The sequence below is a fragment of the Bufo bufo genome, chromosome 9 (assembly GCF_905171765.1).
Source record: "Bufo bufo chromosome 9, aBufBuf1.1, whole genome shotgun sequence".
NCBI lineage: Eukaryota > Metazoa > Chordata > Amphibia > Anura > Bufonidae > Bufo > Bufo bufo.
In genome coordinates, this window is record NC_053397.1 from 16,547,760 (window position 1) to 16,619,848 (window position 72,089).

The following is a 72,089-nucleotide window of genomic DNA, read 5'->3' on the forward strand; positions in this document are numbered from 1 at the left end:
AAGGAGAGGGCAGAATCCGAGGTCACTCCAAGGCAGCGGACTTGGTTGACCAGGGAGAGTGTGCAGCCATTGATCGCGATAGATAGGTCTGTTGGGGGGGGTGAGCAAGATGGGGGAAAGAGGATGAGTTCTGTTTTATCCATGTTAAGTTTTAGAAAGTGAGAGGAGAAGAAGGAGGATATGGAAGATAGACATTGTGGGATTCTGGATAGTAAGGTGGTGATGTCTGGACCAGAGAGGTAGATTTGTGTGTCATCAGCATAAGGCCTCATGCACACGACCGTTGTGTGCATCCGTGTCCGTTGTTCCGTTTTCCGTGATTTTCTGCGGACCGATTGACTTTCAATGGGTCCGTTGAAAACTCGGAAAATGCACCGTTGTTCATCCGTGTCCGTGATCCCTGCCCGTCAAAAAAATAAGACCTGCCCTATTTTTTTGACGGACAACGGTTCACGGACCCATTCAAGTCAATGGGTCCGTGAAAAAACACGGATGCACACAAGATTGTCATCCGCGTCCGTGATCCGTAGGCTACCTTCACACAGACGGATCCGCAGATCTGTCTGCATAAAAGCTTTTTCAGATCTGAGTTTTCACTTCGTGAAAACTCAGATCCGACAGTATATTCTAACACAGAGGCGTTCCCATAGTGATGGGGACGCTTCAAGTTAGAATATACTAACAACTGTGTACATGACTGCCCCCTGGCAGCACCCGATCTCTTACAGGGGGCTGTGATCCACACAATTAACCCCTCAGGTGCCGCACCTGAAGGGGTTAATTTTGCGTTTCATAGCCCCCTGTAAGAGATCAGGTGCTGCCAGGCAGGAGGGGGCAGACCCCCCTCCCTCCCCAGTTTTAAATTCATTGGTGGTCAGTGCGGCCCCCCTCCTTCCCTCCCCTGTATTACATTCATTGGTGGCCAGTGCGGCCTCCCCCCCCTAATTAAAATCACCCCCCCATCATTGGTGGCAGCGGAGAGTTCCGATCGGAGTCCCAGTTTAATCGCTGGGACTCCGATCGGTAACCATGGCAAGATCGAGTCTCTAAATGGGCAAGTTGCAACACTGAGAGGCATTGATAATTTGCAAAAGAGTTTGCTTCTCACCGAGCAAGCACTCTTTGGGGTAGATGAGGGGGAGGGTGACAGAGAGGAGGCTGAGGAAAGTGAGGTAGCTAGCTGGGTAAAAGTTAGAAAGCGGGGTAGAGGGAAGAGTGCCAGGGAGGCTAGCCCTGATCTGACACACCCCAACAAGTTTGCACGTTTGGCAGATGAGGGGGATGTCAGTCCGGGGACGGCACTGCTGCAGCCAGACACTTCCTCTGCCAGTCAGGGGAATGTCAGCTCCAGTAAGCAGGGAACCAGGAGAGCAGGGCAGGCCAGACAGGTGCTGGTACTGGGAGACTCCATTATTAGGGGAACAGATAGGGAAATCTGTCACAAAGACCGTGATCGCCGAACAGTGTGCTGTCTTCCTGGCGCTAGAGTTCGACACATCGCGGATCGGGTTGACAGATTACTGGGAGGGGCTGGAGACGATCCAGCGGTCATGGTCCATATCGGAACCAATGACAAAGTTAGAGGTAGGTGGAGAGTCCTTAAAAATGATTTCAGGGATTTAGGTCAAAAGCTGAGGGCAAGGACCTCTAAGGTAGTATTTTCCGAAATACTGCCTGTACCACGAGCCACACAAGAAAGGCAATGGGAGATTAGGGAGATTAACAAGTGGCTCCAGAACTGGTGTAGGAAGGAGGGGTTTGGGCTCCTGGAGAACTGGGCCGATTTTTCTATCGGCAACAGGCTCTATCGTAGGGACGGGCTGCACCTCAATGGGGAAGGGGCAGCTGTGCTGGGGAGAAGATGTCTAGAAGGTTGGAGGAGTGTTTAAACTAGGGACTGGGGGGGAGGGTAATTACGTTATAGGAGGGGAAGATAGTGCAGATAGAGACCGGGGACGAGGTAATGGGACTGGGGGAGGAATGGAAGGAGGGACTAGAACAGTTCAGAAGGAAAGGTGTAGGGTAAAAAATATACATAAACCTCTCAAATGTATGTATACTAATGCCAGAAGCCTGACTAATAAAACTGGTGAACTGGAATTAGTGATGTGTGAGGAGGACTATGACATAGTGGGAATAACTGAGACATGGCTGGATGATAGCTATGACAGTGGGAATAACTGAGACATGGCTGGATGATGGCTATGACTGGGCGGTTAATGTACAAGGTTACAGTCTGTTTAGAAAGGATCGTCAAAACCGGAGAGGGGGAGGGGTCTGCCTTTATATAAAGTCCTGTCTAAAGCCCACAGTCCGAGAAGATATAAGTGAGGGACATGAACATGTGGAGTCACTATGGGTAGAAATACATGGAGGCAAAAACAATAATAAATTACTAATAGGAGTTTACTATAAACCACCTAATATACCGGAGTCCACAGAAAATCTACTACTAAACGAGATAGACAAGGCGGCAAATCATAATGAGGAGGTTATTATGGGGGACTTCAACTACCCAGATATAGACTGGGAAACTGAAAGCTGTACATCTCATAAGGGAAACAGGTTCTTGGCAATAACCAAAGACAATTACCTCTCCCAACTGGTTCAGGACCCGACTAGAGGGACGGCCATACTGGACTTAGTGTTAACCAATAGACCTGACAGAACAACAGACGTGCAGGTCGGGGGACACCTGGGAAATAGTGACCATAAAGTAATAACCTTCCAATTATCATTCAAAAGAGCGTTTCTACAGGGAGGAACAAAAATACCAAACTTCAAAAAAGCTAAATTTAGCCAACTAAGAGAGGCCATAGGCCAAACTAACTGGGACAAAGTCCTCACAAATACAGACACAAAATGGGATATCTTTAAAAACATCCTAAAAACTCATTGTCAGAGGTACATACCGTATGGTAATAAAAGGTTAAGGAACAAAAAGAAACCAATGTGGATAAATAGAACTGTAAAGAAAGCAATAAATGACAAAAAGAAAGCATATAAAACACTAAAACAGGAGGGTTGCACGGAAGCACTGAAAAACTATAAGGAAAAAAATAGAACATGTAAAAAACAAATAAAAGCGGCCAAACTAGAGACCGAGAGATTAATTGCCAAAGAGAGTAAAACCAACCCTAAAATGTTCTTCAATTATATAAATGTTAAAAAGTATAAAGCTGAAGGTGTTGGCCCTTTAAAGAGTAATGAGGGGGGAGTCGCAGAGAGCGACGAGGAGAAAGCAAAGCTGTTAAATATTTTTTTCTCCAATGTATTCACTGAGGAAAATAAATTGTCAGATGACATGCAGAATGCAAAAATAAATTCCCCATTAAAAGTGTCCTGTCTGACCCAGGAAGAAGTACATCAGCGGCTTAAAAAGATTAAAATAGACAAATCGCCAGGACCGGATGGCATACACCCCCGTATCCTAAAGGAATTAAGTAACGTCATAGCCAGACCCTTATTTCTGATATTTGCAGACTCTATACTGACAGGGAATGTCCCATAGGATTGGCGCATGGCAAATGTGGTGCCAATATTCAAAAAGGGGCCAAAAACAGAGCCTGGAAACTATAGGCCGGTAAGTTTAACATCTGTTGTGGGTAAACTGTTTGAAGGTTTTCTGAGAGATGCTATATTAGAGCATCTCAACGGAAATAAGCAAATAACGCCATATCAGCATGGCTTCGTGAGGGATCGGTCATGTCAAACTAATTTAATCAGTTTCTATGAGGAGGTAAGTTCTAGACTTGACAGCGGCGAATCAATGGATGTCGTATATCTGGACTTCTCCAAAGCATTTGACACTGTACCGCATAAAAGGTTAGTATATAAAATGAGAATGCTCGGACTGGGAGAAAACATCTGTATGTGGGTAAGAAACTGGCTGAGTGATAGAAAACAGAGGGTGGTTATTAACGGTACACACTCAGATTGGGTCACTGTCACTAGTGGGGTACCTCAGGGGTCAGGATTGGAGGGGTCACTGTCACTAGTGGGGTACCTCAGGGGTCAGTATTGGAGGGGTCACTGTCACTAGTGGGGTACCTCAGGGGTCAGTATTGGAGGGGTCACCGTCACTAGTGGGGTACCTCAGGGGTCAGTATTGGGCCCTATTCTCTTCAATATATTTATTAATGATCTTGTAGAAGGCTTGCATAGTAAAGTATCAATTTTCGCAGATGACACTAAACTGTGTAAAGTAATTTACACTGAAGAGGACAGTATACTACTACAGAGGGATCTGGATAGATTGGAGGCTTGGGCAGATAAGTGGCAGATGAGGTTTAACACTGATAAATGTAAGGTTATGCACATGGGAAGGAAAAATGCAAGTCACCCGTACATACTAAATGGTAAAACACTCGGTAACACTGACATGGAAAAGGATCTAGGAATTTTAATAAACAGCAAACTAAACAGCAAAAACCAGTGTCAGGCAGCTGCTGCCAAGGCCAACAAGATAATGGGTTGCATCAAAAGGGGCATAGATTCCCGTGATATGAACATAGTCCTACCACTTTACAAATCGCTAGTCAGACCACACATGGAGGACTGTGTACAGTTCTGGGCTCCTGTAAACAAGGCAGACATAGCAGAGCTAGAGAGGGTTCAGAGGAGGGCAACTAAAGTAATAACTGGAATGGGGCAACTACAGTACCCTGAAAGATTATCAAAATTAGGGTTATTCACTTTAGAAAAAAGACGACTGAGGGGAGATCTAATTAATATGTATAAATATATCAGGGGTCAGTACAGAGATCTATCCCATCAGCTATTTATCCCCAGGACTGTGACTGTGACGAGGGGACATCCTCTGCGTCTGGAGGAAAGAAGGTTTGTACACAAACATAGAAGAGGATTCTTTACGGTAAGAGCAGTGAGACTATGGAGCTCTCTGCCTGAGGAGGTGGTGATGGTGAGTACAATAAAGGAATTCAAGAGGGGCCTGGATGTGTTTCTAGAGCGTAATAATATTACAGGCTATAGCTACTAGAGAGGGGTCATTGATCCAGGGAGTTATTCTGATTGGAGTCGGGAAGAAATTTTTTATTCCCCTAAAGTGGAGAAAATTGGCTTCTACCTCACAGGGTTTTTTGCCTTCCTCTGGATCAACTTGCAGGATAACAGGCCGAACTGGATGGACAAATGTCTTTTTTCGGCCTTATGTACTATGTTACTATGTTACTATGTTACTAACCAGGACGCTACTGCAGTAAGTGACAGGTCTGTGCTATAAGCAATGCGCCGCACAGACCTTTCACTTACCAGTAGGAGGAGCGCCCGGCCGGTCACAGACATCGCAGGTAAGTATAATGCTTCTAAAATTGCTAAGTAACCATGGCAGCCAGAACTGCAGTAGCGTCCTGGTTGCCATGGTTACCGATAGGAGCCCCAGCGATTAAACTGGGACTCCGATCGGAACTCTCCGCTGCCACCAATGATGGGGGGGTGAATTTTAATTAGGAGGGGGGGGGGAGAGGGGAGGCCGCACTGGCCACCAATGAATGTAATACAGGGGAGGGAGGGAGGGGGAGCCGCACTGGCCACCAATGAATGTAATACAGGGGAGGGAGGGGGTCCGCACTGGCCACCAATGAATGTAATACAGGGGAGAGAGGGGGGGCCAAACTGGCCACCAATGAATGTAATACAGGGGAGGGAGGGAGGGGGGGCCGCACTGGCCACCAATGAATGTAATACAGGGGAGGGAGGGGGGCCGCACTGGCCACCAATGAATGTAATACAGGGGAGGGAGGGAGGGAGGGGGGGGCCGCACTGGCCACCAATGAATGTAATACAGGGGAGGGAGGGAGGGGGCCACACTGGCCACCAATGAATTTAAAACTGGGGAGGGAGGGGGGTCTGAGGGGTTAATTGTGCGGATCACAGCCCCCTGTAAGAGATCGGGTGCTGCCAGGCAGCAGGGGGCAGTCATGTACACAGTTCTTAGTATATTCTAACTTGAAGCGTCCCCATCACCATGGGAACGCCTCTGTGTTAGAATATACTGTCGGATCTGAGTTTTCACGATATAACTCAAATCCGATGGTATATTCTAACATAGAGGCGTTCCCATGGTGATGGGGACACTTCAAGTTAAAATATACCATCGGATTGGAGAAAACTCCGATCCGATGGTATAATTGGGACTCCTGACTTTACATTGAAAGTCAATGGGGGACGGATCCGTTTGCAATTGCACCATATTGTGTCAACGTCAAACGGATCCGTTCCCATTGACTTGCATTGTAAGTCAGGACGGATCCGTTTGGCTCCGCACGGCCAGGCGGACACCAAAACGACTTTTTTTTTACTTTCCTTAATGTCCATGGATCCTCCAAAAATCAAGGAAGACCCACGGAAGAAAAAACGGACACGGATCACGGAACTACGGAACCCGATTTTGCTGACCGCAAAAAAAAAACGGTCGTGTGCATGAGGCCTCAGAGTGATACTGAAAGCCATGGGACTCTATGAGCTGTCCCAGGCCGAGGGTGTAAATAGAGAAGAGCGGGGGTCCTAGGACAGAGCCATGCGGGACATCAACAGAGAGGGGATGAGACGAGGAGGTGGTGCGGGAGTGGGAGACGCTAAACGTCCGGTCTGTGAGGTATGATGTGATCCAGGAGAGGGCCAGGTCAGTGATGCCAAGAGACTGTATCTGCACAAAAATGGTGCACTAAGATTATTAAATAAAAGCCAATCGGGGTCATTTACTAAACACTGGCGTTTTACACGTCTCTTATTAAATATGTTGCATTCTCTGCATGAGAAACTGGAATCTGGAGAAGATTTCTGGTGAAAGTTGCGCCAGTTTTGGTGAGTTTTTAGAAAAGTGGCAAGAGCGTCGGAAAAAAAGATAAAAAGTCACAAAATCTGTTGCAACAAAATTTGTGCTTTTTCTACACCAGAATTAAAGCTATCGTAAATAACCCCCATAGCTTGTTTTCTATAACATTTTTGACTATTTTTGTGTTTGTTTTATTTTTATTTTTTTACGTTTTTTTTTTTTTTTTAAATGACAACATTACAGGCATTTATTTTTCCAGATGCTCCTCTATACGGGGGAAAAACACCTAAAAAACACAACTCACATCTGTGAAGGAAGAAATGACACTTAAAAAAAAACTATTAAAAAATGCATGTGATATAAAAAAATAGCGTGTTTTCTGGCTTTTTTAGCGACATTTTTGAGTGCAGGAGCCCTTACAATGGTCAGAGCTCCGTCTTCAAATAGACATGTGATCTGTGCCAGTTTTATGGAGTAAAAAAAGTTTCAATTTTTAATGGGGGTCAGCTGTTATGAGACTACAACTTCCAGTTTGCACACTTGCTTGCTTGTTCCTTGATTTTCCATAGCAATGGATGGAGCATGCTGGGAGTTGTAGTTTTACAGTATCTGCAGTTCCGGAGGTTTTACACAAAAATTGCAATGCAATGCAAAAAAATGCAATTTTTTTCCCCATCTTTATATCACTCTTGCCACTTGGGTGGGGCTTAGATCTACTGTAAATTAAGCCCCCAAAAATTGACTTGTCACTTCCTTGGATGGGAGGAGTTGAGTTGGGGGGGGGGGGGGGTTGCTGTGGACTGGGCCATAAGGATTCTCCTCTCCAGCGCATGCGCAGTTCAGATAGTTTGCGCATGAAACAGGGAGAGGAATAGTTCTGGCCCCGTCCACAGACCGAGCTGGAAACCTGGTAAAGGATGGGGAAGCGTGATTTTCAAAAGAGGAGCATGTGAATAGGTTCCCAAGAGGCAGATCCAAGAACAACTTCCAAACGGTAGGTATATTAAAACTTTCTTCTATGAGTAATTAAGATTGGGTTGCGGGGACCTGCTGGGTCCTGGAAAGCCCGTTTAAAATACAACAGCCACCACTAGGGGGAGCTCAGGAGCTGACTGCATACTGGGCTCTTATTGAATTCAATGTGTATACTGTACACGGTAAGCTCCTGATGAAGACATGAACCAGGAGTTAAGGGGGGCCTCTTGAACGTCCCCTCTGATGTGAGTGATGGCAATCTCTGTACAGCGCTGTGGAATAGGTTGGCGGTATATGAAAGAATCACACACTCGAATCAAAGAGTCGGTAGGAAAATACCTCCGAGCTTTGTCACTTTGTCCCCGGCTGAACTCCAAGAACGAACAGCATCTTCTCTGGACGGGACTCCTGTGCATCTATGGTTTGCGGCTGTTAACCCCGTAGTGGCATGACTTTTTCATGTTTTTTTAAGACGCTGTCACCAAAGGATTTGATTTTTCCATAACCGTCTGGATGAGAGAGGGGGGGGGAGTGACCACCGCGCTAATTACTCTGGACGGCGCAGCGCTTGGTAAGCCTCCTCAAACAACTGATCAAAGACGGACCCCCGCCGATCAGATATTGATGACCTATCCCGAGGATAGGCCATCAATATAGAAGACTCGGAGAACCCCTTTAATGCCCTGCAACAAGAGCTCTGTCCGCCATAGACATAACGTATTCCGCGCTCAATCTTCTCTATTATTCCTCTTTAATGGCTCAGTCGGTGTAAATGCTGTGCCAGATGCTCTCTCGTTAATGTGGCTCTTACACAAGTACTTATCTGCTCGGGACAGGAGGCCTCCGTGGTTTGTGGTTGCAACGTCTCGCCAGTAAACATTACTTGGCGCTGATAATTCGAGTTCCGTTGCAAATGCAAAGGGAACAGACAGCAAAGATCCATACGACCGCGCAATTTTTTCCCCATCACGCCCAAGGCTAGCCTCACAGCAGGTCCATGTATGTTGTCGTCTTTTTACTGCAGATTTTGCATTTTGCAACGCAGTGGGTGCAGTTCACGACAAACCTGAAGCATTTATGCCATGAATGCCGCAACAAAAAGACCTTTCATTCGGCGCGGATTTCCTTGCAGATTTTTCGCTGCAGAAAATTCACAGCGTATGCATCCAGCCTGGACACCGGAGCTGGTGTAGATTTCGGGTGTAGTTCACACCTGGCGTAAATAATGGTAAATCTGTCGGGTTGTGTAGAAGTCTGGCGAGTCCGGCATAAACAAGCAAAATATTGCAATTTTTTAAAATCAAAATTTGCACAATCAATTGTAACTTTTCTACGGCGTAAATAAATCTCGCCACTTTGTGTTTTTTTTCTTCCCCATTTGTCTAACGCTCTGCTTGCTGTCAGTGAATAGAAATGTTCTTCTATACATCTACATACTGAGGCCGAGCGCTGTCATCCACTGTAGGGGTGCATTCACAAGTGGGCTTTTTTTTTTTTTTTTTAACGTGATTCTCCGAAATGCAGGGGTAAAAATGTGGCTAAACTACAATGTGGTTGAGAGGTGTGCATCCTTGTCAGCAGGACCTGACCGGTTTTCAGCCTATGCTTATAGATAAGAATGTTTCCATTCATTGACAGCAAGGGGATATCTTGAAAATGAGGCAGAACTGAAACATGGAGGGAACTGGAGACCTGCCATTGAGCAGCGATTAAAGGGGCGGTCGCAGCATTGGCAAAGGTGGCATATTGCTAGGATATGACGCCGGTAGGCGGAGGTCTGATCCATGAGACCCCTGACAATCCTTAGAATGAAGTGGCAGCGGTGGTAAGAAAATGGCAACATAACACAAAAATTGTAATTGTTAATGGCCGACCATGTGATTGCCCCCTGTAAGGGAAATTAAGTATTGGTGACCATCCGCATCAGATCGTGGGGTCTGACACCCGGCACCCCTGCCGATCAGCGCTGCAGTCTCTCACAGCGCCGTACATCGTGTAGTGGCTGCGCTTGGTATTGCAGCTCAATCCCCCTTCAGATCGGTAGGAGTGCTAGGAGCCGGACCCCCATCAATCTTATATTCATCGCATATCCCGAGGATAGGTCATGGATATTTAAGACCCCTTTAAGAGAACGTGCTGTTGTAGCGGCAGTGCTGAGCGCTGGTCAGGAATCGGCGCGGGCGCGGTGAGGTCATGATGATGGGAAGGAAGCGTCTTTTCGCACTTCATTTACTGTCTACAAGTCTGTGCCTCTTCCTATATAACATTGTTTTTCTGGATGCACGGCTCACGCGCTGCCTCTTCCCCAGAACCTCTCAGGGTCCCAGTTATCGAATGGCCATAAAAAAGTACTCCACCACAAATGACTCATTATCACGTGCGGCTATTAGCACCAGTCTGGTCTCCCACAAGGCACTGCACTCTGGTAATGGGAACTTGGCAGAATTCTAATGCTGCTTTGGGTGTGACTAGAGCAGAAAGCATCATGACCTAAAATCTAAAGCATTTGCTATGACTCCGCATTTCATGCAGATGTAGGTTTTTTAAAAGAGATCTTTTACTTAAAGGGGTTCTCCCACTAAAAAAATATTCTGCCGTTTTTCGAAGCTTCACCTGGATCTGAATATTTTTTGTAATTGCATATAATAAAAAATCTACCTCACTAAGGTGGACGCACATGCTCACTTCCGTCCATCAACTGCCTCCTCAGCTGTGATAGGGGGAGAGCTGCACTAGAAAGGACAGGCCCCTGAGCTGCACCAGAAAGGACACACCCGCTGAGCTGCACCAGAAAGGACACACTCACTGAGCTGCACCAGAAAAAACACACCCGCTGAGCTGCACCGGAAAGGACAGGCCCCTGAGCTGCACCAGAAAGGACACACTCGCTAAGCTGCACCAGAAAGGACAGGCCCCTGAGCTGCACCAGAAAGGACACACTCGCTAAGCTGCACCAGAAAGGACAGGCCACTGAGCTGCACCAGAAAGGACACACCCGCCGAGCTGCACCAGAAAGGACAGGCCGAGCTGCACCAGAAAGGTCACACCCGCTGAGCTGCACCAGAAAGGACACACCCGCTGAGGTGCCAGCCTGAGATAAATCTAGCAGAACAATTGGAGCAATGAATGGGGAGATCTCTGGATCCATGTGAGGTGCAGGGCTGGTTCTAGCTTTGTTAGAAAGAGATTGTCATGTGCTATATGATGTCTGATTTTCATTAAATTTTTTACATTAACGATCAAATGTATGGGGACCTCCCGAATCTCCCTAGAAATGGAGGGGTGATAAGGATTGGGCTGTTGGATTTCAACATGCCCGATCCTTTTGTCCTAGGTCTGATGAGCTCCCGGCAGGGGAGTCTGCCTTCTCAGTTCTGGCCGCTGCGGGTATTTGACTGTTTGCTGGGGGGTCCTGGGAAGCGGATTGCTGCAGCAACTCCAGTCAGAATGGGGGGGGGGGGGAGAAACTCCTTTAAGGCCTCTTGCACAGGACCGTATGTATTTTGCGATCACAAAACACGGATCCGCAAAAAATACGGATGACATCCTTGTGCATTCTGTATTTTGCAGAAAGGAACAGCCGGCCCCTAATAGAACAAGACTATCCTTGTCCGTAATGCGGACAATAATAGAACATGTTCTATTTTTTTGCGGAAGGGAAATACGGAAACGGAAGGCACACGGAGTATCTTCCGGGTTTATTTTTGTGGACCCATTGAAATGAATGGTTTGATATACTGTCCGCAAAAAAACCCGGAACGGAAACGGAATGAAAATACGTTAGTGTGCAGGAGGCCTAAGGTTGAGTCTTTCCACCTTGCGCAGAGAATAGTCCAGCGATGGCCGCCTCCAGGGACTGCGGACCAAGCGCACAGATTTATTTCATTCTGTAAACTGTCTGCTTCTAAAAATACATCCGGACGATGTCCAAAAGGTGAGACTTACTGGAAGTGTGCAAGAGGCGGGAAAAGGAGAGGAGGCAAGAGAAAGAGTTCCACCGGGCCGAGAAAAGCTGGAAGAAATGGTCTGCAGCCCGCAGACCTCCAGCTGGTACTGAGAGGTGATGGTCTGCAGCCCGCGACTGTCCATCTAATACTGAAAGGTGATGGGCTGCAGACAGCGGCCCTCCATCTGATGCTAAGAAGTGATGGTCTGCAGCCTGTGACCTGCCATCTGATACTGAGAGGCGATGGTCTGCAGCCTGGGACCCTCTATCTGATACTGAGAGGAGATGGTCTGCAGCTCTCAACTGTCTATCTGATACTGAAAGGTGATGGTCTGCAGCCTGCGGCCCTCCATCTGATGCTAAGAAGTGATGGTCTGCAGCCTGTGACCCTCCATCTGATGCTAACAAGTGATGGTCTGCAGCCTGTGACCCTCCATCTGATGCTAACAAGTGATGGTCTGCAGCCTGTGACCCTCCATCTGATGCTAACAAGTGATGGTCTGCAGCCTGTGACCCTCCATCTGATGCTAACAAGTGATGCTCTTCAGCCTGTGACCCTTTTGTTGGCTTTCTCTTTTAAGCTATACTGTATAGAAAATAAGAAACTTGTAACTAACTGGAAATTGCCAACATGTTGCTGTTGACGGATCCGGTCATTATTTGCTCTATTCAGGGGCTTAACTATTTGGGGTGCAGAGGGTTATTCTCATCTGTCTAATAGATAGAGGTGCCACTTCTGGGACTTGTGTCTGTCTTGAGAATGGAGGTCCCCCGCCCCAGTCCAGTCGGTGTATGTGGCTGATAATCCTTGTATATGAATGATTCCAGCCGCCTGCTGACTGTGCGGGGATAGAAAAGGAGCCGCATCACTGGCCTTCAATCTGGGGGGTCCCAGCTGTGCCCCTGACGGATGAAGCAGCGATGGCCTGTCCTACAGATAAACATATATTCAGTCGAGTCCCATTATTATGACCACTTACTACTTTTGGCATTGGCAGCGTGTAGCTCATGAAGGGTCAGCCGGCTCGGTGGGTATATAAGGTGTGGTGAGCTGGCTCGGTGGGTATATAAGGTGTGGTGAGCTGGCTCGGTGGGTATATAAGGTGTGGTGAGCTGGCTTGGTGGGTATATAAGGTGTGGTGAGCTGGCTTGGTGGGTATATAAGGTGTGGTGAGCTGGCTTGGTGGGTATATAAGGTGTGGTGAGCTGGCTTGGTGGGTATATAAGGTGTGGTGAGCTGGCTTGGTGGGTATATAAGGTGTTGTGAGCTGGCTCAGTGGGTATATATGGTGTAATGAAGTGGCTTGGTGGGTATATAAGGTGGTGAGCTGGCTTGGTGGGTATATAAGGTGTGATGAGCTGGCTCGGTGGGTATATAAGGTGTGGTGACCTGGTTCGGTGGGTATATAAGGTGTGGTGACCTGGTTTGGTGGGTATATAAGGTGTGGTGACCTGGTTTGGTGGGTATATAAGGTGTGGTGACCTGGTTTGGTGGGTATATAAGGTGTGGTGACCTGGTTTGGTGGGTATATAAGGTGTGGTGAGCTGGCTCGGTGGGTATATAAGGTGTGGTGAGCTGGCTCGGTGGGTATATAAGGTGTGGTGAGCTGGCTTGGTGGGTATATAAGGTGTGGTGAGCTGGCTTGGTGGGTATATAAGGTGTGGTGAGCTGGCTTGGTGGGTATATAAGGTGTTGTGAGCTGGCTCAGTGGGTATATATGGTGTAATGAGGTGGCTTGGTGGGTATATAAGGTGGTGAGCTGGCTTGGTGGGTATATAAGGTGTGGTGAGCTGGCTCGGTGGGTATATAAGGTGTGGTGAGCTGGCTTGGTGGGTATATAAGGTGTGGTGAGCTGGCTCGGTGGGTATATAAGGTGTGGTGACCTGGTTCGGTGGGTATATAAGATGTGGTGAGCTGGCTTGGTGGGTATATAAGGTGTGGTGAGCTGGCTCGGTGGGTATATAAGGTATGCTGAGATTGCTCGGTGGGTATATAAGGTGTGGTGACCTGATTCGGTGGGTATATAAGATGTGGTGAGCTGGCTTGGTGGGTATATAAGGTGTGGTGAGCTGGCTCGGTGGGTATATAAGGTGAGTGATGGGCTGTCTGCACACATATCCCTTGTTGCTGCCATGGGTAAAAGGGATGATTATTGGCTTTTGGGCACCGGGTGGCGGTATTTCTGACACTGAGCAGTGTGAACTGTTCTCTGCTGCTGTGTCTGGTGAGTGGAGAAATGGCGCCATTGTGAATAAGAGACGTGGAAACTGCGGAGCACCAGGTGCCATTGATGTGAGAGGTGAACGCCGGCTACGAGGGTGCTCGAGGGCGGAGGACTCCCTACAGTGGAGCAGCTCACCACCAAAATGACCCAGGGGCACCAGACGTGCGTCTAACACAACAGAGAAACCTACTGCGTCTGGGGCTCCGGAACAGACGGACGGTCACTGCTCCTTTGATGACGTGACATCAGGATCGGACCTCCGCTAAAGGGTCTCCTCTGATGAGTCACATTTTCTGCTTCATGGGACGGATGGACGTTGGCGTGTCAGGAGAGAAACATCAGAGAGGGAACGCCCTGCAGCCATTGCTGGAAGAACACAAGCTGGTGGGGGCAGCGTTATGGTCGGGGAAGTCACTCTCAGCTGATCTGGGTAGGACGCCATCCTTGCAGATCACGTACACCCCTACATGCTGATTGTCTCCCCTGGGGCGGATGGGATGTTCCAGCAAGACAATGCGACACGTCACACGGCTAGAAATGTCCGACATTGGTTGGAAGAGCATGACCGAGACTTCCCAGTACTACCCTGACCCCTAATTCCCCAGATAAGAATCTGTGGGACCACCTCGCTGGCCGTGTCCGCTCTATGGATCCCCCTCCGGCAGCTGTGGGATGCTGTGCGGTCGGCATGGCTCCAGATACCTGTGACAACCGACCAGGACCTTATGGAGTCACTCCGGGCCCTTCTAGCTGCTGTCCGTGCTGCGCACGGCGGTTACTCTGGATATTAGCTGGCGGTCATAATAATGGGACCCGAGGAAGGGCTTGTATGCCTGAAATGCGTAAGCAACAGTGGTTTTAATATTTTTCTATGTTCTAAGTTAATATTATTTGGGTGCCGGATCTATTCAGGTTTTTCCGGTATTTACTATACTCTACTTCTGCTAATCCAGAATATTACGTAATCCAGAATATGTGATTATCCAGGACGTTCAGGCTCCTCGGGTCATTTCGCTTTAAACCTTTCCATGACGTGCTGTGGCTGGAGCTATAATTTTGCTAAAAGTTATCATTACGATGAAGTAAGTACAGGAGCCGAGGGTGAGGAGCGGGCGATAACCAGACGGCTTCCGGATCAGCCCAGAAAATGTCATTTAGACCAGAGCGTCTGCTCCCGGCGGCTGATAGCGAGCGGCCGCTTCCTGTGGGAACAGATCGCATGCCTTTCATCAACGACAAGGAGATCCTGTTATGTCCTAGTACAAAGTCACATGAGGGAAGCCATCTCCACCCGAAATATGATAAATGGCGGCATATTAGTCGCTTCCTCTCAGTCCTGGGGGATCTCTAGGACCGGGCCGCTCTTCTGACGTGTCTGTTTTAGTAAAGACTTGCATTTCACATGAAATACAATTTTACTTAGAACTCTGCGTTGTGATGTCCCTCTGTTATTCCTCCTGGAAATATCTGCAGGTGGCCTCCTTTCTCCCCCCGAATAGTAACACCCAGCTGTCAATTTATTCATACATTTACAGGAAGAATAACAGAGGAACTGCACAAGGCAAAGCTACAATATATTCTATGTCTGTATACCTATATAATAAAAATTTGGTCTGAGTTTTTTTTCTTGCTAAAAAACAGCAGTAAAAGTTTTTTTTTTTTTCTTGTCACATGTATACGTAGCTAATAAAAATTTGGTCATTTTTTTTTCCTGCTAAAAAAACGTCACAAGTTTTTATCATCACGTGTGGTGCGAATTGAATTTTTTTTCCTTATGGAAAAACACCTGAAAAAAACTAATCCTACCATTGCTACAACATCCTGCTTAAAAAAAATGGGCACAAAAAATGCACAGCAATTTAAAAAAAAAACATTAAAGAATAAGCGAGGCATTTGCTTTGTCCGCCTGCGTTTTTTTTCTGTGTTTTTTGCACGCAGTGTGGTTTACCACCAGTGTTTTCCTCAAGGCATTTTTCCCCCATAGAAAAGGTGAGTGAGAAAATGCCTGAAAAAAATGCTTTTTACAAAGAAGCCAGAAAGACAAAAAAAAAACCAAAAAAAAAAACGCCACCCAACGAACAAAAAGCGGGAGCAAATAAACCTCTTGAGTGTCCTGCATTTCATATTTGACCTAACTCCTGGAGCTGGCATTTTTACCGCAAAAAAAAAACAAAAAAAAAAGCCTTGGTGCAAAAAACCCCCACAAAAGTGCGGAAAAACGCCAGCAAAAACCTATGTGTGAACCCACCCAAACACAGATTTTTTCTGTGTGGCATTTTTCTTTGCTTATTTTTTGCAATTTTTTTTCTTTTTTTAGTTATAGGTGACATGGGCAGATTTTTGCAGAAAATCTAAATTACAGACTAGCGGTCTTTTTTTTGTGTGTTTTTCCTCGCTTTTGACACAGTATGGATTTCTTTCACACACTTTGGACATGAAGTCTATGGAAAATTGAAAATTGCCTGAAACGTGTGGCCCCAAAAAAAAACAACACAAAAACTTTTTCTTCCATGATGTTTTTTTTAGGCCATCTGTCCCTGGGAAAACGATAAAAATCTGCCATAAAAACGTGTGTGACGGAAGCCTTAACGGAACGGTTAACGACGTCATGTAGGATTTATTTATTTTTTTTTTTCACGCACCCTTATGTTATGTCTCAGGGATTCCTTCAGACCTTCACCACGCGGGCGCGCGGCATCTGGATAATGTCAGCCGTGGCGTTTCTCTGGTCATTTCCGCTGCTCTCTGAAGCTAAAATTCGGAGGCTTTCTTACAATAAGCAGCTGCTCGATGCTCTCGTCTCCACAGCGCCGCTCGCCACTTCGTTTTCACGGATGGATTTTTGCTCGAGTCATTGTTTTTCCCTCTGTGATGTCACAGCACGGATGACGCTTGGCGTAATCGGCAATTTACATCCATCCCTACCTGGTAACTGCTCATGGCCGCCCGCTGTACAGTATTGGAGTGGACGGGGACATTCGCTGCGGCGGAGACATTATGCAGATTTTTACGAGATCTGTATCTACCGCTCCAGTGACTGCTGGTGAGGCTGGGTTCACACGGGGTCGTTGAGTGGCACGCCAATAAAAAGAAGGAGCTACTTCAACTAGCCGCCATTCATCCACTTAGCTGCCGCTCTATGCAAGTCTGAGGCAGAAAATCCACAGCGTAAGTGCCACGTGTGGTCACACTCTAAGGTTAGAGTCACACTGTGATTGCATTGTCTATGTGGCCGCGTTGCGACCTCCTGGAACTGCAACAAGATTGATGGGAAATATCGCACCCACTAGAATTTGGTCGCATATGAGGCGCCATCATAGTCCGTGCTGCAGGTTGTGTGCGACCCGCTGCAAATCTAAAATAGTCATGTGACTTGTCTGAGACTTGCTGCCACATTACCTCACACAATATGATGCCCCCCTAAATTGTCCCCCCACACAGTATGATGCCCATAAGTGCCCCCACACAATATGATGCCCCCATAAGAGTCCCACACAATATGATGCCCCCATAAGAGTCCCACACAGTATGATGCCCCCATAAGTGCCTCCACACAGTATGATGTCCCATAAGTGCCCCCACACAGTATGATGCCACATAAGTGCCTCCACACAGTATGATGCCCCATAAGTGCCTCCACACAGTATGATGCCCCATAAGTGCCCCCACACAGTATGATGCCACATAAGTGCCTCCACACAGTATGATGCCCCATAAGTGCCTCCACACAGTATGATGCCCCATAAGTGCCCCCACACAGTATGATGCCCCATAAGTGCCCCCACACAGTATGATGCCCCATAAGTGCCCCCACACAGTATGATGCCCCATAAGTGCCCCCACACAGTATGATGCCCCATAAGTGCCCCTACACAGTATGATGCCCCATAAGTGCCCCCACACAGTATGATGCCCCATAAGTGGCCCCACACAGTATAATGTCCCCATAAGTGCCCCCACATAGTGTGATGCCCCTAAAGTGTCCCACACACAGTATGATGCCCCATAAGTGCCCCCACACAGTATGATACGCTATAAGTGCCCCCACACAGTATGATGCCCCATAAGTGCCTCCGCAAAGTATGATGCCCCATAAGTTCCCCTCACACAGTAGGATGCCCCATAAGTGCCCCCACACATTATGATGCGCTATAAGTGTCCCCCCACACAGTATAATGTGCCCATAAGTGCCCCCACATAGTATGATGCCCCCATACGTGTCCCCCACACAGTATGATACCCCCATAAGTGCCCCCACACAATATGATGCCCCCATAAGTACCCCACATTATTGCCACCTCCAAAAACAACACTCACCTAGCCTATGTGCCCACTACATACCTAGCAGCGCAGGTCGGCCTGATCTCCACTCGGTGGCTAGACGCAGATGATGTCACAATATCGCACTCGCCTGCACCAAACCAACGGCTGAATCTGGCATGGCTGTGGCAGAGAGTGGCCCCTCAGAGACCCAGGCTGGGGTGAGAACCCATCAGAGACTGAAGCCCCCAACCCCGGTTTAGGGCCCACTCAGACGGGTCATGCCACTGTAATAAAACTACTTGCTCAGCTGTCGGGGTCCTTCTGGGGAAGCCCAGGGGTCGTGGGAATTTAAAAGGTTCCCTCAGAGCTGACAGAGGATTCCAGGCTGCTGTTTAGGGTGGTCTGCCTGCTGACCCCCAGCTGCCATAAACAGGCCATATATATCTCCAATACATTACACAGAAAATGTAATGGCAGGAAGACTTCAAGGGATTGTTCAGGATTAGAAAAAAAAGCGCCTCTCCTGTGCGCAGGCTGCCTGTGCCTCATTCCCTGAGCTGCAATACCAGACACGGCCTGTGGAGAGGCGAGGTGCTGTTTCTGGAAGATAGCAGTCATGTTTTCCTAATCCTGCGCAACCCTCCTGTATATTGAGCACACATTTTGCTGGCACCATCCCTGCACAATGCCCTTGCTCTGTCTTCTAGGACATGCTGTGACTTGTAGTTCTACATTACTCTCATATAGGGCACTGGGAGTACCCTCAATGTCTGCCCTTTATAATAACATTGTATCAGGACATGCTGTGACTTGTAGTTATACACTGTCATAAGCGGCACTGGGAGTACCCTCAATGTCTGCCCCTTAGGCATGCTGTGACTTGTAGTTCTACACTGTCATATGTGGCACTTGGTGTACCCTTAATGTCTGCCCCTTATAATAACATTGTATCAGGACATGCTGTGACTTGTAGTTCTACACTGTCATAGGCGGCACTGGGAGTACCCTCAATGTCTGACCCTTATAACATTGTATCAGGACATGCTGTGACTTGTAGTTCTACACTCTCATAGGCGGCACTGGGAGTACTCTCAATGTCTGCCCCTTAGGCATGCTGTGACTTGTAGTTCTACACTGTCATAGGCGGCACTGGGAGTACCCTCAATGTCTGCCCCTTATAACATTGTATCAGGACATGCTGTGACTTGTAGTTCTACATTACTCTCATATAGGAGTACCCTCAATGTCTACCCCTTAGGCATGCTGTGACTTGTAGTTCCATGTGGCTCTGGGTGTTCCCTGAGTGTCTGCCCCTTATAATTATATACCATGGCATGCTGTGACTTGTAGTCCTCCACCACCCCTCCTGCCAGCTCACTGCCTGGCACTGCCAGCCCAAACCACAACACAGCTCTCAAGGCCAAAGCTACTTGCTGACGTCAAAAAGGCGTGGTCACAAGCCAAGGCTCTCACCATGATTGGTCCAGGACCAACGGGCGGTTCTTTGATGCAAATAAATCCTGCGCGCCACGCCCCTCCCTCCTTCTTCAGTCTCTCATATCAGTCAAATAGAGAGAAAAAAAAAAAAAAAATAAGTCCCTGCGGAAGAAATTCCGGTGACGTCAGTAATGCGTCCCTCCCTCTCCTCCAATAGGCCAGCCCCCTTTTTCCCGCCCTCCTGCTGTGCGCATACCCGGCGCCGCTCCTCCTCCTCCTGGTTTAGCAGGATCAGTGCGCGCTGCGCTTACCGGTCCTTTTAGGTTGTGTGTGTGAGGTGAAGCTCGGAGCCGCCGCCGCCTCAGCCCCCCCAGCGGCCGCTGTGCGTGTGTAACGGGGGGAGGGAGGGGGGTTTACAAGTCAAGGGAGGAGGAAAAAAATAAAACCAACTCCTCCGGTTCGGTGAGGTGACGGTGTGTGTCTGTACGGAGAGCCGGAGACGGAGCAGCCCCCTGGGGGACGATGAGCATCGAGATCCCGCCCGGCCTGACGGAGTTGCTGCAGGGTTACACGGTGGAGGTTTTGCGCCAGAGACCTCACGATCTGGTCGATTTCGCCGTGCACTATTTCACCCGGCTCCAGGAGAAGCGGCTGCAGGATGGCGCCGGGGCTGCCGCAGCTCAACGGCCTCACGGCCGCGGGGTCAACTTTGACGGGGAGCCCATGCAGACCGAGTCCAACGGGGACGGCGAGGAGGAGGAGGAAGACGACGAGGACTCTGACTTTGAACGTAAGAATCTGGGGTCTGGATTTCCTCATGGAGCCCCCGCCTTAGACTGAGGCCCCTCACCCTTGTGTGCTGCCCCCGGAGCTGCTGCAGAACCTCCCAGCTGTCAGTCATCCTGTCCTAGCTCTGTGCAGTCACCTGTAGCTCTGCTTAAAGGGGAAGTGCGCCCGTTTGACAGGTCAAAAAATGACATCTTCCCCCCCCCTCCCCAGCTCAAACTGCATTAGGGTGCATTTCCCCTTTAAATCAGACTCTAGACCCCCACATTTAAACTGCCCCCCCCCCCCAAAATCAGGGGAATAATCTGATAAATCCCAGGTTGTCACAGTATTGGGGAGGCTCTTGGGCTTCTGTTATCTATCCTGCACCCCCAAACCTCTGCATAGATGTAACAGGCATCCTTCAAGAGGTTGTCAGCCCTGTGTTTATTGAGGAGGGTGGAGCGGGCACCTCTGTGCCATGTGTAAACAGGACATTGCTTTTAGTGAGGAAGGTGTCATTCTTCGCTCCTCCTGTGGTGGCGCTGATCACTTGTTGCGGGTTGAGGGGGGGGGGGGGGGGGGGGCACAGTGATGGGACGCCCTGTGATTGGTTGTCGGGGGGCGTCTCTAACCATTGTATTGGGGGGGGGGATATTGGTTGTATGTCTTATCAGAGGAAAGCTTTGAGTGGAGTGCCCCTTTAAAGCATTGATTTTCCAATGAGAACTGGTTCCTGTCAGGGGTTATCCCATAGTATAAAGTGATGGCCTGAACTAAAGCACCCCCACAGATCCTGAGAATGAAGGGGCTTCTGTGCTGAGCCCCCCTCGCTTTTATTTCCTGGAGGCCCCCAGACCACTCATTGTGCAGGGATTGCAGCTTTGTCCTCTTTAAAGGGGTAGTCTGTTCGTGGTAAGTTATCGCCAGTCCACAGGTTAAGGGGATAATTATTAACAGTGGGGGTCCCACTGATCACGACAGCGGGAACCCCCAAAATGAATGGAGCGGCGGTGTGCATGCTCCATCATGGGGGTCCCAGTGACCTCGACCAATCTAATAGTTATTATCTTTAATGTGCCACAACCAGAATACCCCTTTAAGTGAATGAAGGCGGAGGTCCCTGCAGAGGCGGGTGGCCGGGAGAGCCGCTATGATGAGGTTGTAGCAGTAAATCCGCTCTGTCATCCCTTTTTTTTCTCGATCCGGGAGGGTCCCAGAGGTCACCGATCAGCAAACCCAGTCATAGGCCATTTTTTTGATTCAAGTACCCCTTTAAGTCCATACGGTGGAAGTCTTGGCGGACGCATTAAAACTTTGCGGGTTATTTTGGTGGTTATCGGTGAGAGGAGGATTGCTGCTTGTATCCGCTAATTATCGCCTCACTTGTGACCTGCTTGAATCGTCCATCTCGTCTGCAGAAGCCGAGCTCGTTCACAGCTTTTTCTCGCTCACCAGTCGTAAGGACGCCCGTACCGGTGGTGAATGCACGTCGGCCATTCGTCTCGTAGTCCTTGTACATGTGGAGGCTACAGGTGTCTCCTTTTACATGAGAGGAGGAGGATGATGTCTTAATTGGCAGCCGTGGTTTATATAATGTGACAGCGCTAATCTGTGTGTCACTGGTGACTACTCCCTGTCACCCGCTGAAGTTGTTATGAATAGGGAGGGTGGCACCTTGAGGAGGTAGGGGGGGCGTTCATTAATGCAACCCCCCAACTCATGATGTTAGACTGCCTGTATTTTGGACGGTGTCATTACAGATCTGAGAACCGCTGTAACCCTTATCTGGGATCCGGCGGTTCTTTTTAGATCACCTTGTGGTTTATAAACTTCATGAGATGTGCGGTGACCTCCATGCTGGATGACGGTGCTGCCTGTACGTCCCATGGGACTTGTGGCCTGGTTTTGCATAGGGCCTACAGCTAGTCTTACGTGTGCCGCTCACCTGTACTGGTAGAGTGCAGACGTGGTAAAAATCAGCAGACCGGCGGATAGCTCCGTCCTTGTTCATTGTCCAGCGATGGAAATGGGTGTAATAGAAAGTTTATTTTTTGGTTTTGGTGGCCTCCGATGTGTGACCGAGGTCGTCTTTCACCCGGTGCAGTTTGTCGGAGGAAGGTGAAGGGTTGTTTGTGTTTTTGTTAGTTTGCACATGGAGTTTGATGGTACTGCAGTCAGGTGACATTCGTGGAGCTGTGGGATACTTCTCAAACTGGGATTGGAGTGGGTAAGGTGGTTTTCCATCCTTGATCCACCAGAATGGTCTAGGGGCAGGGATGCTCAAACTGCAACCCTCCAGCTGTTGCAAAACTACAACTCCCGGGATGCCCTGATAGCCTACAGCAGGGCATGGTGGGAGTTGTAGTTTTACAATTGCTGGAGGGCCTCATGTTGAGCATCCCTAGTCTAGGGCAGGAGACTGCATCCTCCGCCACTCCAACAGTTCTGAAACTACAACTCCCAGGATCCTCCTTTAACTTCTATGGGAGTTGGGCATTTTTTCTCCAATGAACAGGTCCAGTTAGTGCCTGGGTGCAGTTCACTAATATTCCCTAGACCTCTTGAGTGGGCACAGTCATCGGGGGTGAAGCTGACTCTTGTCGTGGGCCTCATCCTCCAGCTCGTCACCTCTTTGTGATCGGTAACCTCAGCCTCCCAGCTTGACTTGACTGTTGGCATGTTACTGATTAAAGGTCCTGGCAGCGTCGTGGCATATGGAAATGGATAATTATATTATTTGCCTTTGTTTATAATCCCTGGAGATGAAGTGGAATGTGACTCTAAAGCTTTAACCCTTTATACAGCAGCACTATGTGGTCGTGTTGTATGGGAATGGCTGCGTACAGCGCGACTCGTACACCCTGAGACCAGGGTCTTTACTTCCAGCAGTGCCCACTTTCTCATAGTGCCATGGCTTGGACTGCCGGAGCTATGCCACTATTTGTAGCCTGTCCTCCCAACGGGCCTTCTCACTATCTCAAAGTGCTAATTTGTCCGTGTAATAGAACCGGACATTTTCTAGATAAAAGCTGCTTGCTGGCATACGGCGCACGCTGGCATTCTGATAACGCAACCGCTAAGCTCTTGCAGGCCGACAGGGAGCGGCCATGTTCTGGGACGGGGCCTATAGGGGGAGGACAGGATGTACTAATAAATATTTAGGTCTGTTCTGTACATTGTGCAAACACTGGAGGACGTGGAAGCAGACGGGCTCATGTGTACAGTTAGGCCTCCACTCTGACGTCTTAAAGGGGATCCGTCCGCTCTGCATTAACCCCTGTGAACAAAGCAAAAAAAAAAAGTATTCACTGCGGAGACTAAAATGTCCTCTACCAGGAGGATCACTGCGCCAAGGCCCAGGGCTACCTCGATACGCTTGACTTCTACCCACGGACAGTTCCTCCGCTCTCTAGGGTTGGTACTTCCTGGGCAGCCTGGACCTGCAGGTTTTGTGCACTGGGCTTGACTGGAGTAGAGTGAGGTCCTGGCCTTCGGGAGGTGCAGCTTTATGGGATTGAACTTTTACATTAATATATATAATATTTTTTTTTTCCCTGTTTGTCTGCCCTGTCTGACCAGAGAAACGGCTTTTGCATTGCTGCGGAGTCGGTGTGACGTCAGTAGCCGTCCCTGGGGCTTGTGGTATGTTGCTGAGGGTTGTGCAGTATAGGGGGTTTTGACAGTTCATACGTCTGGCTTAATGTATACACGGTGCTTGAAACGAGAAGCCTCACATGCATTCACCAGTATCAGATTTCTCTGTAAGGCTGGCCATACACATTAGGCTACTTTCACACTTGCGTTTTGGGCGGATCCGTCATGGATCTGCAAAAACGCTTCCGTTACAATAATACAACCGCATGCATCCATCATGAACGGATCTGTTTGTATTATCTGTAACATAGCCAAGACTGATCCGTCATGAACTCCATTGAAAGTCAATGGGAAACGGATTCCGTTTTCTATTGTGCCAGAGAAAACTGATCCGTCCCTATTGACTTGCATTGTGTGCCAGGACGGATCCGTTTGGCTCCGTTTCGTCAAGCGGACAGCAAAATCCCGCAAACAGCCTCCAGAGCGGAATGTAGACTGATCGGAGGCAAACTGATGCGTTCTGAGCGGATCCTTTTCCATTCAGAATGCATTAGGGCAAAACTGATCTGTTTTGGACGCTTGTGAGAGCCCTGAACGGATCTCACAAACGGAAAGCCAAAACGCCAGTGTGAAAGAGGCCTTAGATGTATGTCGCTGAACGCCAAGTCTAATGGACTCTCCCCGACCCCTGATGTCAGGCATGTTGGATTTGTTTGTTCTCCAGAGGTGTCTGGCAGTACCTTTTTCCCTTCTACGGTTTACAACACATGCATGTTCGTGTGTGTGGCACTAAGGCCTCATGCACATGAATGTATTATCGCTCGTTGTATGAAACTTTACAGCCAGAGGATACAATAACGACTGTACGAGTGTCATAGCAAAAAGTATCATGCCTGTTACTACGCGTGAGACTGTATGGGCCGGAGCGCTGTATCAGCCCAGACTGTGAGGTCCATTTAGTCCCTGACACGGGCTGAAGAGACCTCATAGGCCGGTGGTGGCGAACCTATGGCACGAGTGCCAGAGGTGGCACTCGGAGCCCTCTCTGTGGGCACCCGCACCCTGGAAAAAGTCTATGGTGTATCAATATGCCTTAGACTTTTCCTGCCATTTATCAGCGCAGGGTGCACTATGAACGGCACAGGCAGCGCATAGAATGGAGGCAGGCTATTATAGCTAAATAATGAAGTACATGGACGATATACTATATTATTATTCAGGTTAAATTACTGTGTTGGCACTTTGTAATAAATTAGTAGGTTTCGTGCTGCAGTTTGGGCACCCGGTCTCTAAAAAGTTCGCCATCGCTGTCATAGGCTGTGCTCTGGATCCTCGTGGAAGCCTTACCCTTACTTAAGCTGGGCTCCTGCTGTAACAGTCAGCATCAGGGTTAAAGGACTTATCAATATCAGATTGGTGGGGGTCCTACATCTAGGACCCCCAGCAATCGGCTGTTACAAGAGGCCGCTGCTCCGTGAGGCTATGTGTTGTCACCCTACATCGGTCACAGGGCCTAGTTGCAGATCAGCCCCATTCAAGTCAATGGGGCAGAGCTGCAATACCAGGCACAGCCGCTATACAATGTACGGCTCTGGGTTTTGAAATCTGCTGGGAGCCCGCTGCGCTCCCCAGAGCTCCGGGGAGCGAGGCAGCTCCCTGTAACAGCTGATGAGTGGGGGTGCTGTGACCCAAACCCCCACCGATATGATGATGATCTGTACTGAGGATAGGTCGTCATCAATTCCTGGATAACGCCTTTAAGGCCTCATGCACACGACCGTATTTTGTTTGTGTCCGATCCGCAGTGTGCTGTCCGCATCAGTATGTCCGTTCCGTTGCTCCGCAAAAAAATAGTGCATGTCCTATTTTTTTTCTAGTTTGCGGACAAGGATAGGCTTTATAACAATGGATCCGCCCAAAAAAACGGATGCTATACGGAACGTCGTCCTTTTTTTTTTTTTTGCGGATCTGCAATTTGCGAACCGCTAAACACATACGGTCGTGTGCATGTAGCCTAACTCTGTCGGCTGCTTAACTCTTTAGATGCCGCAGTCAATAGTGACTGCAGTATCTAAGCGGTCAGAGGGATAGGGGGCTCCCCGTGCTGTCACGGCAGCCTGGGGCCTAACATAACTGTATGTATATTAGATTGTGCTACAGCCTAATAGACTGCCAGTCAATGATAGGCTATAATGCATTGATATGCAAGGTATACCAGTGCATTATAAAAACAATGTCCCCTAGTAAGAGTAAAAAATAAGTTTATTAAATTTGTTCATAAAGTTATTTTATAAAATTGGTAAAAAACACTATCGGTCTGTTTGTCAGAGCCCCGTATAATACGTCATTTAAACCGGCCCATGTACAACATAAAAAAATGCAAAAAAAATGGAATAATTTCTTTTTTTTCTTTCACCCTGCCCCAAAAGATAATGCATGTTAATCAATAAGTCCCATGTCCCCCCAAAAAAAGATGTCAATGAAAACGACATTTTGCCCCACAAAAAACAAACACAAGCCGCCTGCGACTATAACGGCGCAAACATGAAGAAGTCCTGTCTCTTGGATTGTGGCAACCTAATGAGACTGTGCCCAAACTGTAAAAAACTACTGACTCATAGAATAACAGCAACATGCTAGTTATGGTGCACAGGTCGTAAAAGTGCAAAAAACAATGATGGAACAGCTTTTTCTCATTACCATAAAAAATACAATTCACCACGCAAAAAAATAAAATACAGCCCTCATACGGCTATACCAACTGAAAAACAGTTATGGCCAGAACAAAAAAAAAACAGCCGCCCAGCGTCTTATTTCATTCTCCTTGTCTGCAAGTAATCCTCAAAAATACTAAGAGGAGTAATTTTACTCCTCTGGAAAAATCTGTAGGGCAACCTCTGAATGCAGCGCCTGTAGAAGCCTATGGGGCCGCGCTGTACCATGTTATATCGTCAGTTCCATACCAAGGTTTTTTTCTGTATGATTCAGACAAAAATTTCTGTTGGGTGATGTTATGGAGGGGTCTGTCCAAGATGCAGTAGTTTTTAAATCTCTGTTCTCATTTAACACTAATTTTCTACATGACAAAACGAGAATGATGCTGATTTTCAGATCTGCAGCTTAGGGCAGGTTCACAGCCTACCGGAGTTCACTGGACCTGGCCTAGCTGGATAGTGCCGTCCCCGCTGGACTAGGGATATGCGATATGAATTTGTGCCACGATATGGATTTTGTGCATTTCGCCTATATCGCCGGACCGCGATATGACCACGGAGCGGTAGTGAATGATCGCGCTCTCGGCGCGCACCATGTTCTCCTGAGCCGGCACAGTGGAGAAGGAGGGAGTCCCTCCCTCCCCACTGAGCGCGGCTGCCGCTGGCCACCAATAAGAACAGAGTAGGAGGAGGAGGGACTGTGGCCACTGCGCCACCAATGAATGCCTGAATACTAACGTAGCGTTCATGTGCTGGCCATATCCCGGCCCCTATGACTGCACGCTGTGATCCGCCGCAATTAACCCCTCAGTTGAGGGGTTAATCGCGGGAATCACATAGTCTTGTCAGAGGTCGGGTGCCGGGAATGTTCTTCAGTCTCTGCATTGGTGGCAGTGGGCAGTTCCGATCGGAGTCCCAGCAGTGTAATGCTGGGGCTCCGATCGGTTACCATGGCAGCCAGGACGCTACTGAAGTCCTGGCTGCCATGGTATGTTAGTGAGCAGCATTATACTGACGTGCGCCGTGGCCGCCGGTCGCTCCTTCTTCTGTCTGTGCGGCGCACAGACCTATGAGAAGGGGCGGCCACGGCGCATGTCAGTATAATGCTGCTCACTAACATACCATGGCAGCCAGGACTTCAGTAGCGTCCTGGCTGCCATGGTAACCGATCGGAGCCCCAGCATTACACTGCTGGGAATCTGATCGGAACTGCCCACTGCCACCAATGATGGGGGGGGGGGGGGGGGGAACCCTGTGGCCACTACCACCAATGATTAATACTGGGGAGGGAGGGGGGGGGTGGGTTTGAGTTACCAGAGGGGGCTGATAAGAGGGAGAGGCTGGGGGGCGGATCAGAGGATGGCTGGCTGCCATGGTCAGCTCCCTGCTGTTGTGTGCACAAAGCACAGAGCAGCAGGGAGAGTGTAAAGTCCTATTCACTCTAATAGAGCTCTATTAGGGTGCATATGACAAGGGTTCTAGCCCTTAAGGAGGCTAATAGTTCTTAAATAATGTAAAAAAAAAAAAGTTTAACCCCCCCCCTCCCAAATATAGAAAACAATATATTGCGATATATATCGCACATGCTTAAAATTATATCGCAATATAGATTTTAGGCCATATCGCCCACCCCTATGCTGGACCCCACTGACCATAATGGGATCTGGCTGCTTTCTGACATAAATTCCAGGTATTCAGATAAACAAAAACCCCTTGCATGCATTTCATCAGAAAGCGGCAGGATCCCATTACTGTCAGTGGGGTCCAGCGGTGAGCGGCAGTATCCGGCTAGGCCAAATCCAATGAACTCCAACAGGCTGTGGACCGCCTGTCAGATTATTTATACGGAGGTGTGAACCTACCCTTTTTCTTTTGCGGAAATGTGGTGGATTTTTACCCCTTGAATGTACTGGGGTAAAATCTGCAACACAGTTTGCTTAAAATGTGCAGATTTTTTGCTGTACATTTTGGCCGTATACTTTGACTAGTCTTTAAGAGATGATTCAAATATTTTTTTAGTAGTAAATGGCCCAAAAGTTTGGCAGCTGCAGTGCGTTTCATGGATCATTGGCACCCGGGCTCCCTGGTTAGCTCATCCCTAGTGCAATAAAAGCACAGAAATGAGAAAATGCATTGGGAGTTATGCCGGTGGTGTTTGCATTTTTCCGAATTCATTCAGCAGGATACGAAGTAAATCCGCAGCTTTAGGAAGAGTGTGAAGGAAAAATGGCTGGAACAACCTTGTGTGCGAGTCAGACTCCCATCATTGTGGGATACAAATGTGCCCATTGATATCGTGTTATGTATGAGTGTGGATTATTAGAATAATGCTCAGGGAGAGAGAATCGTGCTGAACGAGATCAGTGTGCCCAGCCCCGTAGATTACGCCATGACTTTGCTTAGGATCTGTTGACTCGGAGGCATTAGTGCGGATTATTTCTGCTGGACGGTTCGTTAAGGATTGTGACCTGGATTGACGCCACGTTCACATGTGTCGTTTTTATTGTAGTCACCTTACTGCTGTCCTGGTCAGCAGATGTGTTTTCATATGCCCCAGTGGGTCCTAAATAAAATAGGAAATGACTTTGAAAGTAGTAATAAAGGCTATGGACACCTTTTGGGGCAATTTTTTTTAAATTACTGCATTTTACTAATTTGGGCAAAAAAATAAAAAAATTTCAGCTGTTTTTGAGATACGGGGGTTTAAAATCAGTCTGTTTGCAGAGTGTCACTTCAGTCCCACCCTGAGCCTTATTGCTGATCTTCTGACCTCATAAGCCACATTCTTACTGGATTAAGAGTTTAGATTGCTTGAGGTCCGGAGATCAGATGTAAGGCTTCACATGAGCCCTCATCTGATGGACCTGAGAAGTGATATTCTGCATAGAGACTGATTATTATAATTTTTTTAACTCCTGTAACTCAAACTGCTGAATTTTTGATAGATGCCAATTGAAAAAAAAGATCTTTAGCCCAAAATGAGTAAAATGCATTCATAAAATAAATTGCCCTGAAGGCATATATAGCCTTTAAAGGGGTATTCCCATCTTCAGTTTTCATACTTGCCTTCGTCCAGCACGAGGTTCACTTCCTGGATTTGGCTGGGCTTGATTGGCGTCTTTTCCCCGCCTGTACCGCGCTTGCGCAGAAGACTGAAGTTTTTCTCCCGGCCGGGCCGCGCAATGTCCTAAACGCGCACCCAGCCGTGCATGCGCCATGGTGACTTATTCCTGGCCTGTATACTACAGAGCCGGCGTGCGCGGCTCTGTACTATTCTGGCTAGAAAAAAGTCATCATAGCGCATACGCGGCGGCGTTCGTGTTCAGGACATTGCCCGCCCGGGAGAGAATCTTCAAGCTTCTGCGCAAGCACAGCCCGGCGGGATTCGACAGGAGAGGTGGCCGTAACCAGGGGAGACGAAAGACAACAATCAGGTAAGAGGGGACTTATTTTCTCAAAAAGGGTGGGAATTGGGTAATAAAATGTATTTAGAAAAATTATCACTGTCAAATCATTAACAGATTTAAAAGTGATAATTTTTCTAAATACATTTTATTACCCAATTCCCACCCTTTTTGAGAAAATAAGTCCCCTCTTACCTGATTGTTGTCTGTCATTGTGATGGGAATACCCCTTTAAATTTAATCTACTATATTGTGACCGCATCTCTCACGCAGATGTACGTTTCTGGCAAATCTTGTGTGGGTAAATCCTACAGTGATATGTCCCCTATTTCTTGGTGATCTGTGATTACAGCTGAAGAGCTGTGGCTTTTACTCCTACATTAAAAAGATGGCTACAAATCAGACAAATTGCCTGATCTACAGCAAGCGACATGTTAATTAGCATAAACACATATCATGTCGGTAGTATCCCGGGAGTAAGAAGTGAACACAAACCGGGAGCAGAGTTGGCAGCACCGCAGTAACCAGCCACTAGGATGGAGCAACAGCTGATTGTCGGTGGTGCTGGGAGTCTACCCCACCCCCCGCACTGATAATGACCTGTCCTAAGGCTAGGTCGTTAGTTCTTCAGTCCCGGAGAAGCACTTTAATGCTAATGTGAAAGCGTAGCCCCGTCGCTGTGGACGAGAATGTGAAGATGGAAACCGCTCTTGTGGTTATGGAGTGTAAATCCGAAATGTCATTGCTTTGTTTATGGAATAACTGAGGCTGCGGATCTGATGTTCATCCCCTCGTATTACACCACCGCGCACGAGGGGGAGGTGGAAGTTACAAGACTGCGTTATATTTTATCTGAAGTGTCCTCAGTTTGGATTCTAAAAGCTGCGTGGGTGGCTGCGGGTTTACATGACCGTATTTTCGGTCCACATCCAATCCGCCTTTTATGCACATAGCTCGTCGACACATTCATTTCTATGGGAGCGCCAAAAAAGAGGATAGCACGTGGATATCAGTGTTGTATCCGCAGCTGTGATAGAACATGTCTTACTGTCTGTTTTTCAAATAGGCCAAGAGGGAAGTGTGGGATGCACACGGACCACATCCGTATTTTGCAGATCTGAGTCTAGGGGTTGCAGATCTGAGCCTCTAGGTGTAATGTTAACGCCCCCATTGCTCCTAAAGGCTCATTTGCATATATTAAAACATACTTTTTCTCAGTAATGAGGGCACATAGGAACATGGAACCAACACAGATGCCTTCAGCTGCCAAGCGCACATGTAACAGGTCAGACTGTCATAGGTACAAAACTGCTGACAGATGCCATTTAATCTGACTTCCCATATCTATCATAATTGTTCACCCATCTGCTATAGTCCCCAGTTTCCTCTCCCTCCAGTGTGAGAGATAAGTGGCTGCCTGACACCCGTGAAGCCCCTTCTCCCCAGGGATGTACAGGAAAGATTCAGGCTGAGCTCATGTGGCTCCCATTTCTGCAATAAATTAAAGTTTCCTCAGGGCATGCTGGGAGTTGTAGTTTTAAGATCACTTTTGAACCACGGGTTGGAGACCCGCCCTGTACAGGCTTCTGCAATGTAGAAAAATTGTTTATTTTTTATTTTTTCCCCCCTCCTGCTGCCCGGAAAAGCACAAACAAATGTCCTTCAGCATATTGCCTCTTTCGCCTTCTGCACTTTGGCGGTCTTCCAGTGGTGAAATGTATAAACCGAGATGCTGTTATGGTTGGCAGATGAGGTGGCATATGTGCTGTCAGTATGTGAGCGCTGTGCAGTTAGGTGGCTGCAGCTATAGTCTCAAGAGACTCTGCGCAGATGAGGCCGGGTCCATCGCAGCAGCCCTTCTGCCTCCCTATGACAACCAGCTATTTGTTCAGCCCAGGACGGAAGTGGCAATCTACGAAGACAAATATTAACCTTTTAAAGTGAAGGAGACGGGCGCAGCGATAGGCTACCAGCACTAAAGGAAATACTGCATGTGGTCCGTGTGGGTTTTGGGGTGGATTTGATGCGGTTTTGCCACAGATTTCACCCTTCCATTCCAAGAATTGACACGCTGCAGATTTCAACATCCACACCGCAGGTCAATTTTTGCATGGAAGAAAAAATAATAATCTCATACGCTTTGCCAGTACTGTGTGACGCTGTGTTTTCAGCATGAGAGTCCATGTGGAAAAAACGCATGTAATCCGCAACATGTGCAGGAAGCCTTACTGTACATCTGGACTAACCCTTTGTGTTTGTGACGCTATAAGCCGTGCTCAAAAGAATAAAGATAAGTAGCATGATGTTACTTAAAGGGGTTGTCCGGGTTCGGGGCTGAACCTGGACATAACTCCTTCTTTCCCCACTGAGCCCTTCTGAGTTGGGAATTTCGCAGGGCAGGGGCTCTTTGTTTACCTTTTTACACTGCTAGGCGGAGGCTTCCGCCTAGCAGTTAGCCCGGTGACATCACCGGCACTAACGGGTGGTCTTATAGCGCTGCACTAGTCTGTTTTACAGGCCAGTGCAGCGCTAAAGACCGCCGGTGACACCACCAGGCTCACTGCTAGGCGTAAGCCTCCACCTAGCATAGCCCCGGTACGTCACCAGATCTTAAGAAAAAGTCCTTGCCTAGCACTGCACAGCGATCCAGAACTCCTGTAGGTGAAAAGACGTCCCTTCAGGAGTTGTGCACAGAGGGGCTCCGGGTTCTTTGCTGTGGCCCTTTTACAGTGTTTCCCTGGAGGCTTTGCTGTATTTGACGAGTGAGTTGACTGAGAAACAGGCTCCACATGGGAACGTGATTTCATGTCCTGGACTCTGCTCTTGTATCTGGATTTTACAGCATTTTAATGATTTATAATGCTTTGTACCTGGCCAACCTCCGCTGTAAGCAATTGTACTGACTGCATGATGTCCGTACTATTCATTACAGATGCTGGACGGGAACACACAGCGTTATAAATCATTGTGTTACTGTGAGGTCCAGTTACAACAGAAGAATTCAGGACAGGAAATCACGCTCCCACACGCGCAGCCTGTTTCCCACAGTCGGCTCGCTTGTCTGACACTGACCTAAAGGGGTTTTCCAGGACTTCGATATTGATGCACTATCCTTAAAGAAGTCCTCTCCCCTCATCATGTCTGTTTTAGTAATTTCTTACATTCCCTATGTAATAACAATTCTGGAGCATCTGTTCTTATCCCTCTGTTGTACCATTCTTGTATTCCTGCTAGAAGTTTACAAATTGCCAGCAGTCTGCAGTAAAGGTACTGCTGGGTTTCAGACTGCGTGACCGTTGCTGCATCTCCCCGTTGAGTGGATCAAAACATCCGGGCAGCCAATAGCAGGTTGTGACGGGGACGAGCCTCCCTAGCATCATGGGTGACGCTAGGGAGGGTTCAGCAGCCGCAAAGCAGGTGGCTGCACGTACAACAGGTGCCGTCATCACAACTTGGAGAGGTACTGGTCTGTCTCAGAAGCCTGACTTCTATTGGGAAATGAGATGCTGCAGTTCCTGACTGTGGCAGAACCACCTCATGTGTTTCTACCCAAGGTAGGTCATCAGTGTCAGATTGGTGGTAGTGCCGGGTGTCGGACCCTTACCAATCAGCTGCTAGCAGGATCTTCTGCCACCCAAATTGACAGTGTCCACACTGCCCAGTAGGGGTGGGCGATATAGACTATAGGCAATATAAACTATATAAATTTGGCCAACGATAGAGATTTCGTTTATATGGCCATATCGCGGTAGAACATTGCACGTGCCGCTCTTGGCACTCACCATGTTCTCCTGAGCCGGCACAGTGGAGAAGGAGGGAGGGACTGCGCCATCAATGAGAACAGAGGAGGGGGGGAGGGACTGTGGCCACTGCGCCACCAATGAATATAGTTAATATGCCTGAATACAAACGTAGCCTGCATGTGCCGGCCATATCGCATACCTGGCCTCTATTACTGTGCGCCGTGATCTGCCGCAATTAACCCCTCAGGACGATATAGATTTTAGGCCAAATCGCCCACCCCTACTGTCCAGAATACCAGACTGGCTCGTGTGAATCCGGTCTTAATGCACTTTTTCCCTGGTGGATTAAATCCTGAAATCTTCAGTCATCTCATTTCCCATCATGTGAATGACTCATTAGCTGTAAATGCTGCAATTACACCTTCACTTCTTTCATTCTTCCCTTCTCACGATTATGTCAGACATGCTTTTCTCAGTGAAGGGAGAACATAGCACATTAATTCTGACCCATGAAGCAGCGATTGCTCCAGTAAACCTGCAGTGATTGCTCCACCTGTTACCCACATGACCACAGGTTTCCCCCTCTAATGTCTTCCTGTGCTATCCGGGGAACTCATCGGAGTTCTCTATTCAGCTGTTACTACAGACGGCTTATATTCTGCTGCAGCTTATGGGTGTATTTCTATTTAGTTGGTACCTGGGAAATATCTAAAGCAGGGATGCACAACCTGTGGCCTTCCAGCTGTTGCAGAACTACGATTGCAGCCGACAACCATTAGGGCTTGCTGGGAGTTGTAGTTTTGCAACAGCTGTAGGGCTGCAGGTTGAGCATCCCTGATATAAAGTGATCACATTGTGCCTCAATAGGACTGGTTCAGCGAAATCTGATATAAAGCTGGGGAAGGGGAGGACATGTGTCGGGAAATTCCTCCAGAGCTGGGCCATCCTATAACTTCAATCAGTGTGGAAAGGTCTGAAAATATGGTTCCTTTGCAGTGTGCTTCATGCGTGGCCGTTGTAATGTGGCTTAGGCTACTTTCACACTCGCGTTTTGGGCGGATCCGTCATGGATCCGCAAAAATGGATCCTTTACAATAATACAGTCGCATGCATCCGTCATGAATGGATCAGTTTGTATTATCTGTAACATAGCCAAGACGAATCAGTCATGAACTCCATTGAAAGTCAATGGGAGACGGATCCATTTTCTATTGTCAGAGAAAACGGATCCGTCCCCATTGACTTACATTGTGTGCCATGACTGATCCGTTTGGCTCAGTTTCGTCAGGCGGACAGCAAAACGCTGCAGGCAGCTTTTTGGTGTCAGCCTCCAGAGCGGAACGGAGACAAACTGATGCATTCTGAGCGGATCCTTTTCCATTCAGAATGCATTAGGGCAAAACTGATCCGTTTTGGACCGCTTGTGAGAGCCCATGATGGATCTCGCAAACAGAAAGCCAAAACGTGAGTGTGAAAGTAGCCGAATACGTCTGGCCCTGGCGAGGTGTGGTGCTCAGAGCATGGCCCCCTCGTTCAGTATATAAGGTAAGGTTCACGGCTGCAGTGTTAATGGCCTTAGATGGTCTGTTCCCCTTCACTTGGAGGGCAGAGATGCCTTCATTCCTCCTCGCTGTGTGCTTATTCTGTACAAGGGGAAACCCCTCATACTTCACATGTGTTGGACGCACCAGGGTCTTTGGTTAACAACTTGGACATCTGAAACTGAACAGTTAATTTCATGCTGGAGTGTGTTAAACTCCAATACTATTAGCAAGAATGGTGCAGATTGTGGAAGGAAGCAGCCATGTTTTTCCAATCTCTCTAGTAGAATGAAGCTGTGCCTACGCAGTGACCAGTTCAGTTATGTCACCGCAGGATCTGTAGCCTTGTCTTTTCTAGGCGTTGCTTTGCTCTGCATTCTACTTCTTGTTCTTTTGTCACTTACATTATTTTTTGCTTTTGTTCTTTTTTTTAGCTCCGGTCATCAATCGGTACAATAGAAGAGTGTCAGGTGAGCGATTTCAGTGTTAACAGATTATAACTGAAAAATGTACCTCACCTCAGTTGGCGTCTTCGCCTAGGCCGATCGATTACAGTAGGATGCCGTGTGATCCAGCCGGATGGACGCATTTTACCCCAAATTGCAGCTGTTTTGTGATGCAGTTTTTACAGGTAAAACACATTTCGGCATAAAATGGCATGGCCAATAACCACAGTGCAAGACCGCCACTACTCATGGAGTCTGCAATAATTGGCTGCACAGTTTTAGGCCGTTGTGTTTTGCAGTCTGCAAGTTGCTGATCCGCAAAACACGGATGGCGTCTGTGTGCGTTCCGCAATTTGCGTTACGGCGAGGACAGCCATTAATATAACTGCCTATTCTTGTCTGCAAAATGGACAAGAATAGGACATGTGTTTTTTTGCGGATCACAGAATGGAGCAACGGATGCTGAAAGCACACGGATTGAAGTGAATAGGTCCGCATCCAAGCCGCAAATACTGTGGCTCGGATGCAGACCAAAACAATGGTCGTGTGGATGAGGCCTTAGTTTCATGTTCAGAGAATAGTGTTTTTGTTTTTTTTGGGTTTTTTTTGTGTGTGTTTTTTGTGTATTTTGGTGAATTTTCCTGAGCCAAAATTCACAACAAAAAGCGCTTCACATAAGAGTTCACTTATCCGAATTGGTAACTGAAGTCGGGGGTGAGTGAATATATTCATTCTTGGCACAGTCTCCTTGTGTCCACACGTGGCCTGGCCTGAGGGACTGGGGCTAGATCCACACCACGCAGAGGGTCAGTATCAAATTACTGCCACATTTTCTGGCAAATGTTGACTTTTCAACATGCATATCCGCCATGTGTACATGGCCTTACAGGTGAAATGTGTTGAAATATATAGGATTTACCTATAAGAAAAACAAACAAAAAAAGGCCAATACCTGCATCCCAAAACTGCAGCAATTCATGGTAAAACGCATCTGTACACTGTAATATGCCAGAAGGGATCTCTGCGGTATGGCTCGGCCGCACAGAATTGTACAGCACACGGATGACATCTATATGCTGCCTGCATTTGTTGCAGCCCCATAGAAATTAATGTGCAGTCCGCCAAAAATGCGTTTCAGACGCAAACCGAAAATATGGGCTTGTGAATATGCACCCTTACACTGGAAGGTGCCGGTTTTGTTTGGGTGCATAAAAAGCCTTTTTTGTGAAACTTGGCAACTACCAGCTCTGGTTTTGACCTTGCTGAAGGAATAGTTTCTTGGCTCTCAAGGCTAATACAAAAGAAAAATACCAATTTGTTTTGGAGCTGCAGAATCCTGAGGTTGTGATAACAGCGGAGTGACCTTCCATTCCTGCAAGGCCTCTGATAAAAATTATTTTTTAAAAAGGGCCATTGCACTTCTGACAGATGAAGGAGCTTTCTCTGTTCATTGCCAGCAGTTTTTTTTTGTTTTTGTTTTGTTTTTCAATTTGATCATAAAAACCGGTGGGACCTGCACCTTTGACAATGGGGGCAACCCCTTTAAGCGTTATTTTACAATCATGTCCTGCACTGCTTAAGGCCTCTTTCACACAGGCGTTGCGGGAACATGCACGATTTTTCCGCGCGAGTGCAAAACATTGTAATGCGTTTTGCACTCGCGTGAGAAAAATCGCGCATGTTTGGTACCCGAACTTCTAAACAGAAGTTCGGGCTTGGGATCGGTGTTCTGTAGATTGTATTATTTTCCCTTATAACATGGTTATAAGGGAAAATAATAGCATTCTGAATACAGAATGCATAGTAAAATAAGGCTGGAGGGGTTAAAAAAGAAAAAATTTAAACTCGCCTTAATCCACTTGCTCGCGCAGCTGGCATCTCTTCTGTCGTTTTTTTTGCTGTGTGCAGGAAAAGGACCTGTGGTGACGTCACTCCGGTCATCACATGGTCCGTCACATGATCTTTTACCATGGTGATGGATCATGTGATGACCGGAGTGACGTCACCACAGGTTCTTTTCATGCACATAGCAAAGAAGGAGATGAGAAGCCGGCAGCGCCATCAAGTGGATTAAGGTGAGTTAAATTATTATAATTTTTTTAACCCCTCCAGCGCTATTGTACTATGCATTCTGTATTCAGAATGCTATTATTTTCCCTTATAACCATGTTATAAGGGAAAATAATAATGATCGGGTCTCCATCCCGATCGTCTCCTAGCAACTGTGCGTGAAAATCGCACAGCATCCGCACTTGCTTGCGGATGCTTGCGATTTTCACGCAGCCCCATTCATTTCTATGGGGCCTGCGTTACGTGAAAAACGCACAAAGAGGAGCATGCTGCGATTTTCACGCAACGCACAAGTGATGCGTGAAAATCACCGCTCGTGTGCACAGCCCCATAGAATTGAATGGGTCAGGATTCAGTGCGGGTGCAATGCGTTCAACTCGCGCATCGTATCCGCGCGGAATACTCTCCCGTGTGAAAGGGGCCTAAGTGTTGGTAGGAGGTCGTACAGACGACTTGGTGAACGGCAGAGCCCATCCTGCATGGCAAGTCCCAGAACAGCTCAACCTCTGGAAAACCACAGGTTATGGGATATGCATCAGTACAGTTTGGCAGCGTTTATTTCTGTCTGCCTTTTTTATCTGGTCATACTGTGCCACCCACGTAGAGGGCACACGCTGCCAATCTCTTCGTGAACAATCCATATGCCTAATGGTGCCTGAAAGCTCGCCGCTCCTTCCCACATTGGATTATTGTCCGATACCAGTGAGAATGGCTAATAACACAACAATCTCTGGTAATTTAATAGGCATAAGTGCATCAGACCTAGGACTAATCTATTTTTATTCTTTCCGCTTACTAGTTTGTGCGGAAGCCTTTAACCCAGATGAAGATGACGAAGACGCAGAACCACGGGTAAATCTGCATTAGTTATTTTCAATGTCCTGTAAGAAGGAGTTTAAAGGGCATCTGTCAGCAGTTTTGTACCTATGACACTGGCTGACCTGTTACATGTGTGCTTGGCAGCTGAAGACATCTGTGTTGGCCCCATGTTTATATGTGCCCGCATTGATGAGAATGATTGTTGCCATTACACCTAGAGACTCGGCTCTCCGCAACTGACCTGCATGATGATGTTTTCATTGTCAGTTTCATAGGCACAAATCTGTAGACAGATTGATGATCTAGCCCCAGGGTAGGGGTAATCAATATCAGATCCATTGGTTTGGGGGAGGGGGCCACAGACACCTGGCACACCCACCAATCGGCACTTTTAGGCTGACAGCGGAAACCATACAATGACTGGAAGGATTCCTCCACTGTCGTTTCCAGCTCCCCCATACTCCAACACGGCCACTACACTTCCTGCTCCATCCACTCTATAGTTTCCAGTGCCTGAAAGAGTTGATTACTGAGGGTGTGGGGTGGTGCACCCCCATTTATCTGATATTGATGACTTATCCATAGGATAGGCCTTAAAGGGGTTATCTGGGCTTTTAATATTGATGACCTCGCAGTGTGCATGTGCCGTCTCCCATCACTCTTCCTGCTTTGCAGCAACAGGAAGAGACAGTAGATGGCTCCTCATACAGCTGATCGGCGGGGGTGCCGGGAGTCAGACTCCCGCCGATCTGATATTGATGACCTATTCTGAGGATAGGTCATCAATATTAAAAGCCCAAAGAACCCCTTTAATTACTAGGAAAACTCCTTTAATGAAGATAAATAATAATATTTTTTTTTCTTGTATTTTATTTCATCCTTAGGTAGTTCACCCGAAAACGGATGAGCAGAGATGTAGATTACAGGAAGCTTGTAAAGATATTCTTCTCTTTAAAAACCTTGACCAGGTAAGATGACATATCAATAAATGTATAGATAAGTATTGCAGTGCGGCCTTGTTCTCCTGACGTGTTCATCTTCTGATGTTAATTGAACCACCATGCAACATTTGGCTTCACATTTATTTTATTTTTTTATTCTACACAGACTTAGATAATCTCACCTTAGGGGGGTGGGGATCATTGAACTTGTTATTGGGCATAGGAATAAATCCTAAGGCCTGGAAGAGCTCATTGGGGTGAGATCGGTACCAAATAAAGGGGGAAGAATAACAAAGTAACACTGTCGGTGTGCATATCCACACGACTGTATGTATTTTGCAAAATTTACCAATGACATCCGTATTGCATCCTTTATTTTTGCTGACCCATTGTAACAATGCCTATTGTCTGAAAAATAGATAAGAATAGGACATTTTCTTTCTTTTTTGTGGGATTGAGGAACGAACATACGGCTGTGCTGTCCACTTTTTTTATTTATTTATTTTTTTGCAACCCCATTGGGGCACCATCAAGTCGTGTGAATGAGGCCTAAGTTAATCATACTTTGGAGTCATGTCACATATATATTATCTGTACCTGTGAACTTGGATAACAGGACATCTGTGTATAAACTCTTAGGCCTCATGCACACAACCGTTGTTGTGTTCCGTTCCGCAAAATAGGGTTCCGTTGTTCCTTGATCCGTTTTTGTTTCCGTGTGTCTTCCTTTATTTTTGGAGGATCACCAGACATGAAGGAAAGTAAAAAAAAGTCTAAGGGCTCTTTCACACTTGCGTTCTTTTCTTCCGGCATAGAGTTCCGTCGTCGGGGCTCTATGCCGGAAGAATCCTGATCAGTTTTAACCTAATGCATTCTGAATGGAGAGAAATCCGTTCAGGATGCATCAGGATGTCTTCAGTTCCGGACCGGAACGTTTTTTTTGCCGGAGAAAATACCGCAGCATGCTGCGCATTTTGCTCCGGCCAAAAATCCTGAACACTTGCCGCAAGGCCGGATCCAGAATTAATGCCCATTGAAAGGCATTAATCCGGATCCGGCCTTAAGCTAAACGTTGTTTCGGCGCATTGCCGGATCCGACGTTTAGCTTTTTCTGAATGGTTACCATGGCTGCCAAGACGCTAAAGTCCTGGCAGCCATGGTAAAGTGTAGTGGGGAGTGGGGGAGCAGTATACTTACCGTCCGTGCGGCTCCCCGGGCGCTCCAGAGTGACGTCAGGGCGCTCCCACGCGCATGGATGACGTGATCGCATGGACACGTCATCCATGCGCATGGGGCGCTCTGACGTCATTCTGGAGCGCCCCGGGAGCTGCACGGACGGTAAGTATACTGCTCCCCCGCTCCCCACTACTACTATGGCAACCAGGACTTTAATAGTGTCCTGGCTGCCATAGTAACACTGAACGCATTTTGTAGACGGATCAGTCTTCAAATGCTTTCAGTTCACTTGCGTTTTTCCGGATCCGGCGTGTAATTACGGCAAATGGAGTACACGCCGGATCCGGACAACGCAAGTGTGAAAGAGCCCTAAGTCAGGTTTGCCATGCAAATGATAGGAAAAAAACGGACGCTGATGACCATCTTGTGTGCCACCGCGTTTTTTCACGGTCCCATTGACTTGAATGGGTCCGCGAACCGTTTTCCGTGAAAAAAATAGGACAGGTTATATTTTTTTGACGGACTGGAACCACGGATCACTGACGCGGATGACAAACGGTGCATTAGCTGAGTTTTCAACGAACCCATTGAAAGTCTATGGGTCCGCAGAAAGTCACGAAAAACGGTAGTGTGCATGAGGCCTTAGGGTACATGCACACGTTCAGGATTCATGTGCGGAGAATCCGCACTGAAATCCGCAGGTGTTCGCAGGCAAATCTGTGCGGTCAATCCGCATTAATTGGTGCGGATTTGCATACGGATTTGCGTGCGGATTTGGTGCGGATTCGGTGCGGATTTTCCGCATGCGGATTTCACTAAGTGAATGAAGAAAATCCGGTCAGGAAAAAAAAAATTAATTGACATGTCGCGGATTTTAAAATCCGCACCGCAGGTCAAAATCCGCGCGGAAAAAATCCGCATCGTGTGCATTGAGAATTTCAAATTCTCGTAGAATACAATGGACATGACCTACGGTGCGGATTTTCCACACGCAAATCCGCGCGCAAAATCCGCACGCAATCCTGATCGTGTGCAGGGGGCCTTAGGGTGTGTTCACACAGGCTGGATTCTTCTGGCAGAAAATGACAGCATTTTACAGTAGAAGCAAAGTGGGATTTAAACAATCTCTGCACACTGCAGAAAACTATCTGTGCATGTGGAAGTTGACCAGCTGGATTGCAGATTTTCGTTGGGTTTCGGCCTCTGCAATGCAAAGTTAAATCCGTGGCAACAAAATCCGCATGTAACTAAAGTGGCTTTTGCCGTGGTTTCTTTCTGGACCATTCTCTGCAGATGGTTAATATGGAGACGTCTGTGCCTTACCGAGTTTGCTCTCCCTCCTTTAGGAACAGCTCTCTCAGGTTCTTGATGCAATGTTTGAGCGGAAAGTAGAACCTCAGGAACATGTTATCGACCAGGGAGACGATGGGGATAACTTCTATGTCATTGAGCGGTAAGTATCTGTCAATCAGGCCCATTGTAGTCTACTGGCTGAAATGTCTGTGTGATGTGGTTTCCATTCATTTAGAGATTTCTTAGGCTCTGTTCACACTTGTTTAGTTTATCACATTAGCACCTAGGTTTTTGGGGAGGAAAATAAGAAAAAAAATATTTTGAACCAATAGGTGTGCTTTTGGTGTGTTTTGAACTAATTGTGGTCTGTGGATGGCGAACTGTTATGGGGGATCTGTGGATGGCGAACTGTTATGGGGGATCTGTGGATGGCGAACTGTTATGGGGGATCTGTGGGTGATGCACTGTTTTGGGGGATCTGTGGGTGATGCACTGTTTTGGGGGATCTGTGGGTGATGCACTGTTATGGGGGATCTGTGGGTGATGCACTGTTATGGGGGATCTGTGGGTGATGCACTGTTATGGGGGATCTGTGGGTGATGCACTGTTATGGGGGATCTGTGGGTGATGCACTGTTATGGGGGATCTGTGGGTGATGCACTGTTATGGGGGATCTGTGGGTGATGCACTGTTATGGGGGATCTGTGGGTGATGCACTGTTATGGGGGATCTGTGGGTGATGCACTGTTATGGGGGATCTGTGGGTGATGCACTGTTATGGGGGATCTGTGGGTGATGCACTGTTATGGGGGATCTGTGGGTGATGCACTGTTATGGGGGATCTGTGGGTGATGCACTGTTATGGGGGATCTGTGGGTGATGCACTGTTATGGGGGATCTGTGGGTGACACATATATAGCATCTTATGCTATGTGTCATCCACAGATCCCCTCCATAAGTGTCCCTGTAGTGAATACCCTCATTCATAAAGTGGGCGGCGCAGGCGCGTGACGTAGTGACTCACGCTGCCAGCGCCCGTCCTCCCGGCCTGCCTCCTCCCTGCTACCTACCGAGCGCTTGTAGTTGTAAGTAGCGCTGATTATGCGATTACCGGTATATACATAATTAACTATTACAGATACGATTATACAGTGAGCGGGGCCCGTGTAGTAGAATAGTCACTGCACGGGCCCCGCTGTCATTATAAAAGCAGATGCTGGCCCCCAGCCCCTTCTCCCTCACAGCTGATACACCCGCCGCGCGGCATCGCGGCGGGTGTATAATTGAAAATATGGCAAAATCAGCAGCATTCGCCCCATAAGACGCACTGCTATTTCCCCCCCACTTTTGGGGGGAAAAAAGGTGCGTCTTATAGGGCGAAAAGTAAGGTATATATTTATTAGGGATCGACCGATATTGATTTTTTTAGGACCGATACCGATAATTTGTCAACTTTCAGGCCGATAGCCGATAATTTATACCGATATTCTGGGTATTTTTTATTTTTGAGAATTTTTTTTTCCTACACATCTGCTGAAAATTAATATGTTTATTGTTAACGTGTAGTATTATTTATTTATTTTTAATCTTTTTCATTTATACTTAATATTTTTGTGTTTTTGTTTTTTTTTTACTAACTTTTAGCCCCCTTAGGGACTAGAACCCTTGTCCTATTCACCCTGATAGATCTCTATCAGGGTGAATAGGAGCTCACACTGTCCCTGCTGCTCTGTGCTTTGTGCACACAGCAGCATGGAGCTTACCATGGCAGCCAGGGCTTCAGTAGCGTCCTGGCTGCCATGGAAACCGATCGGAGCCCCAGGATTACACCGCACTGCGCCAGCAATGAAGATAAGTCTCTCATTCATATACAGGAGGCGGGAGCTGGCTGCAGAATCACATAGCCGGCTCCCGACCTCTGAGCGGTAGCTGCGATCCGCGGCACCTAAGGGGTTAACTACCGCGGACCGCAGCTGCCGTTCATAGAGGTCGGGAGCCGGCAATGTGATTCTTCAGCCAGCTCCCGCCTCCTGTATATGAATTAATGAAAGACTCATCTTCATTGGTGGCGCAGCGGCCACAGCCCCGCCCCTCCTCTTGTCTCCTCTCCTGCCATTGGCGGCAGCACAGGGGGAGGAGACACTGCTTCCTTCTCCCCTGTGCTGCGGAGGGAACACAGAACGCGCTGAGAGCAGCGCGTTCTGTGTTCCCAATACGTTATCGGAATATCGGCAAAATAGATGCCGATACCGATAACTGTCAAAATCCTCAATATCGGCCGATAATATCGGTAAAACCGATAATCGGTCGATCCTATATATATATATATATATATATATATATATATATATATATATATATATATATATATATATATAAAATTTATTTATCCCCGCGTTAGAAATCTGATTCGGATTCACTTTCCTATATAGAGGGATGCAGGAAAAAAAGCATACCTTGTGGTATTTTACAGAAGCATGGACCAGAGCCTTCCTTTGCAGCTAGACATCTGGGATTGCCCCTTTTTCATGACCATAACAGAAGCAAAAACTATATGAACGGATCTGTAGTTGTAGCCGTTTTTTGATATCCTAGGTGGCTGCCATTGTGGCTCGCTCAGAGGATCCCATTGTGGGTTATTTTATGGATTTTCATAGATTTAGGGATAGAAGTACAGAATGTAGTGATTATAGATGTATCAGTGCTGTTAATGAGTGTCTTGCATTGACTTTTTCTTCCAGGGGGCTGTATGACATTTTTGTAGCTAGAGATGGACAGGACCGTTGCGTCGGCAGATACGATGATCACGGCAGTTTCGGTGAGCTAGCCTTGATGTACAACACTCCGAGGGCTGCGACTATTGTAGCAACGTCTGATGGAGCACTGTGGGGACTGGTAAGTGAACTCTCCCGGCCAGCTTGTAATTAAACATGGATGCGTTGTACGTCTTAGGGCTCTTTCACACCTGCGTTCTTGTCTTCCGGCATAGAGTTCCGTCGTCGGGGCTCTATGCCGGAAGAATCCTGATCAGGATTATCCTAATGCATTCTGAATGGAGAGAAATCAGTTCAGGATGTCTTCAGTTCCGGAACGGAACGTTTTTTGGCCGGAGAAAATACTGCAGCATGCTGCGCTTTTTGCTCCGGCCAAAAATCCGGAACACTTGCCGCAAGGCCGGATCCGGAATTAATGCCCATTGAAAGGCATTGATCCGGATCCGGCCTTAAGCTAAACGTCGTTTCGGCGCATTGCCGGAGCCGACATTTAGCTTTTTCAGAGTGGTTACCATGGCTGCCGGGACGCTAAAGTCCTGGCAGCCATGGTAAAGTGGAGCGGGGGAGCAGCATACTTACCGTCCGTGCGGCTCCCCGGGCGCTCCAGAGTGACGTCAGGGCGCCCCAAGAGCATGGATCACGTGATCGCATTGGAAACGTCACCCATGCGCATGGGGCGCTCTGACGTCATTCTGGAGCGCCCCGGGAGCCGCACGGACTGTAAGTATACCGCTCCCCGCTCCTACTATGGCAACCAGGACTTTAATAGCGTCCTGGGTGCCATAGTAACACTGAACGCATTTGGAAGACGGTTCCGTCTTCAAATGCTTTTAGTATACTTGCGTTTTTCCGGATCCGGAGTGTAATTCCGGCAAGTGGCGTACACACCGGATCCGGACAACGCAAGTGTGAAAGAGGCCTTATCTGACCCATGTCTTTATGACCATGTTCTGAGTAACACCGGAAGCCAATCAATCTTTACACATGATATTGTACAGATCTCTGGTGGTGGAGACTGCAGGAACAGCACAAGAGGCCCATGTACACATGTATAGGCTTGGCTCTGTCATTTTATTTTATGTTCATATGTGTCCACATTGCTGAGGAATTATTTAATATTTGCAAATGAGCCTCTAGGAGCAATGGGGGCGTTGTCATTGCACATGCAACAGGTGAGTCTGTTTTATAGACGGATTGATCTATCCTCAGGATAGGTAAACAATATCAGATCCAGATCTTTTTTTTTTTTTTTAACTGATTCTGCTGAGAAAAAGCGACCAAGTCGCAGGCGTGTTGCGCTTGTCTTATTTAGAAGTCAAGTTTAGAAAAGCTGAAGCTAGATGTTCCCTTTTAAAGGGTTATTCCCAATTTAGAAATTTATAGTACATCCTTAGGGTATGCCATAAGGTCTCATTCACATAACAGGCTGTTAAACGGCCTTTTTAAAAACTAGTTAAAGTCCATGAGTCTATTCACGTAGCCGTTTTTCTTTTTAATGGCCAGTGCATGGTGGGTGTCAAAAATATGGAACATGAAATCAGTGGGACTTTTTTTTTAGCACCCATTTAGACTGGAGTGCACAAGCCTAACCACCGCTAAAACGTGTACACTGTGAAAAAAGGGTCTTTCAGGGGTTAAAATGAAAAACCGCATCAACCACTTGCATGTGCCAGAACACTCCTCACTTGAGGCAGCAGGACCCGTGCTCCCAGTGTGATGACGTCACATGATCACACTAGGAACGCCGGTCCTGCTGTCTGCAGTGAGGAGCGAGTGGTTGAGTTTTTTCTTTTTTCTGCACTAAAGAGGTAAATTTATAATACTGGGGCCACAAAGGAGGCCCTTATCTATACTGGGGGCACAAAGTGGTCATTTTCTATATTGGGAAGCACTATGGGGGGAATTATCTATACTGAGGGGACTGTGTGGGGTTGGGGTTTAAAAAAAGAAGAAAAAACTATAAAATTCATCAGTTTTTAAAAAACTGATAAACAGCCAGAAAATGGATGCAAAATGGCAGTGAAAAAACTTATGTATTCTGAGATCTGGACCTATCTCCACATCTGAGGACCACCATCCCCAGTGAGATGGCCACTGCAAGCAGGTGGAAAATGAAATGACGGGTGGCCACGCACACCCTCCGCTTTCTCCATTCACTTCTATGCAAGTCACTAAAACAGCTGACCATGACTACCTCTCCATTCATTCTCTACCTGGATATGGTGCCCACCTCACAGGTGGAACTGGGGTCACCCATTCTTGATAGGTTGATGTCCTTGTCACCAGATGGCCAAGTTTGCCGGTAAACAGCTTTATTCCCCTGCTCGGTGTATGCAAATAAAGCTTGAAGAGAGCAGCAACCTTGATACTTTAGTTCGTGCTTGCTGCACCCCTTTCCTGCCACTTTGCTTTTTTTTCAGATGCGATGGGCCGGAGATTTCGTGCTTGCCCCATCCTCTATTTTTATCAGCATCTGCGCAGAGAGCCCAATTGCATTGTACTTGGCTTCAGAGGCTCATTGTGCAGATGCCGACTCCCGGGGGCAAGTGTGCAAGGGAACAATCTTGTGCATCAATGTCTCACAGGACCTGAAACTAGAATGTTCCTCGGTGCTCTCTTCTTGGAGCCTGCGCAGTGAGGCCATGTACACTGCAGCTGAGCTCACTGCGAAGGTGACAAAAAGGATAGAGGGCGGCGTATGCATGGGATCCCAGACTCCTCACGTCTGAAGGGGAAAAATGGGCGTCCATCAAAAGTGAAGAGGCAGAAAGGGTGTGTGGCAAGCTTGGCTTGAGGTATCAAGGCCGCTGCCGCCTCCATGCTGCACAAGAAGCTGGAATAATTTTTTTGTCGAACTTTGCCTCTGGTGAAAAAGGCAAGGGACATCATGTGGGATACTGTGGGAGGTTGGGGTAGGGTGGCATTATGGTGGTGATGGGTTCCCTTTAAACCTGCCTGGAATAAACGCATGTCTATTCTTAAAAGAGATTTTTTCCGGGATTTTAATATTGATGACCTATCGGCGGGGGTCCGGCACCGCCACAGATCAGCTGGTTGAAGAGAATGCCGTTCTCCGTGCCAGCGCACTGTCAATATTGCGGCGGTGAGCAGTGTAATTACAAACCGTCCTGCTCCCTCCATTCAAGTGTATAGTACAAAGTGAATGGGACAGCTTGTGATTACACTGCTCACCGCTGTAATATCGACAGTGAGCAGGTAAACTATGCCCAGTAAAGAGGTTCTCTGGCTGATAAAACGATTTTAGAAAAGGATCAGAATACCATTAAAAAAAGACCACTTTCTCTATTTCCATGGTGCCTCTGGTCACTCAGGAAATGACCAGTCATCCAATCGCTGGATGAGACGCATCAGCACAATGGACATTGACTCAACGAGCGGTCATGTGCTCTGTGTCAAAATTGTTTTACTTGAAGGCAAACTTAATAAAATGTAAAAAAATAAATAAAAATGAACCCTCATGCCGTGAGGTGTTTCGGGTCTTTGCATGTTCCGTTCCAGTGTCTAGTCATCATGTGACACAATTTTACAGGCCGGGAACGTATCATTATATTCAACTGATGAAAGAGCCAAACTGTCCTGTCCATCCCACATGGGAAAAGCATCAGACCTTATAATATGCACGCACGTGCCCTTACCACGTAATGACAAGATGGATCTTCATGTCACATGCTCCGTTCTTTCGGCACATTGTTTTGTCACATGTAGCACATGTACGGTGTGTGGTTAGGCAGTGCCACCTAGTGGAGGACTAATCAATGACATGTTACTTATCCTGCTGATTGAGGCTTTATCATTAGGACAGTGCAAATTTATTCATAAGGTTATGGGTTTGATTGCAAACTTGCAGTTTATAGGCGTGCTGGACGCACCAATCTAAAATCGCTCACTTCTAAGGGCGTTCATACACATTCAACAGCGGTCGGCTGAACGATCATTTGGCTAACAGCTATTACTCCCTACTCCACTATACACATCTGGCCAAGCCAAACACGTATGTGGGGAGGGCGGAGAAAACCTCTGGCGGCAGCTAATCTCCTGGGAGAACAAAGGGATCTGGGGAAAAAATTTACTTCTCCTGATCTTTCTCTCCCCCGACATCTGTTAGAGGGGAGTCCAGGAGCTCCACACCCATTTGACCTGGCGGCCAAGCCAACGGGTTCTGTATGTCATGACCATGTTCTTAGTAGCTTCTTCCTACATGAAGTTGTCAGTTGCTGTTAATTGTGATTTATTCTTGTTTGGGCCGTGTTCCGTTTAGTGACTCTCTGCACACTGCAATCAAGCCCTGTATTTGATGTATATGCTTGAAAATGCTATGAGCCAGGGATCAGCAACCTTCGGCAATCTAGCTGCTGTGCAACTACAACTCCCAGCATGCACACTTACTGCGCTGTTCTTGAAACTCCCATAGAAGTGAAAAGAGGATTCTGAGAGTTGTAGTTTCAGAACAGCTGGAGTGCCCGGACGTTGCTGATCCGTCCTATAGGCTACCCATAGTGCTTCACTCATCTGACAGAGGCCGAAAATGTCACTTGTCACCACCACCACCGTAGATCTGTATGCTGTGTAGGAAAACATGGCTGATGACACATTCATCTACAGTAAATCACTGCACATACATTGTAATGTGAGGTCAGTGGATGTCGCATGCTGCTGTCTCCTGGTGAGTGTCTGAGCCTATCACCCAAGGTATACGTCTGGAGATCTTCCTGATGTATGTCTCCATGCTGTCTGCACAGCGTGTTTTATGGTAGCATGTTGTGATGGAGGATTGGGTCATGTAATATGATGCAATAGCGACTGGGATGGACAGCGTAGGACAGATGATGGTTGACTATAAGTAGATTATCATCTTTGCAAATTTGCATAATTTTTATTTAAATGATGATCTTGGACATGAACACCCGTGTAAGTGACATGCAGACTGCTGTATCATCATGTAGAACTATAGTTTGGGTCTGTATTCAGAGCACTGATCTCCTGTAATGCCCTCAAAATATAAATGCATAAACTGCCGCAAAAAATTATATATTTTTTTCTCCTAACCAGGATCGAGTCACTTTTAGAAGAATAATCCTGAAAAACAATGCCAAAAAAAGGAAGATGTTTGAGATCTTTGTAGAATCTGTACCCATCCTAAAGTCCTTAGAGGTGAGGCCCGGCTGCCTTCAGGCTCCATATCTTAGGATCGTTCCCATGTTGTCTACATTAAAGGGGTTGTTTAACTTCAGCAAATAGCATATATCATGTAGAGAAAATTAATACAAGACACTTAATAATTAATTGTGATTCTCCATATTGCCTCCTGTGCTTGCTGGATTCTTTTTTCCGTGACATTATACACTGCTCGTTTCCAGGTGTTATGACCACCCTGCAATGGTTGTTGTGCTTGCACACTATAGGAACAAACGCTGGCCTTTTGACACTCCCAAGGTACCAACCACCAGAGAGGCTGGCGCTCTCCTATAGTGTGCAAGTACGGCCACTTCTGGATTGCAGGGTGGTCGTAACCATGAAAACGAGCAGTGTATAATGGGATGGAAAAATGAATCCAGCCAGCAAAGGAGACAATATGGAGAATCGCAATACATTAGTAAGTGCCTCGTATTAACTTTCTCTACACGATAAATACTATTTGCAGAACTGAGACAACCCCTTTAATACTCCATTTTTTTTTTTCTCTTCCCCAAGCTTTCTGAGCGAATGAAAATTGTCGATGTAATAGGTGAGAAGATTTATAAGGACGGCGATCGCATTATCGCACAGGTGAGTGCTGCCTGACCCTGCGCCATGTTCCTGGGTAGATGACCGAGGTTGATGCGTCATTCTACAATTGTGTGTTTTTATATATTTTTTTATTTATTTTTTTAGGGCGACATGGCGGACTGCTTCTACATTGTCGAGTCAGGAGAAGTAAAAATAATGATGAAAAGCAAGGTATGCGGGGGAGGGGTGTGGAATATGTCCTGTCCTCAGATCAACACTATGATGACCCTTAGCAAGAGGAGTTTTGTATAAACCAGATATATAATTGCATTCATATGAGTTCACATTTTCTTTGTCGTATAGATTTATTTATTTTACTCGTATAGACATATTTAGAAGTGTTTTACATACATTATCTCCAATGGAGCTCACAATCTAAGGTTCCTATTAGTATGTCATTGGAGTGCAGGAGAAAACAGGAATACCTGGAGGAAACCCACGCAAACACTGGAAGAACATACTAACTCGATGTAGATTTTAACCCAGGACCCTAGCGCTGCAAGGCACCAGTGCTAACCACTGAGCCACCATGCTGCCCACATCATCCGATGATATCAGCATTAACCAGTGGGTGCTTGTAAGAAGTTGTATACCCCCTGCTGTATCAAAGGTCTTGTCATTTTGCTCTCTCAATAATTGGCTCAAATAATACCACCGATCAGCTGATTTGCATCTTATATCAGAATGAAAAATGCAGTTAGGCCTCGTTCACATTTGTGTCTGATGTCCGTGGAAAAAAATCCATGTTTTTACCCGTGAAGGATCCATGTTTGGCCCGTGTCCATTTTTTGCCCTTTGTGTTTCATTCGTATTCTACGGACACTGCTCAGCTGAAAATTAATTTCCAGATCATCTATCAGTGGTCCGTGAAAAAAAAAAACAGACCAAGCACAGAAGGCATCCGTGTTGTCTGTGGTTTTCCACGGACCCATAGACTTCAATGGACCGCATCATGGACCAAAGTAGTGCATGATTATTATTATTTTTTTTCACTGACCTACGGTCGGTAAAAACTACTGATGTGTGAAGAAATGCATTTAAATCAACGAGTGTGCTTTGTCTACAGAAAAACGGAAATGTGAACGAGGTCTTATTGGCAGTGCATCTCCCTGTGTAATCGGGGGTATGCTGCCAATTGGTAGAACTGAATTTGGGAGGAACAGCAGCGGTAACAATGGTGCCACCTCCGTTCACTTTGCATCACCCTGTGTAATAGTCCGATGCTCAGGAGCTCTAATCGGCACTTGTCCTGCCATACAACTCTAATGGGACACTAATTGTGGACTGGCTAAAGAGTCCCTCACTGTGGAGGACCCGCACATCTGTGCACTACAAAGACGGCTCATTAATTTCAGTACTTCATTGCCTCAGTAGGCAGAGAGAGAGTATAGGCGTGCTCAAACCCTGTCACACCAAGCACGGACCACGCCAAGAACCACAGCGTTGCTTGAGTAAAAAGAGAAAAAGGTCCAGCTCGGTTAAAATGTTACCTTTATTTTTCAGTGCAGATAAAAGCCAGTTACAGTCCAGTCTACATGTTTCGGATCAGAGACGATAGCGATCTTTACTCATGACCAAGGATCATAAGTAAGGATCGCTATTGTCTCTGATCCGAAACATGTAGACTGGACTGTAACTGGCTTTTATCTGCACTGAAAAATAAAGGTAACATTTTAACCGAGCTGGACCTTTATCTCTTTTTATTCATTGGAAAAAGATACTGGGCACTCTCTTTAAATAAAGGAACCTCACAATTTATTATCAATGGAACATAGAAACATGTACATAATTCATTTAATACTATTAAAACACCATAACTTAAAATCCGGATGAATAAAACTAGATTCCTATTTATCTAAAAAATTAATTAAAATAGGACCGCCTCTGATTGTTCGGGGATAAAAGTCTTTTTGAATAAATGTTCATCCAACTTATAGTTTGGGTATAATGAAAAAATATTCTTTAGGGTATTGATGACCCAATTGATGGGTCATCAATACCCTAAAGAATATTTTTTCATTATACCCAAACTATAAGTTGGATGAACATTTATTCAAAAATACTTTTATCCCCGAACAATCAGAGGCGGTCCTATTTAAATTAATTTTTTAGATAAATAGGAATCTAGTTTTATTCATCCGGATTTTAAGTTATGGTGTTTTAATAGTATTAAATGAATTATGTACATGTTTCTATGTTCCATTGATAATAAATTGTGAGGTTCCTTTATTTAAGAGAGTGCCCAGTATCTTTTTCCATTTGTTCATTTTATTAAAGGAAGGGTGATTCCTTTTTACTGAGAGCACCTCTGCCATAGTCTGCTCCAAATCCAGTGCGTCACCTCTTTTTATCGTTTTTTTTCTTTTTATTCATTGCCTCAGTAGTGGAGCTGCAGATTTTTTGCTCCCAGGACATCCTGTGATCATCCTAATGTCCGGGGACCCTCCAACACACAGGCTTAGAAAAAGCAGAAGACCTCCTGTTGCGGGCGCACACAGCTTTTTATTGCAGAATGAGAAATCTAAAGCAAAGACTAAGGGTCCATTCACACATCCGTGTGTGTTTTGCGGATCTGCAAAACACGGACTGCAGCAATGTGCGTTCCGCATTTTGCAGACCGCACATTGCTGGCACTAATAGAATATGCCTATTCTTGTCCGCAATTGCGGACAAGAATAGGACATGTTCTATTTTTTCCGTGAACGGAATTGCGGACCCGGAAGTGCGGGTCCGCAATTCCGTATCTGGGCTGCACATCGTGCGGCCCCATAGAAATAAATGGGTCCGCAATTCCGGTCCGCAAAATGCGGAACAGAATTGCGGACGTGTGAATGGGGCCTTAGACTTCTCCTTCCTGCTGGATCCACTTCTAGCTTTGGCTCAAGAACTGCCACGAAAAGTTTTGTGCAGCACCACTGTAAAGGTTCCTTCTCATCGTGTTTTTAAGTACAAATTAAGGGGGTTCTATAGGATTTTCATATTGATGGCGTTTTCCTCAAGATAGGTGATCAATATGAGATCGGGGGGTCCAACTTCTGGCACACTCACCAGTCAGCTGATTAAGCGGTGGTGCTCTGCTGCGGCCTCCTCACAGCCGACCAAGTACAGCACCATACATTGTATAGTGGTTGTGTTTAAGGCTACTTTCACACTTGCGTTCAGAGCGGATCCGTCTGGTGTCTGCACAGACGGATCTGCTCCTATAATGCAGACGTTTGGATCCGTTCAGAATGGATCCGTCTGCATTATAGTTTAGGAAAAATTCTAAGTGTGAAAGTTGTTCAGACGGATCTTTCCAGACTTTACGTTGAAAGTCAATGGGGGACGGATCAGTTTGAAAATTGAGCCATATTGTGTCAACTTCAAACTGATCCGTCCCCATTGACTTACATTGTAAGTCTGGACGGATCCATTTGCCTCCGCACGGCCAGGCGGACACCTGAACGCTGCAAGCAGCGTTCGGGTGTCCGCATGCTGAGCGGAGGCTGAACGCTGCCAGACTGATGCATTCTGAGCAGATCCGCATCCACTCAGAATGCATTGGGGCAGTACGGATGCGTTCGGGGCCGCTTGTGAGAGCCTTCAAACGGAGCTCACAAGCGGAGCCCCGAACGCTAGTGTGAAAGTAGCCTAATATTGAAGCTCAATTCCATTCACTTGAATGGGTCTTAACTACGTCTAGGTCATTTGACCGATGAACGGGATGTCGCATGGGGAAGAGGCCTAAGAGCTCACGCTCTCTTTTCATACTGCTGTTTGGCGGGGCTTCTGGGAGTTGGACCCCCACCAATCTGATATTGATGATCTATCCTGAGGATAGGCAATCAGTATCAAAATCCCAGAAAGCCCCTTTAAGCAAGCGTCGCACAACAGTTGTAAAAATATTCCAAACCTGCTTTTTATTTGGTCACAAATCAGAAGCAACTTCTCCAGCCTACAGTTTAATTGCGTGTGACTTACAGCCAGATTGTACTGTACAATATGACAGCCCTAGCCTAATTCTAATCCACTACCAAATAGTCCCAACATATCTAGAGATACCTTTCTCTGTCCAGGAACGAACATAAAAAAATAAAAATAAAATAAACTTCTACCAGAAGACCGTGTAATCGGAGAAGCTTTCTGATTGTTTTGCTCTTTTCTGCCTTTCCCGTACATCAGGCGATTCTGTGCCAGACACTGGAGTCAGATGAAGGGCTTCCTTTGTTCACCAGGCCTGTGAGTGATGTAGACTGTAACGTTCTGTTCTTCTATTGTAGACAAAGTCTGGCCAAGAAAGCAACCAAGAGGTGGAGATCACTCGGTGTACGAGAGGACAGTATTTTGGTGAACTTGCCCTTGTCACCAACAAACCCCGGGCTGCCTCTGCGTATGCTGTAGACAACGTCAAGTGTTTAGGTAAAAACCATGAAGGATGTTAAATTTTACCACTTTTAAAGGGGTTTCCAGGATCCTCTGGATAGGTCATCAGTATCTGATGAACGAGGAGTCAGACACCCAGGACCCTGGCTGATTAGTTTGACAAGGCACCGGTTCTCACTAAGCGCAGAGCGGCATCCGTGTTTTGCGGATCCACAATTTGCAGACCACAAAACACGGCACGTTCGTGTACATGAGCCCTTAGCCAATGTGACCGATAAATGTTGACGTCACTGGCAAAGGTGCTTCTCAAACAGCTGATCAGCAAACATATTTTTCCATTTACATGGTGGTAGATCCAGTGAAGTTATGGCATGTACTTATGTTATATGGTGCTGCCAGGTGTTCATTTGCTTACATAGTATGGCTGCACCTCGACCAAATGAGCTGGTGAATAGACACACATCCTCAGTCACTCTTCCCTCAGTCAGGTCTCTGCATAGCAATCCTCCATTCACTGCAGGGCAGCCAATAGAAATGGCTTTCTGCCTGCCTGTCAGGAGCAGAGCCTGTGCAGTACATTGCAGTGTAGCTGAGAAGACTCCTTCAGGGGAAGTAAGAAGGGATCCTTTAGTCAGCTGCCAGAAGGGGAAGGAGCCTGATCCAGCTCCTGCCTCCAGCAGTACCAAGGTGGGGCGGGGTGTCGTGTCGTATGGAATAAAAAAGACATGTTTTTTGCTTTCTATTTACATATTATCTCCTCTGTTTTCAGTTATGGATGTTCAAGCCTTTGAGCGATTACTGGGCCCCTGCATGGACATTATGAAGAGGAACATCACACATTACGAGGAGCAGCTGGTGGCATTATTTGGTTCTAGTATGGACCTCCGAGATCCAGGAAAGTAGGCACCTTGTTACCTCAGTGCCTTCTCTGTTCAAGACACAGACACATGCCTCCTATCAGCTATACAACAAACAAGGGACAAAGAGCGCCACCAGGTGGAGCAGAGTCACCGCTGCTGTTGTCTTGGGCTTTTTTTTTTCTTTATCTTTTTATTTTTTATTTTTTTTATTTTAGGAAACAAATTACAAATGGAAGAATTCAACACCAGAGGCCAGGGTAGATATCCAATCTGTACGGTCATTTTGCTGCTGAGATCTCATTAGACCGTCTAAACGTGCCTTTTATAAAAAGAAAAAAAAAATACCGCCCTGTTTCATAAGGACAGGTCTCAGTATCGCACCCTGTGAGTCCCCCGCGATCTGCTTCCTCAGCGCCCCTCTGTGGCAGTAAGGTTTGCTCATGCTTTGCTTTGTGACTTTCTGAATTGCAGTAGTCAAGTGTCCCCAACCCCCCCTGATTCTGATTTTGCCTTGTGGCTCTTGTCCTGTGCTGTTTTAATGGCTCCTCATAGTAAATGCTGAAATAATCACATGATACATTAGCTGTTAGCACTTTTCTTTATCACTTTATTTTGTTAAATTTCGTAAGTTTAAGTCAGCATTTTAGCCCCCCTTAGGGGCCAGAAAGGTGCATGTAAGATAAACTGGTGATTTTAGATTGTCAGTAGTGACCTTGTCCGGCTCTATGGGAGCGAGTAGCCTTGACATTGTCCCACCGCCACAATCCATGGTGACATTTGAGCGTTTTGCTGCCCGATTGGCTGTGTGTCACATGGCGGAGTTCCTTGCATTCCAGCGGAGCACAATGGCGGCTCTGTTCATCTGTCAGGGGTTGACGTACTCGTTTTAGAAAATTTTTAACTTTAACATATTTATTAAAGTCAGATTGATAGCTTTCCCCGTCTCCGGTTTTCTCACGGTACATGTTTTATCTGCAGGACTGTGGCGATGTCTCCTTAATTCCTTATTGATCCCCTTTGGGTCAAGCCTATATTTATTTATTTATTTTCATCCCAATAAATTGGCATTTGTGTCTCGTGCCGTCACGCTGTGCTTCTAGGTTGTGAATGCCGCTCCCCAGCTACCACTGTAGTAGTGGTTAGTTGTGGACTGTGCTTTCAGGTTGTTGGAGATTTCGGTAAGACTTGGTTGCTGCAGTTATGGGGGTGAGCAGTTCCTGCAGACGATGAGACATGGACAGCACGTTATTGGCCCGTAGGAGTTAGTCCCGTAACAGTGCGCATTTGGGAGCCTTCTCCCAAGATCCTCCCCCCTCATTTTAAGCTTCCTGGCTGCATTTTACAATCTCCCCCTAGTGCCTTACGCAGACTCTTTTCCATTCCTGTTTTTGGCTTCTTCAGGATTTAACATAGATGGAAAGTAAGAGCCAGTTAATTAGTGCAGGTAGTAATGAAAATGCAGTCCCGGAGCTTATAAGTTATAACCCTCCCGTACTCCATCCATGAGGTACTTAACGAACATGAGCCATACTGCGATAGGGGAAACCATGGAATAACACAGCCCGTCCAGCCCTTGTTTCTCCATGTCACCCCGCCATAGACTTTAGTGCAATGATGGTAAATAGAGGTTCGCTTCAGCAGAAGATCAGCCTTTTCAGGTCTGTAGCCAACTTACCCCTCCAGTTAACTTACCACAGAATGTTTTACTGGAGCGTTCCTCGGTCATGCAGGGGTTGGAACATGATGCAGGGTTCCCTTTTGGTGGTCCTTGTATTCCGGTGTCCTCCGCCCGTGCAGACAGCTCCTTTACTAATTCTTAACATTCCCTCTAAGTATTTGACGCAAATATGTAGAATCCTTGGAACTAACCTTGTGCCCCTGAATGCTTTACTCGCCGCTCCTTCATGAGATGCATTCACTTTCTGCTCGCTTTTTTTTGTTGTTGTTCAGACTTGTGATGTGACAAGGGGGACATGACGGCTACAGAAACACCCGAGAGGTCAGTAGGGAGAACTCAGCAGCAAAGTGTCTCTGGGGGGGGGGGGGGGGAAGTATCGGCCTGTCCTTAATCTTGCTTGTAGTACTGCGATCGGTGAAAAGAACCCCCCCCCCCCCTTTAAGGATCACAAGCGCCCTGGCTGACTCTAGTATTGTTTTTATGTCACAGCACAGATTTCACCTTTTAACAATTTATTCTATAAAGTTTTCTCTCGTTAAAACACAAACTGTTCTGCACCGTTAAAACGTAACAAAAAAGACAAAAAAAAATTATAACTCTGAATGTCACGGCTCATTCTTCTCCTGTTTCCAGATGAACTTGTGGTTTTTGTTATCGACGTGTATGTAAACCAGTTTTGCCAAAAGTTTTTATTTTATTTTTTTATTTTATTTCTGAATTTAATTTTTAATTTTTTTTTGTCAATTCCATTCTGCTCCGCAGCGTTGGTTCTGCTGTTTTTATGCTGCAGGATGTTTTTCAGTTGTCACTCACTTTTCTTTCTCCTTGAGGCCTTCCTTTTGGTTTCTAGCGATCGTTTTAGTTCATGCTACAGGGCTATATTGAGGGATGCCCGGGACGGCCCCTGCGTCGCCCGCATTCTGTAATCTAGTGAAAAAAGTGAAAATGCACTATTCTATTTTTACCCCCCATTTGCTTGTAACAACACACAACTGACTTTCTGCCTAAAAGAAGCTACCTCAAGGCGTTAAGTGCTTTGCGAATTTCTTTCACCTGTGAATGCGCCCCCCACGTGTTACTACTGGTCATCTTTGTGTTGCATCAAAATGTACCTGTCACTGGAGCACAGCGCAGACGGCCATTTTGTACCACCAGTATTCGGCCAGTTGGTGGTTTAAAGGTGGTTTTGTCACTAGGATAGACTTCCCGCTATGGTGCTTGGTTTAAAGGGATGAGAAAAACATTACTCCTCCCACAGGTTGCCTATGGTATTGCAGCTCGGCTCCACTCGCTTCAGTGGAAATGAGCTGCACTACCGGATACAACCTGAGGACGGGGGTGGCGCAGTTTTTGGAAGGAGGCAACCGTGTTTTTCTAATCCTGAATGACTCCCTGGACGTTTATGAAATGACAAATCCCGAGGTATGGTATTGTAATTTTCAACGTTTATGAAGCAGACTTTGAGACGATGCTCTTGGGTCATGTGATCACTGTCTGCCAGTCAGATCAGTTGGCAGTATTTAAAAAAATAATAATAAATCGGGGGTTGTCAGGAACGTTTATCCTCTTCACCCCTTTATCTTTAATGTCAGGTCATCACGTGGTCGTAGACATGATATTTGGACTGTCATGTTTTGCTGCAGTGATTGGCTCCTTCACTGTCACATGTCCACCACACCATGGACCCATGAAGACCAGTTCGGTGTTGGACAAGGCGTTCATGGGGCACAGCTGTATTTTCAACCCCTTAGTCATTAGTCCTTATGTAAAGGGAACTGTCCTGGTGACATCCTGCCATGTCCTAGTAGACTGGCTGACATTGTCCACTCCAACAAAATGGCTGCTTACTCCGCGTATAAGTGACAGATCCACTTACAGTTTGGTTCTGCCTGTTCTAGGATTTTCTTTGCACTCCAACAGTATTTATAAGAGAAAGGAGAGAAGTTAGAACCATCAGTATTGACCCTCCTGCGCCGTCGCGTGATCCGCTCCTCTCCATGGGATTTCAGAGATTTTATGTTTTATTAATAAACGGCGCAATTCTTATCTAGACGTCTTTGTACATAGTCTTATTCAGTTCCTGGAATCTTTTTCTATCCACAGCGCGACACATTCTGTCTTTTCGGAAATTTTGGGTAGTATTGGATACGGTGAGATCGCTCGGCTCCATGTATAGCTGTCCGCCATTTTATGACACATTTAAGTATGCAATGTTTGATTATTAAAATAAAGCAAGATGACTATTCAAGGTTTTGTGCTTTATCCCTCTGCTTTTTAACCCTTTCACTGATGGGAGGTGGTACTAATGACGTCACTCACAAAAAATCCTCCCCGACGTACCTTGTATGTACTGGTCAAACAGATTTTTAATTTTTTTTTCAGGATCACTAGGGCAGGGCTGTCCTTTAACACCTTCATAATGCAGCCATTTTCCATAATTTCATTTTTCTGTTTTCGAGCCAAATAGGGGCTGATTGTACTTTCTAACGACCCCAAATAACACCATTTAATGTAGTGGAAAGCTGGAAGAAGTCTAAATAGAGTGGAATTCGAGAAAAAAAATAAAACATTTATTTTATGCACCAGCACTGACATATTCCGCAGCGCTTTACATACATTAGTATCACGCTGTCCCCAACGGGGCTCACAATCTAAGGTCCAGTGCTCCAGACAAAAAAAAATCTAGTAGCCATTGGCTCCTGAACTGAAAAATTTATGAGCCAAATAAAATTTTTAGTCGCCAAATCGAAACCGAATCAAAATTTTGGTATCGTGACAACGCTACACCGATCAGATCCGCATAGGGTTGTTTCGATACCAAAATTTTGATTCGGTTTCGTCACCATAAAGTATTGTGATACTCAAAACCGCGCAAAAAAAAGCAGCGTGCATTTCGCATTTTATGAAATGTTCGGCCCATAATAGAACAGTCCTATCCTATTTTTTGGGGTGACAAGGTGACTAAAAAATGGCGAATGCTCACCGCATAGGAGATATTTTTTAATCTAATAGTTTGGACTTTTCGGACGCAGCGCTATGTAATATGTTTTTATTTATTTACTGTCTATATATTTTATATGTAAAATTGGGAAAGGGGGGATTTAAACTTAATATTTTTAGTTTGTGTATTTTATTTTATTTTTACTTACTATTAGCTGGAACCCTTGTTCTATTCACTCTTAGGCCCCTTTCACATGGGTGAGATTTCTGCGCGGGTGCAATGCGAGAGGTGAACGCATTGCACCCACACTGAATCCGGACCCTTTCACTTCTATGGGGCTGTGCACATGAGCGGTGATTTTTCACGCATCACTTGTGTGCTGCGTGAAAATCGCAGCATGCTCTATATTGTGCGTTTTTCACGCAACGCAGGCCCCATAGAAGTTAATGGGGCTGCGTGAAAATCGCAAGCAAGTGTGGATGCGGTGCGATTTTCACGCATGGTTGCTAGGATGAAAGTCTATTCACTGTATTATTTTCCCTTATAACATGGTTATAAGGGAAAATAATAGCATTCTTAATACAGAATGCTCAGTAGGTCAATATAATAAACATTATATACACCCCAGTATAATAAACATTGGTGGCGCAGTGGGCAGTGCCAATGAGCGTTTAAAAAAAAAAAAAAAAAAATTAACTCTCCTCCTCCAATTGATTGCGTAGCAGCCGGTCTCCTGTTCTTTCTTCAGGACCTGTGGTGACATTACTGTGCTCATCACATGGTACATCACATGATCCATCACCATGTTAATTGACCATGTGATGAGCTCAGTGACGTCACCACAGGTCCTGAAGAAAGAACAGGAGACCGGAAGCTACGCGATTAAATTGGAGGTAAGTAAATTTTTTAACCCTCATTGGCACTGCCCACTGCGCCACCAATGTTTATTATACTGGGGGGGGGGGGGTGCCCTGCGCCACCAATGAAGTTAACTGACCTGTTAATACAAATACAGGAGGCGGGTGCTGGAATCAAATAGCCGGCACCCGACCTCTATGACGGGGAGCTGCGATCCACGGCAGTTAACCCCTCAGGTACCGCTCCTGAGGGGGTTAACTGCCGTGGATCGCAGCTCCCTGTCATAGAGGTCGGGTGCCGGCTATTTGATTCCAGCACCCGCCTCCTGTATTTGTATTAACAGGTCCGTTATCTTCATTGGTGGCGCAGTGGCCACAGCCCCTCTCCTCCTCCGGTCTCTCTTCTCACTGGCGGCAGCAGCACAGGGGGGAGGGAGAGACTCCTTCTCCACTGCGCTGCTGAGAAGAACAGCGGCGGCGGGGCAGATGTTGTCCTCAGTCGGATTTGAACCTAGGACCCCATTCCGCCATATTTTTTTTTTCATTTTTACGGCTTTCCCTATGAAGTAAAACTACTGTTAATTTTACTTTGCAGGTTAGTACAATTACATGGATATCAACTTTTTTATTCAGTTTTAATACAAACAAGATACATGTACAGTGAGGAACAGTATTTGAACACCCTGTGATTTTGCAAGTTCTCCCACTTAGAAATCATGGAGGGGTCTGAAATTCACATTGTAGGTGCTTTCCCACTCTAAGAGACAGAATGAAAAAAATTTGAAAATTCAGGAAATCACATTGTATGAGTTTTTTAAAGAATTTCTTTGCCTTGCACGGCTGAACATAAGTATTGAACACCTGAGAAACCGCAAGAATTCTGGCTCTCAAAGACCTGTTACTGTGCCTTTTAAAAAGTCCACCTCTACTCCACTCATTAATCGAACTTAGTGGCACCTGTCTGAGCTCATTAAAGACACCTGTCCACCCCACAGTCAGTCAGACGCCAACTACTACCATGGGCAAGACTAAAGAGCTGTCAAAAGACGCCAGAGACAAAATTGTGGACCTCCACAAGGCTGGAAAGGGCTACGGGGCAATTGCCAAGCAGCTCGGTGAAAATAGATCAACTGTTGGAGCAATTGATAGAAAATGGAAGAGGCTAAAGACGACTGTCAGTCTCCCTCGGACTGGGGCTCCATGTAGGATCTCACCTCGTGGGGTATCACTGATTATGAGAAAGGTGAGGAATCAGCCCAGAACTACAAGGGAGGAGCAGGTCAATGACATGAAGAGAGCTGGGACCACAGTTTCAGAGGTCACTGTCGGTAGAACACTACGCCGTCATGGTTTCAGATCACGCATTGCACGGAAGGTTCCCCGGCTCAAGGCATCACATGTCCAGGCCCGTCTGAAGTCGGCCAATGACCATCTGGATGATCCAGAGGAGGCCGGGGAGAAAGTCATGTGGTCAGATGAGACCAAAGTAGGACTTTTTGGTCTAAACTTCACTCGTCTTGTTTCGAGGAAAAAGGATGAGTTGCATCCCAAGAACACCATCCCTACTGTGAAGCATGGGGGGGGGGGGGTTACATCATGCTTTGGGGGTGCTTTACTGTGAAGGGGACAGGACGACTGCACTGTATTAAGGAGAGGATGAATGGGGCCATCTATTGTGAGATTTTGAGCAACAAACTCCTTCCCTCAGTCAGAGCATTGAAGATGGGTCGTGGCTGGGTTTTCCAACATGACAACGACCCAAAGCACACAGCTAGGATAACCAAGGAGTGGCTCCGTAAGAAGCATATCAAGATCCTGGAGTGGCCTAGTCAGTCTCCAGACCTAAATCCAATAGAACATCTTTGGAGGGAGCTGAAACTCTGTGTTGCTCAGCGACAGCCCCGAAACCTGACAGATCTAGAGGAGATCTGTGTGGAGGAGTGGGACAACATCCCTGCTGCAGTGTCTGCAAACCGGGTCAAGAACTGCAGGAGACGTCTGACCTCTGTAACTGCAAACAAAGGCTTCTGTACCAAATATTAACACTGATTTTCTCAGGTGTTCAAATACTTCTGTTCAGCAGTGCAAGGCAAAGAAATTCTTTAAAAATCATACAATGTGATTTCCTGAATTTTTTTATTCTGTCTCAGAGTGGGAATGCACCTACAATGTGAATTTCAGACCCCTCCATGGTTTCTAAGTGGGAGAACTTGCAAAATCGCAGGGTGTTCAAATACTTCTGTTCCTCACTGTATGGTGGATGTCAGGAAGGGGTTAAAAATAGTTGAACCCCCTCCCCCCTGAAAAAAATTCAAACATTTTTATTTTATTTAATATTCTCTGTTTTAATGCTATTGCTCATTCTTTCTTTTTTGTACGCTCGCTCCGTACAGTATTGAAACAACGTTTTATGCAAATCTACTTCGGATGTTTCATCCAAAGTAGATTCGCTCAGCTACCTGCTTGCCGTCATCATTGCAGCTGTAATTCTAACTCCTGTCCCCCTTCACTTCAATGGGACGGCTCCTTCCTATTAAATTGAATAGTACAGAGCTGCCCCGGTGACGTGAATGGGACGGTGCAGTATTGATCACACTTCTGCAAGGTCAGCGGTGAGAAAAGTAAACAGAAGAGAAAGCGTTGCATTCTCTTCTAACAGCTGATCACGAGGGCGTCGGACCCCCGACAATCTGATATTGATAACCTATCCTTTGGCTAGGTCATGAATCTTAGGGCTTGTTCACACGGCCGCTTTGGGTCCGTTCCGTGCATTGGGGACCGCAATTTGCGGACCTATTCAAGTAAATGGGTTCGCATCTGTGATGCGGAGTGCACACGGGCCGTAATACGGCCACACAGTCCTTAAAGGGGTTGTCCACTTTTTTTTTTTTTTTTAAGGGGTTTATTAAACTGTCCTACAACCCATACACCCCCCCCCCCCCTTCCCAAATGAAAACTTTGTGAGGTTGGGCATGAAGAAACAAAACATGGTGAACTTACCCCACTGAAGTCTGAGCAGATGAGCCCTAAGGTTACGTCTACACAGCAGTATAGCAGGGCTGCCATATGCATGGCAACTTTCACATTTGCTGCTCCCATGACATGCAAATCGCATTAAAAACAAAAGTTGAATTTTTCTTTTTTTTTTTGTGATTCGCATGTCATTCCTATGGCTGCCCAGCCACACTGCAGTACTTGGGTGGCCAAGATCGCTGTGTAGCTTTTCCCTAAATCCTGCTTGCACACTGCTGGTTGGGATGAATATTCGCACAAGGAAACCATGCAAGCAGGAGCCTCTGTCTGCATATTGGGCCCATTTGGCTCCGTTCTACAGAACCTAGGTTCAGTGTGGCCTACTATATGAAATCTGAGGTATACAGAGGTACAGCAGAGCCGTATGGTGGAGGTGGTGTGGAGCTGTAATACGGCTATGTGCATGAGGCACTACCCCTCAGTGCTGGATGCATCCCATTGAGTCCAATATTATTGCACTTTGTTCATTGTTGAAGCTGAAAAAAAATAAAAAACTTCCTGATCATCTTCCTACATGCATGTGTTGTTAATTGTATGGACTCGCTGCTGGCCAGCTGTGATTGACAACTGTCCGCCAGCGCTAACGGCAAATGCAGATTCTGGCCATTAAACCCTTTATGCACCGTGATCAGTACGGATGCCTGCACGTTTCACATGGACAGGCTGTAATATAGAGACCTGTGGCACTACCTTACAGTAAAAAAAAAAATCCCTATTCCCAAACTCATGACTAGAGATGAGCGAAATTTATATTTTGAAATTCATTTGGGTTTAAAAGCCGAATTGTGTTATGGATTCCGTTACCACGGACCATAATGCAATTCCATGATGGTCATAATAGAAGCCTATGGGGCTGCAAAACGGATCCGTCCCATCTCCGTTATGCATTAGAGGACTCGCTTACATAACGGAAACGGGATGGATCCATTATGCAGCCCATAGACTTCTATTATGACGGAATGAATAACTGAATCCATAACGCAATTCTGCTTTTACCACTAAACGAAGCGTGAACGAATTTCATAACCTGAAATTCGCTCATCCCTACTCGTGATGTATGCTTATTTTATCAGGTATTATGCAGGTGAAACTAGAAAAATTAGGATATCGTGCAAAAGTCCATTATTTCAGTAATGCAAATTGAAAGGAATTGTATTAATGCAGCTTAAAATTAAAATTTTGTGAAAAGGTTCAATATTCTAGGATCAAAGTGTCACATTCTAGTCAGCTAATTAATCCGTACCCCCTGAGCAAAGGGGACCTCAAAATTTTGACTTTATGGTTTACAGCTTATGAAACCCCAATCATCCAAATTAGGCTACTTTCACACTTGCGGCAGAGTGATCTGGCAAAAAAACGTATGCCAACTGATGGCATTAGTAAGACTGATCAGTCAAAAAAATGCATTGAAAAGCTGGATCCGTCTTTCCGGTGTCATCAGGCAAAACAGATCCAACATTTACTTTTTTTCGGTCGGCCTAGGATCCGGCATTCCGATATTTTGAATGCCAGATCCGGCACGAATACATTCCTATGGGGGAAAATGACGGATCCAGCATTCAGGCAAGTCTTCAGGTTTTTTTTGGGCGGAGATAAAACCGTAGCATGTTACGGTTTTCTCTTTTGCCTGATCAGTCAAAACGACTGAACTGAAGACATCCTGAACGGATTCCTCTCCATCCAGAATGCATGGGGATATGCCTGATCAGTTATTTTCCAGCATTGAGCTCTTTTGACGGAACTCAGGGCCGGAAAAGAAAACCACTAGTGTGAAAGTAGCCTTATAACAAAGGCTTGAAATATCTCGCTCTGCATGTAATGAGTCTCATATGTTAGTTTCACCTTTTGAGTTGCATTACTGAAAAATAAATGAACTTTGCAGAATATTCTAATTTTTCTAATTTCACCTGTATGTGTTTTTTTTTATTTTATAAATCCTGCCATATAACAAGCATACATAACTGAACATACATTTTCATAAATAAAAAAATTGACATCTCATCCCCAGCCCATTAATGCGATTGCCCTTCCATAACTTATATAGGAAAAAAGTATTTGAGCAATATCAGTTTGAGATAAAGACCATTATCAAACATTATATTCTAGGGGAAAAAAAAAAATCTGAATGTTACCTGACTTCTATAATCGACAGTGAACACTAGAGGGCAGTATGTGCACGTCCGATCCATTACTTCCAGGGTGCACATTGTCAGGTACGAGTTTTTATTTTTTTTACTTGCAACTCTGCATAAATGTCATTTTATAGCATTTGCTTTGCTTTTTGTAGTTGATGGTTGTAGTCCTGCATCAGATCCAGCGTAAACGGATGCATTTTGCATGCTATGGTGCATTGACAATTGTCTGATTAGGGTTGTTTTTGCAGCACGTGCACAGAATTCTGCAAGTGAAATGAACAGGACAGACGTTCCTGCAACCAATCTTCCAACACTCCTTGAGATGGCCGTAATGTGGGTACATTCTAGCATCTGTGTGACAGCTGCAAATCCTGGCCTGACCGCGGTGCTAATGAACCAAACTACCTGCACAGAGAATAGGCCCTTATCCTAAGGCCTCATGCACCGGCTGGGCCCGTGCTGTGGACTGCAAAGCATGGACACTGACCGTAGGGCTGCCCCATGCGGACCCATTGACTTGAATGGGGTCCGTGATCCGCATCCGACAGTCCACACCGCAAAAAGTAGATCATGCACTACTTTTTTTACGGTTTGGAGGCACGGACAGAAAGCCCATGGAAGCACTCTGTGGTGGTTTTGTGCCTCCGTTCCGCACCGACCTTCCTGATTGCAGACCCATTTAAGCGAGGTGCAAACGGCTGGTGCCCATGTATTGCGGACCCGCTGTTTACGGGCCGCAATATGGCCACAGCCGGGTAACGGCGGTGTGCATGAGACCTAAAGCTGTTAGTCTGGGTTTTTAAACATGCTGGGATGGAATTTGCAGCTGTAATATGTATGCTAAAATGCGCTCACATTACCGCTATCCCAGCTGAACGTAAAATCATACTGCACGCTGTGGACCATCTGATGGTTGCTTAGCTAAAAGGGCAACCCCATATCCCAGCAGTTTTGAGGTGCACAGTGCACCCCACCTCCTAGGCATCACTGTGTAACTATCCAACGTGTATAACCCTAACCCCATGCCCCTGCAATTCCACTGAACCAAACTTACATCACATAGATCCAGTAGAACCACAAGGGATCCAGGGTTTGCATCTTAAAGGCATTATCCCATGACTAATTTAAAAGAAAATTAACTCAGCACATGACAATCTCTTTCCAACAAAGCTAGAACCGGCCCTGTACCTCACATGGATCCAGAGATCTCCCCATTCATTGTCCTGCTAGATTTATATCCATCTGACAGCTCAAAGGGAGTGTCCTTTCTGCTGCAGCTCAGGGGGCGTGCCCTTTCTGCTGTAGCTCTCCCTATCAGCTCAGGGGGCGTGTCTCAGCTCTCCCTATCACAGCTCAGGGGGGCAGTTGAAGGATGAAACTGAGCATGTGCAGCCATCTCAGTGAGCCGGACAAAGAAATAAGAAAAAACAGCAGGTGGCGCTATACAGATACATTTTATTGAATAACTTGGTGGCTATACTAAATTTTCAATTACATAAAATTACAAAAGTGTTCAGATCCAGGTGCTGGTTTGAAAACTGCAGAATATTTTTCGTAGGACAACCCCTTTATGAGGTGGGACCCACAACTATCAGATATTTATGGCATAGCCTGCTGCATTCAGAAGTCCAGAAAAGCTGGGTTGCTCCGCCAGCTGCTGACTTAGGCTACTTTCACACTTGCGTTGTTCTTTTCCGGCATAGAGTTTCGTCACAGGGGCTCTATACCGGAAAAGAACTGATCAGGTATGTCCCCATGCATTCTGAATGGAGAGTAATCCGTTCAGTTTGCATCAGGATGTCTTCAGTTCAGTCGTTTTGACTGATCAGGCAAAAGAGAAAACCGTAGCATGCTACGGTTTATCTCCGGCTAAAAAAAACTGAAGACTTGCCTGAATGCCGGATCCGGCATCCCCATAGGAATGTATTAGTGCCGGATCCGGCATTCAGAATGCCGGATCCGTCCTTCCGGTATACGCATGCGCAGACTGAAAAAAAGGTGAAAAAATAAATGCCGGATCTGTTTTTGCCGGATGACACCGGAAAGACGGATCCGGCATTTCAATGCATTTTTTCGACTGATCAGGCATTTTTAAGACTGATCAGGATCCTGATCAGTCTTACTAATGCCATCAGTTAGCATACATTTTGCCTGATCCGGCAGGCGACGGAACTGCTTGCCGGGTCTCTCTGCCACAAGTGTGAAAGTAGCCTTAGGTGTGAAATCCTTTCAAAGTCCATTGAGTGTCTTTTTCCCTTTCATCAGTATTCAGATGCCGCTTCCTGTGCCCCCGGTCTCGTTGTTTAGTCTTTCCCATGGATAATATGTTTTGACTGAACCCAGCGAGACCAACGTTTTCTGTTAGTTCTGTCACTGTCCCACTAAAACGAGCCCGCTCCTGACCCCGGGAAGAGAACGCCCTGCAGCGCTTCTCATGCCTGGCACGTACACTATCTGAAGTCCTAAACCATGACGCCAGGGTTGTTTATTAAAAATATAATGTGCTTCACGTAAATTAGCTTTTTTACATTTCTAATATGGTTTATGATCTCCGTTTGCTGTCAGTGAATTGGAAAGCTTCTTTACACCCAGAGGCTGAGAACCTGGGCAGACTTGGGCTACTTTCACACTTGCGTTGTTGTTTTCCGGTATTGAGATACAGCAGAGGTTCTCAATACCAGAAAAAAACGTTTCCATTTAGTCCTCATGCATTATGAATGGAAAGAGATCCGTTCAGGATGCATCAGGACGTCTTCCATTCCGTCAGCATTCCGTTTTGTGACCGGACATAAACAATGTAAATCAATGGTGACGGATCAATTTTTTTTAGGAGCCTAAAAACAGTCGCCCATTGACGTATTTAGCGACGGATCTGTTTTTTTTCCCATTTTGATTTCACACAACCGCATCCTAACGGAACGGATGCATCCTGATGTGCAAAATCAAAACGGATCCGTTTACTTCTGGTATTCAGATCTTCTGCCGGTATCTCAATACTGGAATTAACAACACAAGTGTGAAAGTAGCCCTGAAGGGGTTGTCACTTCATCAAGTGGCATTTATCATTTAGGGAAAGTTAATACAAGGCACTTACTAATGTATTGTGATTGTCCATATTGCTTCCTTTGCTGGCTGGATTCATTTTTCCATCACATTATACACTGCTCATAGCCAGGGTATACGGCCACCTCATATCTGTGCTGCAGCGGTATGGGAGCTGCCCCTGTGGTCCCAGACACGGCTTTTTTTATTTTATTTTTACTTAGGCCTCATGCACACGGCCGTTCCGTTCATTGGGGAGCGCAATTTGCACGGGCAACATCCATGCGGATTCCACATACGGATCCATACCCATTCAACTTGAATGGATCTGTGATCCGTCCGCACCACAAACAAAGTAGTGCGTGCACGGAGAGAAACCCCACAGAAGCCCTCCGTAGTGGTTCTGTGCCTCCGTTCCGCACTGATCCTTCCGGATTGGGGACCCATGCAAATGAATGGGTTGCAATCCATGATGCGGTGTGCACTGCCGATGTCCGTATATTGCTGACCTGCTGTTTGCGGGCCGCAATACGGGCAATGGCCATGTGCATGAGGCCTTATAGTGTGCAAGTGCGGCCACCACTGCTGGACATGCGGGAAACTAGACGTGTATAATGTGATGGAAAAATGAATTAGTAAGTGCTTTGTATTAACTTTGTTTACATGATAAATGCTATTTGCTGAAGTGAGACAACTCCTTTAAAGGGACTATGTCACCAGTTTTAGGGCTCACTCAGACGACCGTATCCGTTTTGCGATCTGCATATTGCAGATCCGCAAGACACTGATACCGGCTGTGTGTGTTCCACATTTTGCAGAACGGAAAATTTAGCCCAATGATAGAAATGCCTATTGTCCACAAAACGCACAAAAATAGGGCATATTCTGTCTTTGAAGTGAATGGTTCTGCAAAATTGTGGAACGGATGAGGACACAAATATACGGTCGTGTGAATGGGCCCTTATGCTGCTAGGTTCTAACAGCTCCGGCTCCCCATATTCATGAGCTCGCGGCTCTCCCCACCCACCTGCTTCTGATTGACAGGTGGTTTTCCATATGAATCAGCAGCAGGTGGGCGGGGAGAGCCGCGAGCTCGTAAATATGGCGACTTGTTCGGCACGTGCTGAAGCTGTGTAGCACAATAGTCAATTAGTGAAAGTGACCCAGCATTAAGGGGATCTGTCACTTGTTTGTTGCCCTAAGGCTACTTTCACACTGGCGTTTTGGCTTTCCGTATGTGAGATCCGTTCAGGGCTCTCACAAGCGGTCCAAAACGGATCAGTTTTGCCCTAATGCATTCTGAATGGAAAAGGATCCGCTCAGAATGCATCAGTTTGTCTCCGATCCGTCTCCATTCCGCTCTGGAGGTCGCCTGCAGCGTTTTGCTGTCCGCTTGACGAAACTGAGCCAAACGGCTCTTTCTCTGGCACAATAAAAAACGGATCCGTCTCCCATTAACTTTCAATATAGTTCACGACGGATCCATCTTGGCGATGTTACAGATAATACAAACGGATCCGTTCATGACGGATGCACGTGGTTGTATTATTGTAACGGATATATTTTTTGCAGATCCGTGACGGATCCGCCCAAAACACGAGTGAAAGTCAGGACACCATAAAACTGGCGAGGAACTCCATTTAACAGTTCTCATCGGGTTTGCTATAATTGTATCCAATCCTGTGTGAGCTGAGCACGATGGACTTCAGACTGAAAGATTTCCCCTACATTGATACATTGTATCAGTCTGAATATCCTGTAGACTGGATACAATTGTAACAAGCCCTATTTTTACAACAGTCATTTGGCTCTTCAAAGTGGTTTTCTGAAATGTTAATACTGAAGCTATATCCTCCGGATAGGTCATCAGCATCTGATCAGTGGGGGTCCAACACTCGGGACACCCGCCAATCAGCTGTTTGAGAAGGCATTGGCTCTCGCAGCAGTGCCGCAGCCCCCAGCTTTTTCTTAGGCCAGTGCTGACACGTTGATCGGTCATGTGGCCCAGGAGCGGCTCAGCCCCATAGAAGTGAATGAGGCCGATACCAATCACAGCCGCTATACAATGTACGGAGCTGGGCTCGGTGAGCGCGGTGAGCTGTGAGAAGGCAGTGATGCTCACAGGAGCGCCAGTGCCTTCTCAGGGTCCCGGGTGTCGGACCTCCACCGATCAGATACTGAGGACCTATCCTGAGGATAGATCATCAGTACTAAAGTCTTGAAAAACTCTTTTAAAGGAACATTATCGTCATCCAACTGCCAGACATGATGTAATAGAGGGGAGAGCAACCGCCAGCTGCTGGGAAACTCCAACTCTATTCACTTCTATGGGAGTTTCCAAAAACAGCCGAGCAATTGTGCATCCTGGGAGTTATAGTTTTACAACAGCTTTTTCATGTGGATGCGCTGGTGTAAAACAATTACCACGTCACATAATATCAAACCTAAAACAAATTTGCAGACGCCATT

At 46.5% G+C, this 72,089-nt stretch overlaps 1 protein-coding gene across 1 annotated transcript; it reads left to right on the forward strand.

Annotated features, from left to right (window-relative positions):
- The first annotated feature begins 19,916 nt into the window (after positions 1–19,916).
- Positions 19,917–59,860, forward strand: PRKAR2A (protein kinase cAMP-dependent type II regulatory subunit alpha). The gene is made up of 11 exons (XM_040406604.1): positions 19,917–20,432; positions 35,841–35,876; positions 38,722–38,774; positions 39,626–39,709; positions 42,205–42,311; positions 44,893–45,046; positions 49,996–50,097; positions 50,638–50,712; positions 50,818–50,883; positions 54,972–55,110; positions 55,844–59,860. Exons 1-11 carry the CDS (start codon positions 20,165–20,167, stop codon positions 55,975–55,977), a joined length of 1,218 nt encoding a protein of 405 aa, XP_040262538.1. The 5' UTR covers positions 19,917–20,164; the 3' UTR covers positions 55,978–59,860.
- The last annotated feature ends 12,229 nt before the right edge of the window (positions 59,861–72,089 follow it).

Coding starts and splice junctions, on each gene's coding strand:
- PRKAR2A (XM_040406604.1), top strand. CDS start 20,165: ATGAGCATCGAGATCCCGCCCGGCCTGACGGAGTTGCTGCAGGGTTAC. Junction 39,710..42,204: donor TCTTTAAAAACCTTGACCAG/GTAAGATGACAT, acceptor TCCCTCCTTTAG/GAACAGCTCTCTCAGGTTCT. Junction 50,884..54,971: donor AAATAATGATGAAAAGCAAG/GTATGCGGGGGA, acceptor CTTCTATTGTAG/ACAAAGTCTGGCCAAGAAAG.